Consider the following 60,948-nt stretch of genomic DNA (forward strand, 5'->3'; position numbering starts at 1 on the left):
CTGCAAGCGGGCTCCATTCATTCCATTTGGTATACCATACAATAAACATTTATTTCAGTTAATTATTTAGCGCCGTTAATTTACACAGCGCTTCACATATATATATTGTACATTCCCATCAGTCCCTAACCCTCAAGGGGTGTACAATCTAAGGTCCCTAACTCACATTCATACATACACATACTCTGGCCAATTTAGACAGGATCCAATTATCCTACCAGCATGTCTTTGGAGTGTGGGAGGAAACCAGAGTACCCAGAGGAAACCCACGCAGGCACAGGGAGAACATGCAAACTCCAGGCAGGTGGTGCCATGGTTGGGATTCGAACTAACGACCCGAGTCCTGCCAGGCGAAAGTGCTAACCATTTAGCCACTGTGTTGCCCATATCCACAAACAAACATGTCCTTCAATCCATTTGGTATCCCATACAATAAACATTGGAGGATTCTTGCAACATACTGGGCAGAAGGATATCTTCCTTGCTTGTCATTCTCAAAATGATCCTTTTGCAGGGGTAGGCAACCTTTTAGAGGTTGAGATCTACCTGGATAACATGGAGGAAATCAAAGATCCTCGGGGAAGGGGGGGGGGGGGTGTTGGTTGGCTGGGTGGCTGTCCTTAAAAAAAAAAACTACGAAGATCCCAAAAGAAAGATAGCATGAAGAACAGTGTGTCAAGGTGGTGTCTTCTGCACTCCCTTCACATCACCCCCCCCTCCCAGTAATGTCCTCTGCCCCCTTTACATCACCCCCCTCCCAGTAATGTCCTCTGCCCCCCCACTTAGCAGTGTCCTCTGCCCCCTTTACATCACCCCCCCTCCCAGTAATGTCCTCTGCCCCCCCCCCCCTTAGCAGTGTCCTCTGCCCCTTCACATGACCCTCCCCTTGTAGTGTCCTCTGGCCCCATAGCACTCTCCTGCCCAATGGCGTGTGTTCAGCAGAGCGGAGATCAGGAGACAGCATAGTGCTGGATGAAAGGAGGGAGCTGCTGGAGTTAACATTTCATGATAACAAGCTGGTGATTGGTTGCTAGGACCACCTAGCAGCCAATAACATGCTGGTGAATTTGAAAGGTTCAGTGAAGTAGCTCCCGCCTCTGCCCTACATGGAGCACTATGCTGCCTCCTGCTCTCTGCTCTATGGTAATCAGGAGAGCGGCAGAGGCTGGAGGGAGGCAGAGCTGAGTTCACAATCTACCTGTTGGCTCCCTGCGGTTGACCAGTGGATCGTGACCGATGGCTTGGTGACCCCCCATCCTATTGCCATTAGTACAGTGCTTATGGATACAACTGTCTCTACTTCCCTGGGAAGGTTTTCCACCAGATTTTGGATTGCGTCTGTTGGAATTTGTAGCTATTTAGCCAAAAGGGCTTTTGTGAGGTCCGGTACTGATGCAGAATAAGAAGACCTGGCTTGCAAACCATATTCCAGGATATCGTAAAGGTGTTCAGTAGGGTTGAGGTCAGGGCTCTGTGAAAGCCACTTGAGTTTCTCCAAACCAAATTCATCAAAATATCTCTTTATGGAACTGGCTTTGCACACGGGCGCAGTCATTCTGCAGCAGAAAAGGGCCTTCCCCAAACTGTTCCCACAATATTGGAAGTAGACGTTTGTTTACAATGCCTTTGTATGCTGTAGCATTAAAAGTATCTATTGGTATTTTTGGAGGAGTATTCACATAAACCAGGCACAAGACAAGGACACCCAGGAACAGTCCAAGCAGGTCTGTCCTGAAGTTTGTATTGAAAGATGCAGCAAGTGAGCACAGTTTCAATGCAGTAGACTCTGTATAGTAGGTCCATAGCACAAATATACAAAATATCTGCTCATCCTAGTAACCAACCTCAGGTCAGTTCCTTACTAGTAGGGTACCTCACAATGGGTTCCCCAATACAAATAGGCAGCACTTGAAACCTTTTTTTTTGTGTTTGGTCAGCCTTTTCACCCAACAGCAGGTTCCCGCAGGAGCAAAAGGGCCCTGAGCATCAGTCAGCTTACAAATATAAAGGCCTGTGCATAACTGAGACTAATAATGACATCTGGCTACTGGGTAAGATATGGTCCTGGGAATGAAGATTTATTCCCACCCAAAGCTCTACAAAGCCTTTGGGCTCCCGGACCCAGACAGGACTTTTTAAAATTTGGCGAAAACAAGTTTGATTGAGGTAGAATGAGAGAGAGAAAACTGTTTTTCTATCTGCTGTAGGATTTATTTCCTTACCATTATATAATGATGTGTAATGAGTTGATAAGTCACAAATCTTTTCCGTCTGAAGATAGATGCAAAACTGCTGGTTTTGGCACTTGTGTTGATATTTACAGTATATCTCTCCAGTGCATTGGCGGACTGACCATTTGCAAACTCGGGCACTGCCCGAGGGCCCGAGGTCAGTAGGGGGCCCCATGAGATGCCCCAGGTACCTTTTTCATAGGCTTTTTTGAGTTTGGGAAAGGACACAGGGGCACCATGATCCCCTATTGCTCAGGGGCCCCATGAGTTGTCAGTCCGCCCCTGCTCCAGTGAATGTTCTCTTGGCTGGTCCAATCCAAAGGGGAGCTTCCTAACAATGCAAACATAGTCTCTACTCTTTCCCTACTCTTTTAGAACCTCTCCCTGTCACTAGTGCTGTCCCTGGCAGACAGGTACCCTGTCCCTACAATAGCCACTCACACAAAGCGTGCCATAACAGGGGGGCAGGGACTTAAAAAGACTCTGTGTGACCCAATATGGCCACAGGGTCACCTGGATACAGTGCATCCAACAGGATCATGGCTCCAGGGGACCGAGGAAACCATAGAGAAACCCAGTTTCCCCCACTTCTTCCTCCAGTTACATTGAAGCTTTGGACGAGTGCCACATGCAATAGAGACTGAAGGCACCTGCCTACAGAGGGGATTTCACCTCCCATTTGGAGAGATTTTCATTTACTTCCTGTTGTTTCTCTGTGACAAAAGAACAGGAAAATCTCCCAGATGAGACAGAGATAGCAAAAAAAAAACTTGAGAGGGGTAAAAAAAAAATGGTGTTTTACATACACATTAAATTTTAGGCACTTATGCAGGTAGTAATTTTGCCAAAATAAAAGTTTAAAGGGTCTGATTCTCAGAATTGACTCATTATGTAATTCTTGGCAATGGTGAGCAACCAGGCTTAAGATCCTTAAACTCATTTCCTGTTCCTAAAACAATTTTATCTAACTCGGACAAAATATGATATTTCCTTTGTGAAAAAACACCTATGTTTGAGATATGTCTTACATCACCCAGGCAGGAAAGCCGGCATTATTAGGTGAAATTGATATCTCCAGTAGGATCTTATAAAAGCTTCTCCTCGTGAACACAAAATATTCTAAGATCCAGTTTCCCATCATGTTCTGCGTCTCCAGAACACATAACCGTAAAGACTAGGAGACTATCAATGCCTTGGAATGTTTGGATTCTTTTCTCTTGGGTGGTCCCAATCCTGGGGTCACGGGGGCCAATTGGTATGCCATTTTCCAGAGAGATGACATCTTCTGAAAACGAAAAGGTGGTGCTACTGGAGTGGGGATATGACCGAGAGATGCAGGAAATCTCATTTGAGATTCAGACGCCTTTAGCGACTTGGGTAGTTTTGGGCCTGAGCCCTGATGGAAAACTGAACACAAGTGATTTTGCTGTGGGTGGATGGGACAAAGAGGAAAAACCATTTTTCTATGTAAGTTATTTTAAAATAATATCACAGATATCTGTTGATGGCTTTTTTTTTACCTTTTGAATGAAGTGTGGAAGGGGGAGAAAGTTCTCGGTATTGTTGGTGAGAGTGACCCCACTGGGAGACTTTGCCCATTTCCTGTCTTGGTGGCCACTGTCCATATGATAGGAAGTAAGGGGAAATCTCACTAAAAGTACACAGATCATTCTTTCCCTTTACAGTAGTTTCCCCTCAATTCCCCCCTGGTGACAGGGGATACGTGATTTAAAAAAAAATGTTTAAAGTTTCTAACACTGTTTGAAACTGAAGTAGAGGCTTGGATGTGTCTTCAGAATTACAGAACACGTCCCGTTGAATGTGGCTAACTACTACTATCTGTACCATCTTCTTTTTATTTTTCTTGATCTGAAGTTGCTTTCTGGGGGTGTAATAATGGTAGTTTAGATTGTTTTAATTGTTTTTTTGAATTTGTGTTTTTTGTTTTATTCGAATGAGTGTCAGGAACATTCCCCATCATTTATAACCACACAGGTAGCACAGATACCTTAGTTGAACCATCATGGAATGTGTCAAGGTAGATGTTGATTGTCCATGTACAGGATGGTAGGTGTGAATGTTGTGGAACCCCCCAACAAAATCCCATCTTTTGGTATCAAGAAGTCAGTATATGTGTTAATTCTTCTATTCACATGGCTGAAGGTGTCAATTGTTGTCTGATTGCTGGGGTAGAGATGGCAGAAATGGCATTTTGAAGAAATAAACACTCCATTTCAGTTATCCCGTATTACTAATAGAATGGAGTGGGTAGAACTAGGGAACAACATCAATGCTTGGACGACATTCTATTTAAGTAGATGTGCCATTAAGGACTCATTTGGCATCTCAAGGCTTCATTGTTAATTTGACTTGAACCTCCTTCTAGCAATATACTAGAGATATTAGAACATGGTAGCTTTAAAATTTGCTAACAAGTATGATCTGATGCAGGATGCTCATTTCAAAAATGAATGGCCTCCCGTGGTGGACAAGTCCCAAGACTATGAACTGCTGGAACTAAGCCGCAATGAGACCCATGTCGTTCTGAGGGTTTGGCGTCAATGGTTCACCTGTGACTCGCATGACCTGGAAATTGAGGTCAGTAAAGGAAGGCTCTATGGCAGTGGTTCTCAACCTGTGGGTCACGACCCCTTTGGGGGTCGAACGACCCTTTCACAGGGGTCCCCTAAGACCATCAGAAAACACATATTTCCGATGTGTAAAGAGCAGCTACTGTGTAGAAAGCAGCTGCTGTGTTGAAAGCAGCTACTCTGTTAAAGCAGCTACTGTGTAGAAAGCAGCAGTATTGGAGGTAAAACGACACTCATGAATTATAATTACTGGGTAAATAATTTTATGGTTGGGGGTCACCACAACATGAGGAACTGTATTAAAGGGTCACGGCATTAGGAAGATTGAGAACCACTGCTCTATGGAAATCTCTAGTTTATTATACTGTAAATCTCTAGTCTATTATACCATGCTATCATCATTTTTTTTGATGGAGTGATGAAACACAACATGGAGTATTGAGTTGTCATGGTCCTCCCTGTTTGCTTTTGGCATTAATATTACACTTGTACAATAAAATCTCTATCCTCTCCGAGACTATCAGTATGACCTCCATGCCGTTTGGGTGGCTTGTCACTTCATCATGTAAATTTCCCCCTTTTTTGCTGCACGTATGGGCAATTATGTATCATCTGGCTGGGATGGGAGATGAGGTGAGCTATACTGAGATATGTATACCATATTGTATAAAGAGCGATTCATGTTGGCTGGTGTGTGTTATGAAGCGGACTTTGGTTAGCAAAACTCATAAAACATTTTTTTGCTGACCAGCTATGGAACTTCTTACTTTTGGTTCATAGAGAAGATGCACTCTGACTCTAAGGGGGTTATTTACAAAACTGGGGAGTGCAAAATCTGGTGCAGCTCTGCAAAGAAACCAATCAGCTTCCAGGTTTTATTGCCAAAGCTTAACTGAACAAGCTGAAGCTAGAAAGTGATTGGCTCCCATGTACAGGTGCATTGGATTCTCAGTGATCCAGTTTTAGTAAATCTCCTCTGTTATTCTGTACAACTGATCAGAATTCTACAGATATGGAACATTCTATTATACTCTGTTGACGCCGTGTACATTTGTTCCTTTGACTAAAAAAATTGTATCCTTATGTGGGATTTGTAGCAGGATTTTATATACAGATATATGAATGTTAATGGTTTTATAAAGATTGAAGATATTTGAAGCTGTATAACAATACCTGTTAGGGCTCAGATATTTGGGAAGGGTGTCTGTATAGAGCAACTTTAACAGTAGCAGGGGTGGACTGACCATTTGGAAACTCGGGCACTGCCCGAGGGCCCGGGGTCAGTAGGGGGCCCCATGAGATGCCCCTGGTACCTTTTTCATAGGCTTTTTTGAGTTTGGGCGAGGACACAGGGGCCCCATGATCCCCTATTGCCCGGGGGCCCCATGAGTTGTCAGTCCACCCCTGAACAGTAGCTAATCATTTTAAAATCACATTAAATTTAACTTTAAATTTCTTTTTTCTGCCAGATCCAACTCTGTGATCAAAAAATAGGCAGATAAAGAAATCAACTGTACAGCTGTGAAATGATCTATATTTGCTTTTTTTTGGGAGACGTATTGTATTGAAGCAAGGAGAATTCCCCTCTTAGTTGTCACCAGACTGGGTGTCCTCGCTAGATTTCCCCTCACCTCCTAACAACTCAAAAATTGGAGATTTTGCATCTTTTTTTTTATACTGGGAGAAAATGGCCACCAGGAAAAAAGGAGTGATTCTCGCCATTAGGAACAAAGACAGCATGGAAACTGAGATGGAAATGCCACACCAGAATTCAATTGTCCAGACTCAGATTTATTCCAAGGCAATATATATTTTGTCACAAAGCCAATTCTTTTCGTGGGCTTACACTCCCTCCTCATCAAGGCTTTATTGTCAGCAATGAATTTACAGAGATCCCAGAAAATGGTTACAATGTGACATATATTTTAACCAAACAAAACAAAGCCCAAGCCAGTGGTGACTAAAGCAAATCATAGATGATGCAAATTTCTTTCCTGCAGCCATGTGTTGCAGAGAAGAGAATCGCTCAGTTCCCTCATCAACAACCTCTCCTCCCAGCCAGGGGCGGACTGACCATTTGGGAACTCGGGCACTACCCGAGGGCCCGGTGTCAGTAGCGGGCCCCATGAGATGCCCCTAATACCTTTCATAGGCTTTTTTGGGTGTGGTTTGAGTGTGGGTGAGGACACAGGGGCCCCATGATCCCCTATTGCCCGGGGGCCCCATGAGTTGTCAGTCCGCCCCTGCTCCCAGCAGAACATATTCATGTGAAAAATCCGGCAGGCTGGTTATACTGAAGTTGATCGACTTCAAAACAACCAGCCTGCCCATAGATGGATCGAATCTAGGTAGGTCCCAGCTGACCTGGAATTCGATCCATCTATGGGCAGCCTTTGTTTTTTTAACAGTTCAGTCAAAATCTATGTTACATTGTAACCACTGTACAGCATATCTGTGAATTCAATACAGGCGTACCGCAGTTTACGAACACCTCGGTTAACGTAATTTTCGGTTTACGAATGAAAATCCATTGAAAATAATGGCTCGGTTTATGAATTTTTTTTTTTAAATACGAACGGATTACTGTAATTGGTTTTTCAATGCACTTACAAAATTTTTTTTAATCATGTCCCTTTATGCCTTTATAAAGAGTTTTGAACAGATAAAACTTTTTTGACTTTTTTCTGACCTCCGGAACGGATTAATTGGTTTTCAATGCATTTACAATTTTTTTTTCAATCATGTCCCTGTACAGTATTTATGCCTTTAAAGTGCACTTTGTAAATAGTTTTGAACAGATAAAATGTTTTTTTACTTTTTTCTGACCTCCGGAACGGATTAATTGGTTTTCAATGCATTTACAAATTTTTTTCAATCATGTCCCTGTACAGTATTTATGCCTTTAAAGTGCACTTTGTAAATAGTTTTGAACAGATAAAATGTTTTTTTTACTTTTTTCTGACATCCGTAATGGATTCATTGATTTTCAATGCATTTACGAACTAAATTGTTAATCATGTTCCTGTACAGTATTTATGCCTTTAAAGTGCACTTTATCAACAGTTTTGAACAGATAAAAGACTTTTTTTAAACTTTTTTCTGACCTCCGGAACAGATTAATTGGTTTTCAATGCATTTATGAATTTTTTTTATCTTGTCCCTTTATGCCTTTAAAGTGCACTTTATAAAGAGTTTTGAACAGATAAAACTTTTTTTTACTTTTTTCTGACCTCCGGAATGGATTCATTGGTTTTCAGTGCATTTACAAATTAATTTTTAACCATGTCCCTTTACAGTATTTATGCCTTTAAAGTGCACTTTAGAAAGAGTTTTGAACAGATAAAATACTTTTTTTTTACTTTTTTCTGACCTTCGGAATGGATTCATTGGTTTTCAGCGCATTCCTATGGGAAACCGCGTTTCGGTTTACGAATTTTTTGCAATACGAAAAGTCCCGTAAAGCGAGGTACGCCTACCAGTATTTAAGCCTTAATGAGGAGAAAGTGCTGAGTCCCCGAAACATATCAGCTTTGCAATCAAATTTATATCATCTTATCCTGGAATAAATCTGTGTCTGGATGATTACATTTTGGAGTCGCACTTTTATCTCAAATTCCCCCAGTTTCAAACCAAGGAGATGGTGGAGATAGTCTGGCCTGGAGAAGCCATCAGACTCTAGACATCCTAGTTAAATATCCCTATGCAACACTAATGGGTGAAAACAAAAAAGAAGCTGCTAACCTCAGGTTCATAAGGACATGTATGGGAAGTGTCATGTTTGCCATGACTGTCATATGCCTTTAAGTGTTCTCTATATTTTGTCTCTGCTCCTCCCTTTCCTCTGGTTTAGTTCATGCTGTATAGATAGCTCCACCCCTTTCCCCAGAAATGCATTTCAGCTTCAAGCCTCATGTCATGAAGCAGATCACACTATGATTTTTTGACCTATCCGATGTTCATTGTTGTAAGATTCTCTCAGTTTATGGAATAAACTTCACAAGATCTACAAGATGTCTTCTGGATTGAGTCACTGCCTGTGATATTCAACTAAGATTGGAGTTATCGCTATCTCATCACAACTGTAAGTTACAGAGATCACACTTTCAGTGCTTAGATTGGAGAGACAGAACAGGAAGATAAGAAGCCAAAAACACCACATAGCATAAAACCATTCAAGGATGCTTTATTAAAATCACTCAAACTATTCCAATAATGTGTGTTTGATGTGATGTATGTGTATGTGAGGAGTTTGAGTGATTATAATAAAGCATCCTTGAATGGTTTTATGCTATGTGGTGTTTTTGGCTTCTTATCTTCCCTGACAAGCATCTAACTCACCCTATCAGCCTGCCATTAAGAGCCTGAGCCAGCCCCTCCAGCCCCCTCCACAGCTCAGCACTGCAGTGAGCACTGGAGAGGCAGAGCAGAGAGCCGGTGGCTGTCAGTCACTGAAGACCAAGAAGTGAGTGATCAGCAGTCTTTGATCGCTCAGTTCTCAGTCTTAGAGGTGGTGGGGGACAGATCTAGTATCGGACCAATGCTGCATCCATCTAGGTTAGTATTAACATTTATTTTTTTACAATCCCAAAACTTCTCTTTTAATGGAAGGTTATTCTTCTTGTGTTTCTGTTGTGCAGTTTCTGATATATTTCACAGAGTGATTTGTTTGTTATATTTTCAGTATTTTATTGTGTTAATAATGCAGCACTTTTTTTAAAATAGGAATTGCCCCATCCCTCTATAACATTAGGATAACCATAAGGTTCCAGCGCTATCACTCCATTTTCTTTTCCTCAGCAAAAATAAGTTTTTCCTTTACACACATTTTAAAGCATGCAGAATAATTCATGTAATTTTTCTGTCAATGCCTAGAGGATGTTTTATGTTTCAGATTGATGACTTTCACCGTGTTCTTTTTTTAGGTGGGGTTTAAACAGTAATGCCCCTGAAAACTCGAACACTGAGGTCTTTGGAAGGAAATCAAACATGAAACTTCTGCCCAACTCTTTCGGATATTCTATGTAGCACACAGGGGCGGACTGACAACTCATGGGGCCCCCGGGCAATAGGGGATCATGGGGCCCCTGTGTCCTTGCCCAAACTCAAAAAAGCCTATGAAAAGGTACCAGAGGCATCTCATGGGGCCCCCTACTGACCCCAGGCCCTCGGGCAGTGCCTGAGTTTCCAAATGGTCAGTCCACCCCTGGTAGCACAGTAAAGCCTTCTTAGATTGGCTACAAATACCTATAAAAATAAAGCACCGTTTACTTGGCTCCGCCCACTGTCCTGAAATTAGGAACAACCCTCTTAGCACAAGTGATTGAGCGAGACATGTGAATACCTTCTGTTCAAAGAAGGTTTTACTGTGCTATGCATTGATTTGGTTGGAGGACTTCTTAAGTCCCTTTTTCATCATAGCCTATATGGTTATACGGTCTCATAAATTCCATGTACAAATAGATATGAAATATTCAGGTTTTTTTAGAAATAGATATTGACATTAGAATGGGTTCAGTCCAATCCCAGAAGTTAGCTGTCATACTGGGCCAATGAGCTGCAGACAGGAGATTCCCCACCCCTGCACATATACAAAGGGGGAGGGGATATTTCCAACAATATTTACTTAATATGGCCATCTGCCCATTTTACGCAAATGGTGTTGAAAGTATCTCTGTCCCTTTGTGCACATCATCTGTGGGGTGGGGAATCTCCCACCCGTAGAGCATTGGCCCAGCAATGACAGCTAACTTCCAAACTGAACCCAAGCGCACCACTGATCAGAAATGTATGGGTGCTTTATGTTTTTAGGCTTCATTTTTAGGCCCCTTCCACATGGGGCTCTGCTAGGAGTCTGTCCGCTGATCTCCGCTGAGCAGGCAGATGGCTGGTCCATGTCCACTCCACTTATGTAGAGCAGAGAGAGACACAGTCCTCTACGGACAGTCAGATGTAAATGGACCACCTGTTTGGTTACACCCGACTGCCATCTGATCTACTAGATGGAAAGGAACGCTGTTTTCAGTAGATAGGATCGGATTGGATATCGGCGGGTGTAAACAGACACATGCCCATTTGCACCCTCTGCTTCATAGAGAAGAATGGAAGATCCAATTGGATCCACCTGAAAAACTGATAGGCGGACATGATCGGTCAGCTCATCTGAAAGACGCCTTACTCAACAGCAGCTTTATTTATTTTTAATTTACAAAGTGCTAAAAAGATGGATTTTTGGTGCAACACTGAGGACTTATACCAAATGTATAAAAATGTATAATTTTATTGTGTATGAAATATAAAATACATTCCAAAATTTCATGTAAAACCAATTGTACACGGCCATACACTGCTGTATATAAAATGTTTATTAGACCAGCCTCGCTCAACATTTTTAACCCTAGATGAAACCCTAATATCATTTTCAGGTCTTGGGGAACCCTTACCCAAGCCATTAGGAAGGAAAAATGCCCCTTACATTAGTGGTCAGTAGAAAGAATGTAACCCATACAGTGGTGGTCTGAATATCCCTTACAGACAGCTAAAAAGATCCTTAATATCATGCTGCTGGCTCTGTCAAGTGGTGTGCCTGAAACTATTCAAGTGTGCAATCCAAACGCACAGGTTCCTGCAATAAAAATGGCGGTGTGTATAAGTGGGTGCTGCAATGACTGTTGGCTGGAACCGAACAGAATCATCAAGGGAGAATGTCACCAGCACACCGAGGATCACCAATATGGGTCCAAAAGTTTTAATGAACGATCACATAGTTACAGCAAGGAAACTTTTCAGAGTCTTGCAGGACCCCTTCATCAGCATGTGAAATGTTGCCTTGATGTGACTATGTTATCGTTCATTAACAACAATAACAGTGGGGCAAAAAAGTAGTCAGCCACCAATTGTGCAAGTTTTCCCACTTACAAAGATGAGAGAGGCCTGTAATTGGCATCATAGGTAGACCTCAACTATGAGAGACAAAATGAGAAAAAAAATCCAGACAATCACATTGGCTGATTTGGAAAGAATTTATTTGCAAATTATAGTGGAAAATAAGTATTTGGTCAATATCAAAAGTTCATCTCTATACTTTGTTATATATCCTTTGTTGGCAATGACAGAGGTCAGACGTTTCCTGTAAGTCTTCACAAGGTTGGCACACACTGTTGCTGGTATGTTGGCCCATCCTCCATGCAGATCTCCTCTAGAGCAGTGATGTTTTGGGGCTGTCGCTGGGCAACACGGACTTTCAACTCCCTCCAAAGGTTTCTATGGGGTTGAGATCTGGAGACTGGCTAGGCCACTTCAGGACCTTGAAATGCTTCTTACGAAGCCACTCCTTCATTGCCTGGGCGGTATGTTTGGGATCATTGTGATGTTGGAAGACCCAGCCACGTTTCATCTTCAATGCCCTTGCTGATGGAAGGAGGTTTGCACTCAAAATCTCATGATACATGGCCCCATTCATTCTGTCCTGTACATGGATCAGTCTTCCTGGTCCCTTTGCGGAGAAACAGCCCCAAAGCATGATGTTGCCACCCCCATGCTTCACAGTAGGTATGGTGTTCTTTGGATGCAACTCAGCATTCTCTCTCCTCCAAACACGACGAGTTGTGTTTCTACCAAACAGTTCTATTTTGGTTTCATCTGACCATTCATCTGACCGTTTCATTCAACAGATGCATAGCCAAACTTGTCCCTCAGGGCTTGCAAAAAAAATAAACACTTTTGAAAGGATAGGGACAATAAAGTCACAGATGTGCACTAAGAAAAGCACCAGACCAGACAGTATCCCAAAGCAGCTTTCCTGGAACCCATGCAAGCTGTCCCAACACAAACACAACACAGATGACTGGTTGTCTGGGACTTTCTAAAGGAGGATAGAATTGGAGATAACTAAACTGATCAAGGTAGGGAGTTCCAGAGGATGGGAGATGTTCTGGAGGTGAGCATAGAAGGTGGTGACAAGGAAGCTAGAGAGCAGGAGGTCTTGGGACGAGCAAAGAGGATGGTTTGGGTGATAGTTTGAGACAAGGTTCATGGGGCAGCTCGGGGCAAAGTGGATGGCTTTGTATGTTCTTAGTATATTAAATTAAATCTGTGCTGGGTGATTGGAAGCCAGGGGAGGGATTGGCAGAGAGGGGCAGCTGAGGGATTGATAAATCTAGCAGCAGCATTCATGATAGACTGGATAGGGGATAGTCTGTGCAGAGACAGAACAATATAAATCTTCTGAAAAACGTTTGGTTGCATAGAAGTGGAGGATGAGTGGATCAGTTGTGTGACACTTTATTGGTAAATTCCTTTGAAACTTGTATATTTCTATAATACTAATGTTGTTTAACTTTGGGATTTTATATTATAACTTTTCTGAACTATTTTGTTCTAGAATGACACCATTAGAGTGATTATCGTGCATGGAGAAGATCATGAGTTCACATTTTCAGAGGAAAATACCTATAGAAAGTCTTTCTTTTTCCTGGAAATCCTTAAAGAAGTGGTAGACCCTGACATTCTGATCCCTTATGAATTCAAACTTAATGATGTAAGTACCAACCAGGGACGGACTGACAACTCATGAGGCCCCCGGGCAATAGGGGATCATGGGGCCCCTGTGTCTTTGCCCACACTCAAAGCACACCCAAAAAAGCCTATAAAAAGATACCAGGGGCATTTCATGGGGCTCCCTACTGACCCCGGGCCCTCGGGCAGTGTCCGAATGCTCGAATGGTACCAACAAACGCCACAAAAATTGTAAGCTGGGACAAAATGTAACCAAAATGACCTCCACCTAAAATAACATGATGTATAATATGTCCTCTTGAAACTGAATGTATTTACAAATCACCTCCTGTCTTCCTCCACACATCCAACATAAAGTGGATCCCCATCATTAAAGGTGGAGTGTTCTATAACTATACTAGTCTGCATGAATACATTCCTGATGCTGCAATACACAGAACTTCTACTTCTAGTGTAACTTTACAGAAAAGTCATTCATGTTGAACATGTTCTCTTTTTTCCCCCAACAGTTCCTGATTCCAGTTGACGATACAACGTATGCCTGTACCTTCATCCCAATGCCAAATGTATCTACCAAGCACCATATAGTTAGGGTGAGGTCCTTAAAATTTGCCAAAGGATTAAGAATAATTATGAAAAGGAGCTGAGCTCCAAGTTTGACAGTTGGAAGCTTTATATAGATTTTTATATGGGGCAGCACAGTGGCTAAATGATTAACATTCCGCCTGGCAGTACTAGGATTGTTCGTTAGAATCCCAACCATGGCACCACCTGCCTGGCGTTTGCATGTACCCCCTGTGACTGCGTGGGTTTCCTCTGGGTACTCCGGTTTCCTTCCACACTCCAAAGACATGCTGGTAGGTGAATTGGCTCCTGTCTAAATTGTCCCTAGTATGTGTATGTATGAATGTGAGTTAGGGACCTTAGATTGTACACTCCTTGAGGGTTAGGGACTGATGTGACTTGGCAATATATCTTTGTAAATTGACGGCGCTATATAACTATCTGTAATAATAATACAACACTAAAGAGTCAAACGTGTGAAGGAACTTCCAACATGTAAAAACAGCAAAAGCCACCTAAAAACGCAACCATTCAAATGCAAATTCTGGTCAACATTTCTTTCAAGAATGTGGAAGGGTTAGGACCATCATCAGGTTTTTCTTTCTTTCTAAAAACCAACTGGGGACAGGAAACAAAGGGAAATGTCTCCAGCTGGGGACACTGTCTCCAATAAAATCCAGAATAAAATCCAGACAGAGGAGCTAATGTTTCTCTATGTTACTGAAATGTCCCTTATTTGTTGCTTGGCTCTTTTTGTAGGAACTTCATCTCTCTTCTTGTTACAGTGATGGGGGGGGGCATCTCCTCAATGGGGAGAGAGAGCAATAAAATCATTGGTAGAACAAAGGGGGTGAGGAGTGCAGGAACACTTTTATCAAGTGAGAATCCGGATTGGATGTCTTTTCTAGTGTGTAGTTCTCAACTAAAGAGCTCTCCAAATGCCAGGGCTAAGAGCATAGCTCCTTTCTGGACGGGTATTGAAGTGGAGGAAAGTGCCATACTGGAATTATTTCTTGGTTTAGTGAATGTAGTGAAAATTCACTTTTCAAAGAATACCCAATCACATGCCAGGAAAATAAAAACTAATTTCAGCATATTTGCTTATTTTTGCACTTAGAACCATTTAGAAGCAAAGCCAATAGAGAGAGAGAGAGGAGAGAAGAGAGAGAGAAGAGAGAGAGGGGGGAATAGGGAGAGAGTGAGGAGAGAAAGAGAGAGGGGGGTAGGGGGAGAGAGAGAGGGAGGGAGAGAGAGAGAGAGAGAGAGGGAGGGAGAGAGAGAGAGAGGGTAGTGAGAGAGAGACAGGATAGGGAGAGAGGGGGGGGGGGTAGGGATGATGGGGAGAGAGGAGAGAATGAGAGGAAAGGGGGTAGGGAGAGAGTGAGGAGAGAGAGGAAAGAGAGAGAGATAGGGGGGGGAGAGGAGAGGGAGAGAAGAGAGGGGGGGTAGGGAGAGAGAGGGGGGTAGGGAGAGAGGGGAGAGTGAGGAGAGAAAGAGAGAGGGGGGATAGGGAGATAGAGGGGGTATAGGGAGAGAGAGAGGGGGGTAGGGAGAGAGAGGGGGTATAGGGGAGAGAGAGGGGGGATAGGGAGAGAGAGGGGGGTAGGGAGAGAGAGAGGGGGGGATAGGGAGAGAGAGGGGGGATAGGGAGAGAGGAGAGAGTGAGGAGAGAGAGAGAGAGAGGTGAATAGGGAGAGAGAGGGGGTAGGGAGAGAGAGGGGGGTAGGGAGAGAGAGGGGGGATAGGGAGAGAGGAGAGAGTGAGGAGAGAGAGAGAGGTGGATAGGGAAAGAGGGGGGGGTAGGGAGAGAGGGGGGGGGATAGGGAGAGAGGGGGGGATAGGGAGAGAGGAGAGAGTGAGGAGAGAGAGAGAGAGAGGTGAATAGGGAGAGAGAGGGGGTAGGGAGAGAGAGGGGGGTAGGGAGAGAGAGGGGGGATAGGGAGAGAGGAGAGAGTGAGGAGAGAGAGAGAGGTGGATAGGGAAAGAGAGGGGGGGTAGGGAGAGAGAGGGGGGGATAGGGAGAGAGGGGGGGATAGGGAGAGAGGAGAGAGTGAGGAGAGAGAGAGAGGTGGATAGGGAGAGAGAGGGGGTATAGGGAGAGAGGGGGGGTAGGGAGAGAGAGGGGGGATAGGGAGAGAGGAGAGAGTGAGGAGAGAGAGAGAGGTGGATAGGGAGAGAGAGGGGGTATAGGGAGAGAGAGGGGGGTAGGGAGAGAGGAGAGAGTGAGGAGAGAAAGAGAGAGGGGGGTAGGGAGAGAGGAGAGAAAGAAAGGGGGTAGGGAGTGAGTGAGGGGATAAGGAGAGAGAGAGAGAGTGAGGAGAAAGCGAAAGAGAGAGAGGAGAGAGAGAGACAGAGAGGATAGGGAGAGAGGAGAGAGAGATGAAAGAGAGGAGAGAGAGGGGATAGGGAGAGAGGAGAGAAAGGAAAGAGAGGAGAGAGAGAGAAAGAGACAGAGAGGATAGGGAGAGAGGAGAGAGTGAGGAGAGAAAGGAAAGAGAAAGAGAGAGGAGAGAGAGAACAAAGTATACACCATTCAAAGCCCGACTCCAGGACCAGTGTATAAATACAGTATACATATACGGACAATTAATTCTTTTTACCTTTACATGTTACAGTATGAGGTAATTCAAGACCCTGACAGCATTGGGATAGTTCATCACATTCTGATTTATGGATGTGGCAACAACCTTCATTTCTCGTCAGAGATCGGATCTTGTTATGGCAGTGACACCAGATACGCCAAGTGCATGAACTCCATGTTCGGGTGGGCAGTCGGTGGAGAGGTCAGTATTACGGAATGCATTGATTTGTGTGCAAAACAACCTTACCATCCTTACAATCTTTCTTGAGCAGCTGAATGTGGTGGCAAACATTTGCCGGCCAATATCCTTTTAAAATGCATGGTAAATATTTGGCCAATTAGCCAACAGACTTGTATTTGGGCTTCCTGGCCAATCTGTTGTAAATGGAATCATTAATATGCAATTAGGGTTCCTCAGATTTTTTTTAGAAACTTTTTGCAATAGGCAGGAAAATTTGTCAAAATACATTTAAAAGGCTTCTGAAGGTTATGGAAACTCCTCAAAAGTAGTCATTCAAAGCATTAAGATAAAATACACATCAGTACAATTACAACCCACCATCCCGACCCAAAAACACTTACCTGCTGTACTTGTCACTGCTGATCCACCATCCATACTAATCCCCGAACTTCCAGGTTGTAGGCGTACCTCCCAAGATTCTGAAATGAGGAAGAAGACATCTTAGTGTATGATATGTAGGGGAAGGGCACACAACTGCAGTCCACCAAGTTATGAGGTTCATAAGGAATTAAAATGCAAAAAAAAATGATTAGCTAAACCAACACGTGATTTTTTGTTATATATCGGCATTTTGATCCAGGGAATATCCGATCGCCTCTCGGGGGATCAGGAAGGAATTTTTTTCCCTGCAGGAGCAAATTGGATCATGCTTTGCTGGTTTTTTTGCCTTCCTCTGGATCAGGGGCAGACCGACAACTCATGGGGTCCCCGGGCAATAGGGGATCATGGGGCCCCTGTGTCCTTGCCCACACCCAAAAAAGCCAATGAAAAAGGTACCAGGGGCATCTCATGGGGACCCCTACTGACCCCAGGCCCTCGGGCAGTGCCCAAGTGGTCAAATGGTCATTCCGCCCCTGGTCTGGATCAACTGTGGGTGTAGGATTATAACTTTTTTTTTTGCTATGGTTGAACTGGATGGACATTTGTCTTTTTTCAGCCAGACTAACTATGTAACTATGTAATTTTGAACAGAGAAATTCAATAATTTATTGGTTGGATTTATGATTTACTGCAGTACAACACTTCTAGTAACTACAGTTGAGCTCAACGGTTTGCATACCCTGGCAAAAAAATTTGAAATTTTGGTTCTTTTTCCAGAGCAGTCTGTATTTCTCCTGAGATCACCTGTGAGTATTTGTTTTGTATCCCAAACAATTCTTCTGACAGTTGTGGCTGCAATCTTTCTTGGTCTACCTGACCTTGGCTTAGTATCAAGAGATCCCTGAACTTTCCACAACTTCCGAATATTCAAGGCTTTTGATATCTTTTTATATCCTTTTCCATCTTTATAGAGTTCCATTACCTTGTTATGCAGGTCTTTTGACAGTTTTCTGCTCCACATGGCTCAGTATTTAGCCTGCTCAGGGCATCCACGTGAGAGATAACAAACTCATTGACTATTTATACACAGACACTAATTGGAATTAAGTGCCGGTTCACATATATGTGGATTGGATTCGGTTTGAACCGCATCCAATCCGCATGACATTTAAAAAAACATTGCTTCCTATGGTGCCTGTTCACATATGTCCGATGCACTGGCGGTGAGAATTCAGTTCGGATTCAGTGCGGTTTGAAAAAGAGTCCTGTACGATTTCTGAGCAGTGCGGTCCGGTTCAGGTGCGGATTACTGTCTCATTGACTTCTATGGGAAGCCGCATATGTGGGACCAGGACAATCCTGAGAGCTGATCCTGTCCTGAACCTGATGTAAACCTGACATGAACCGGTGAACAACTTCTGTATCCATTAGCTGTGGAACCTGAGCTTTAGGCCCCATTCACACCTGAGCGTTTTGTAGCACGACGCTCGAAGTTCCAAAACACTCAGGGAGAAAAAAATCAATATTACTCTATGGAGATAAACATACATAAATTAGTGAAGCGCTATATCAACCTAAGTCATAACCATAGATAAATTCATGCTAATTGTGCCACTTGTGTCAACATAATAGTGCTCAGTGATAAATGACCCATAAACAGGAGTATATCCTTATGGTGAAATTATTACACAAAAATAAAGCGAATATATTACCAGTGATAAAAAATATCATGTGCATAAACAATATATTCAATCCTAATAATCATTCAATATATTAACATATAAATGTGAATCACAAATACAAAAAAACATCCGTGAATGATCAAAATGTAAAGTCCATGAAAGTGAAACTGTGTTAACCACCTCCCATCCGGCTGTTGTATATAAACGACCGGATGGTGGCAGTGCAGGGTCGGCCTCCCCGCACCCTGCTTGTGCGCGCTCCCTGGTAGCGCGCAGCACCGCGATCCGGTGCTCGCTGTGTCCTCCGGACACAGTGAAACACCGATCGTCGGACGGGACCTCTGTACGAGGTCCCGACCATGTGATCACTGATTGGCCACTGCCAATTTTTTGTTCATGTTTAGAACTCCTTTTAGGCTTGAAGATTATTTAGCACCCCTGAAACATCCTATATTTTCTGAAAGCAGAGATCCTGGAGAATAAAAGGGGGGTAGTTTCAATATTTTATGTCACACCATATTAGCATAAGGGTTTATCAAGTGCCAAATTTCAGTTAAAGTTAATTTTAGGACACAAAAAAATAATAATATATTACCCATTTTTTTTATAAAATATAAAGGATGAGGTTAAGGAGAAATGAGAAAAAAAGACAGTGACAAATGTATAATAAAAGTTAAAAGGAGCAGCACACAAATAACAACCAAATACACAAAAAAAAACAAAACAAAAACTATACAATACTACATTAAACAAGCTAAACTAGCCTAAATAAACCCATAAAAAATACATCCTGTAAAGAAAAAAAAGCGTAGTTCTTTTAAAGTAAATTTTAGCTAGGCAGCTCAATGAGCAAAATGTCGGGATCTACTGTGAGGCAGTGAAGACCAATCCTCTGCAATTTTTCCTCTCCTCCATGGTCATGATCCTTTTTTCTTCACTATAGGTCTTTGATTTTCCACCAGATATGGGAGTTCCCATAGGCACCGAAGGTGACCCTAAATATATCCGGATTGAAATTCATTACAGCAACTTTCAAAACAAGCAAGGTAATCACGTCATCATTGGTATTCTGAATGCTGAGCTGTTACAAAAGAAAAAAAAAACAGGCTAAGATCACACTAGCTTTGTAGGCAGGCGTTTGAGGGGCGCTTTTAACGCTCCCCAAACGCCTATGAAAATGATACACATGGCAGCGCACAGTTAATGGAAAAAATGATGTAGCGCTAACACCAAAAAAGACTCATAAAGTAAAAATGCACATGAAACATATAATATTATAAATAAATCGCATATATAAGCGACATAAAACAAAGTGACTGATATATATAAAGTGACTAATATTACAAAGTACAGCCTATGGGCTGTAAATCCTAAACATAAACCATGATCTCACAAGGATCAGGAATAAGTGAAAAAGAAGATGTGATCAAGAAACAAGTGAATAAACTCCAGTAATCACACTACTGAATAAGTCAAATGATCCCAATAGGATCTATAAATGATATAAGTGTGCAAAAATAGTCCAAGTGTGACTATTACATAATAGTGCCCAAAAATGACCCTGATAGGGTCTAGGTCAGGGGTGGGCAAACTTTTTGACTTGAGGGCCGCAATGGGTTCATATATTGGACCCGGGGGCCGGACCAAGAGTAGATGAATGATGTGTATGTGTCATCCATAGTAAGTATAGTAATATTCCCCCATAGTAATTCATCCCCCATAGTAATTCATCCCCCATATAGTAATTCATCCCCCATATAGTAATTCATCCCCCATAGTAATTCATCCCCCATATAGTAATTCATCCCCCATAGTAATTCATCCCCCATATAGTAATTCATCCCCCATAGTAATTCATCCCCCATATAGTAATTCATCCCCCATAGTAATTCATCCCCCATATAGTAATTCATCCCCGATATAGTAATTCATCCCCCATAGTAATTCATCCCCCATATAGTAATTCATCCCCCATAGTAATTCATCCCCCATAGCAATTCATCCCCATATAGTAATTCATCCCCCATAGTAATTCATCCCTCATAGTAATTCATCCCCCATAGTAATTCATCCCCCATATAGTAATTCATCCCCCATAGTAATTCATCCCTCATAGTAATTCATCCCCCATAGTAATTCATCCCCCATATAGTAATTCATCCCCCATAGTAATTCATCCCCCATAGTAATTCATCCCCCATATAGTAATTCATCCCCCATAGTAATTCATCCCTCATAGTAATTCATCCCCCATAGTAATTCATCCCCCATATAGTAATTCATCCCCCATAGTAATTCATCCCCCATAGTAAATCATTCCCCATAGTAATTCATCCCCCATATAGTAATTCATCCCCCATATAGTAATTCATCCCCCATAGTAATTCATCCCCCATAGTAATTCATCCCCCATATAGTAATTCATCCCCCATAGTAATTCATCCCTCATAGTAATTCATCCCCCATAGTAATTCATCCCCCATATAGTAATTCATCCCCCATAGTAATTCATCCCTCATAGTAATTCATCCCCCATAGTAATTCATCCCCCATAGTAATTCATCCCCCATATAGTAATTCATCCCCCATAGTAATTCATCCCCCATATAGTAATTCATCCCCCATTGTAATTCATCCCCCCTATAGTAAGTCCCCCCTGTGTCAATTTACTTACCTTTGCTCCGCGTGTTCCTCTCGCCGTGTTCCCGCGCCGTTCCGGTCTTCAGGGAGGACTGTGAGAGGAGCCTAGCTCCCCTCACGTTCGTCACGCTGCCCCGCCTACACACATCCTGACAGCCTCACATCACGCTCCGCGGGCCGGATTAAAAGGTGCGCCGGGCCGTATACGGCCCGCGGGCCGTAGTTTGCCCATTGCTGGTCTAGGTGATGGTAAAAATAAAAAAGTCCAAATGAGACCAATAATTCCAAATAAGGACAATCAGAAAAAACACGTGTACACATACAAATGAAAAAACAAATAAGCAAAAAATGCAAAACCAATGTTCAACAATAACAAACACAAAAACGCATGCGTGATGGTGCTTATAAACTATCACAAACGTGAACATCATGAATATTCGGGAACAACGCATGTTCCTTTAACCTCCTTGGCGGTATGATTCTTTCCGATTTTTTTTGTGCTGAAAGCGGTACCATTTTTTTGCATGGAAATATGTAGTTTTTTTATTGTAGGCCTGTCATTTTTAGGAATAACTCACTGAAATCTGTCCGAACAAGAGTCTAGTAAACATTCCGGATATGATAAAACTTGAAACACGAAATCATAAATTATAATTTAATAAATAATCATAAAAAATAATAATATAATAATAATAAATTTAATTCAATAATATAATCAAACCAAAAACACTGAAATTTGAAATACAGAGGCAAATTCGCACATCGCTGAGCAAAGTTGCAAAATCGTTTTCAGTGTCTGATGACGAATTTCCCCCACGAATCATTATCACTCAATTCTGCAAGTGGTTCTGATTTACTATCGCTGTTCTAAAACCGCTTTTGACGTAAAGGGACGCTTTTTGGACGCCATGGACTTTTCTAAGTTTCCAGGCAGAAAGAACAGTCAAAATGCAGGCAGGGCGCAGGACAAAGCAGTAGGGACAAAATATATGTGAAATGCATTGAAACAGCAATGACAGCAAAAGTTAAATTTTTAAAAAATTTCAAATTTCCCGCCGGTCCCGGCGCCCGTACGTCCCGATGTCACAGGGACCGGAACATGGAAGCCGGATGCCGGCATTGGCCGGAGGAGGTAAGTGCTGCAGGGACCCCCGGAGAACGCCGCATGGTAAGCCCGAGTGTAGCTCGGGGTTACTGCTCTTGGTACTCAAATTTTACCCCGAGCTACACTCGGGAATACCGCTAAGGAGGTTAATACAGATGGAAATAGTCCAAAATGGTGTTTAAAAACAGCTATTTCTTCCAAAAAACACCCGTGAAAGTGGGTAATGACACGTATCCACAGACAGCTGTATGACGCGCTCATCTCCACGCCTCGACCTGCTAGGGGTCAAAATGCTTTTGGATCACTACACAGGATTCTCCATGCAAGAGACTCCTCTGGAATTGCGTCCCTCTCTCCACAGTGGTCTCCCCCTCAAGGTCAGGCTAAGTGGTAATACAACTCCTCTCCAGGCAAGATATGGCCAGTTATCTCATTAAAACACAATTAAGAGCTTCCATAGCATAATACTGTTTATTAAGTGAAAAAGTAAACCCAAATCTTCAATATATACACTTGCATTTTCATAGTCTTGTTCAGAGCATTGAAACAGCAAACCTCATGTTTCTAGGTGTAGTACATGGGTGTATCAAGATGGCGTCCAAACTGGAAGTATGTCACCGAGTTGCCATATAGGACTCTATATTAAAAAGTATTTCTAGGTCAAGGATTATTTCCAGATCTTTAAGAACCTGTGTGACACTCAACTGTTCATTTGGAACAGTTGCATATTCATCTGTAACAATACTACTATCTTCAACAGTCTGATGACACCTTTCTGGTAAATCATACGGGTTTGGGGGGATATATAATGCCATTTGCAATGTTTTAAGGCTTGTGATTTTTGATAACCAGGAAATTCTTTTTGATGAAAACTGTATCTGGGGTGCATTTTATATGGTGTGAACCGACCCTGAAAGAGGTACAGGAAATGATTTACTAAAGGCAGACAGACTAGGTGTTCTGTCTCTCCAATCTAAGCATTGATAGTGTGATCTCTGTAACTTACAGTTGTGATGAGATAGCAATAACTTCAACCTCAGTTGGATGCCACAGTCAGTGACTCAATCGATAAGACATCTTGTAGATCTTGTGAAGTTTATTCCATAAACTGAGACAATCTTACAATACACATTCGATATGTCAAAAGATCATAATGTTTCCTGCTCCATGCCGTGAGGCTAGACCTGCAATGCATTACTGGGAAAGGGGGAGAGCTATCTATACAACATTAACTAAACCAAAAGAAAGGGAGGAGCAGAAACAAGATATAGTAAACACTTAAAGGCATATGACAGTCAATAGGACAGTCATGTTGTAAAATATCGTATTGTCTCGATATTTTATTAACTTGTATTGATGAGAAATGTTCAAATAGAAAGTCCTTCCACTTCTTGCATAAACTCAAAAAGATGATTTAATTATAATGTTGCATAAAATTAGAAATAAAATATTGGAATACAGAATGTTTAAATAAAGTCCAAAAAGTATAGTTAAGTTCTTAATAATAAAATTGTATGTAATTGTGTGTGTATAATATGAATGTGTGTGGATATGAGCAAGCAGCTCCCTTCGCCTTGCTGCCCAAAGAATGTGTTTTTTAAACCTTAGTCCTGCTCTAGAAAGAGCAATCCAGCCCCCACCTTTTCCTCAAAATGGGCTGGTATACTTGTAGTCCCACAAAGATAATTGGAAACAGATGTGTATATATATAACAAACCTCCAGTCTACTTCTCTCAAAGTCTGAGTGTAACTTTATCTCTTACATAGATGGGGGAGGATGGCTAGACCAATTGCTACCATATGTGTGGCTTGAATGTAAAGAAAACCCAAGATATATGTTCATATGTATATTCACAGACTATGAAGTCTAATTACTTACTTTTCCCAATCTAGAACAAATATAAATATAATAACTCAATTATTCTATTAAGATCCAACTCATTCATACATATGTTAGTACTGTTAATAAGAAGATATTAGATATTAGGTTAAGGAAAGCTTCTAACATTTCCCTCTCAAAATGATCGATTTTATCGAATCTTAATCATTTTCCTTATCTTAATCCATTTATACACATTCTCGTCACTTTCGTATCCATTCATGCATTTTTGGATCTTAAGATAATTGATCTGAACATATCTTTAATTTGATTCTATAATGGGAAAACAAATTCTTTGATAAACCTTTTGTTATGTATCACATAAAAATATTTTTACCCTTATTATTTTCCTTTTACCAAATAATTCATCCCCTTAATAAATGTATAACTGTAACATTATAGTACAATACTTTAAAATATGTCACTTAAAAAATAGATGTTTCATATTTTCCCTCCAAAATGTGTGTAGCACACAGTTCTATAATCCATACATCTTTTCAAAATACCTTATCAACATTTAAACATAACATATGTTCCCTAGCTTCAATCCATACATGTATATCAAATGATTTTTTTTTTTTAAAACATACATATAACAATGTAAAGCTTGCCTAAATTTTCTATATGTACCTTATAAAACTTATCTCTAGCTTAATTAACAACAGATGTTCTAACTAATTAGCGTGACTCTGTTGTAACAAAAGTTTAACCCTTTCACTTCTGAAAATACATAGTGTGTGATTGCAAATGTTCATGTGAAAACTGATCTCATCTTGATATAGTAAACATATGTCAAAATAAAATGTACACACAAAAAAAAACCAATATATCTGATGATGAATGAATTATTTCATCAGTAGTCAAAAGTCAATTGTTTTATAAGTTCTTCCTCTATGAGATGCCTTGAGATGTCTTGTCTTCTTCTAGCACTCTGTAAAGTTAAAATAACTTTATTGAACATAAAAAGAACAACAAAAACAATGATGAATGAAATTCTTGTTGCAAAGCTTCTTCCAGAATAAATTTCCTTCTTGGAAAATGTATTATCATCTGAAAGGTTTAGAAATATTTGAACTTTCTTCCTTTAACAGTTACTCTTAGGTCATTTCCTGTAACAGAAATGCAGTATCATTATTTTGGCATTGATAATTTTACATGGATTAATCCTCTTACATTTATCTGTTAATATTACATATCATAATCACAAACATTTCTAGTCATGACATGGAAAACATATTTTCATTATAACACTTCTTATTGACTTGTAGTGTTCTATTTTAGAATGCGGGCACTTCCGCCTACAGTACTAGGGTTGCTGATGCAAATTCCAACCATGGCATCACCTGCCTGGAGTTCACATGTTCTCCCTGTGCTTGTGTGGGTTTTCTCCAGGTACTCCGGTTTCCTTCCACACTCCAAAGTCATGTTGGTAGGAGAATTGGCTCCTATCCAAATTGGCCCTAGTATGTGTATGTATGACTGTGAGTTAGGGACCCTAGATTGTACACCTCTTGAGGGTTAGGGACTGATGTGAATGTACTATATATGTAAAAAGCACTACATATATTCACAACGCTATATAAGTACCTGAAATAAACAAAAATAAATATAACAGGACGCTACATCTCCATTATTGGTCATGATTCAAAACCTTGGTTTCAAAACCAAAGAAAGGTTTTGTATCAACCCAGAGATGACAAAGGATTATGCCTTTGATCTTATCTCTATAAAATTGGAAATATGCGTAGCTGTTTTTTGTGTTGACTTACTTCTTGTAGTGTAAGACTGATCTGCAGTAATACATACTGGTTTCAAACTTTTCTCAGTTCCTATGTTGAAAACGTGAGGTACAAACTTCTCACTTACAGCTGTACAAATATGTGTTGGTATGTTTTCCTGAAAATGTCTTTTTGTTACTTCTATCTGAATGTGTTTGGATGACAGTGTTTTGTACCATATAGGATACTTTTCACGATAATTTTCTGTTGAACCATCTTCCTCAAGGAGTTTCAGTGATGAATCAGGTGTCTGTAATATGATCTTACTTGATCTCACAATGTATTCAGTTATTTTGACTGCAAAGAAAACACTTAACAATTTTTTCATATGTGCATCAAAGTTTTTCTCCATATTTGTCAAAGTTCTTGAGAAGAAACCTATTATTTTTTTATTATCTTCTTTTAATTGTGACAAAGTTGCTGAGATTGCATTATTGGAAACATTGGTTTCTAAAACAAAAGGAACTTTACTACAAAACTCAACAGTATTTAATGTAGTAGCATTCTGCAAATCCCATTTCAATAGTTCAAAAGCTTCTTTCTCAGTTTGATTCCATTGATCAAACACACCAGCTTTTTGTCTCAAACGATCAAATAATGATCTAGACTTTTCTGCAAAATTGGGTATAAAATCTTTACAATGATTTACTTCGCTCAAAAACTGATGCAAAGCCTTGCGATTTGTTGGAATTGGATAAGCAGAAATAGTTCTAACTTTTTCTTGCAACATCTGTCTCTGTCCATAACTAATTTGCATATGAAGGAATTCCACCTGGCTTTTCATCAACTGAACTTTCTCTGTATTCAATTTCAATCCTGCTGTATGTAACAACGTAATTATTTCAGACAAAAGAGTGATATGCTCAGTTATATTTTGTGTAGACAAGAGAAGCTTGTCTACATGCTGGACAATACATTCTGGCCTAGAGAATTTAGATAATATTTTTCCCAAATACTCATGAACAATCCCATCACTTAAATCTAAGCCTGGGGCTAATCTTGTGAATGTATAAGTTTCTTTGTTGAAGCTAAAGGCAAGTTTATATTGACAACTCTTAGCTAAGGGTACTGACAAATGGCTATTGGCAATTTCAAGTACTGAGAATATTTTGGCCTTGGCATCCAGGTGTGACATTATGTTACAATCAGGAACAATAGATTTGTTATTTGTGATGCATTTGTTCAATGTCCTGAAATCAACTGATAAAGAATATGAATTATCAACTTTGATAGGCCAAATACAATTATTCACCACTGATTGTACTTTCTTTAAAATTCCTTGCTGTAAAAACTCATCTATAATGGAAGAAATTGGATTAATTGATTCTAATGGCAATTTGTATTGAGGTTGAGGCTTAGGGTCTCTACCTTCAATGTCAACTTCAAAATCCTTAAACAAACCTACATCATTTTTGCTTTGACTCCACAGATCCTTATGTGATCTAACCAATTGTTCCAATTCAAGATTGGTTCCTGTATGTGGCCATTTATGATCTGAAGACATGTCAGCAGTTGCTGTACAAATACTTCCAACATTACAGTACATGGAAGAATCAATTAATGTTGATTTGGGCCTTCCACTTTCATCCAATAAATATGGAGCAACATATTCCAACAGTAAAGAAGAATCTCGATTTGATCCTGATCCTAATTTCGGCAATGGCAGTAAACCATTCCTGTTAATGACAACAGCACTGTTTACCATATTGTTTAAGCTGTTGTTGACTCTCAGTGAACTGATCTTTTTAACTTCTGAGGCATAAGGCAACTCAGACAGACTATTGTTGGAACATGGAGGAGTAGATTGTTCAGAAATTATATTTTGGTCTTCTAATTCCAAAGCGTTTCTTTGTAAATCTAATTTATAATGAATACAATCTCTTTTCAAATGACCAAATCGTTTACAATAGAAACAAATAGTATTTCCTGTCTGCTCTGAGACTCTCGTCCTGCCTGTGACGTATTCATCATCATAACTGGGTGTGGCTAAGCACATGGTCTCTCTCTCTTCTCCATTTTGAACAATTAAACTTTCCTTCTTCTGATTGTTTAATTTAAGTTGTCTCCTAACTGTATCTATAACTTTGGCTGCTTGATCTAAATCATTTTTTCCAGTAGCAATAATAACAGATGCTGGATCAAGATACTTGAATTTTTTAACAAAAGCATTTACCATAGAAGGAGTCTCATTGTCTAAATTAAATATCATTTTGTATACTTTAGAAAATCTATTTTTAAATTCAAAAGGATCATCATTAATCGTAGCTCTTAAGGAGTCTAAGATTTCCAAAGAAGGAATTTCCTGTCCAGTAGTAAATTTCAATAATTGACGTAGTCGGTCTGCTGCATTGCTATGCATTTCCTCATCATCCTCAATATATGGCGTTTTAATTAATCTACATGCCATAACACTGGGGAGCCATAAACAGAATAGAAAATTTCTTTGCTCCTGATTTAAACAAAAATTATTACAAAAATTTTCATAAACCTCCATGTTATAGAAAGCATCGGCATCCATATCATAGGCTGGCATATCCTTCAAAATTTTCATGAGCTGATCAAGGATTTTAAGATTAAGTTTTGCAACTTTATCCCTTAATTTTCTCTTACACATTTCTTCCTGATCTACAGGGTCTCCTTCTACAGACTGGATCTCTGGTACAAAAGATTTTTGTTTCTCTGCCTTAGTATTCACACAAATTCTTTTTACATCATTCTGCAGGTCAGATAACTGAATGTCTTTTGTTTGAATTGCACTTTGCATATCATCTATTTGCTCAGTCAAAATCTGGCAATTAGCACATACACTGCTCTGATCTTGCTTCATTACACAAACAGCAGTCTTAGGAACATCAAAAATCATGGCGTTAAAAACATTAACTAACTTCATTACATTTCTAACTTGTTTGCTCAGTTTCTTAAAGGAAAACTTAGATTTTTCTATCTTACTATTAGCCTGTAAGCACTCATTATACATGTACCGCCAAAGTTCATCATCTTTAACAAATGTAGACAGATTCTTGAATTCTAACTTACTCTCTCTAGATAATTCATCAATAAAATCCATTACTTACCAATTAAGAAGGTCTTTCTTTACATAACGCGTCTTTTCTCTCTTGGCGGGAAATGACATCACCAAGGAACAGCGTTTCTTGCAATTCTCACCAATTCTGCTTTTAGGTTCTCGATTATGCCGACGATTCATCTGTTGCAGACTTTACTTCTCCTGAAAGCTTGATTTCATAGTTTGCTGAATTTGCAAACAACTTCCCTCTCAGCAAGATGAAGAAGAAAAAAGTCAAAAATAAGCAATCGGCGGAAACGAATCGAACTGGAGGCTCGCCACTGTAAAATATCGTATTGTCTCGATATTTTATTAACTTGTATTGATGAGAAATGTTCAAATAGAAAGTCCTTCCACTTCTTGCATAAACTCAAAAAGATGATTTAATTATAATGTTGCATAAAATTAGAAATAAAATATTGGAATACAGAATGTTTAAATAAAGTCCAAAAAGTATAGTTAAGTTCTTAATAATAAAATTGTATGTAATTGTGTGTGTATAATATGAATGTGTGTGGATATGAGCAAGCAGCTCCCTTCGCCTTGCTGCCCAAAGAATGTGTTTTTTAAACCTTAGTCCTGCTCTAGAAAGAGCAATCCAGCCCCCACCTTTTCCTCAAAATGGGCTGGTATACTTGTAGTCCCACAAAGATAATTGGAAACAGATGTGTATATATATAACAAACCTCCAGTCTACTTCTCTCAAAGTCTGAGTGTAACTTTATCTCTTACATAGATGGGGGAGGATGGCTAGACCAATTGCTACCATATGTGTGGCTTGAATGTAAAGAAAACCCAAGATATATGTTCATATGTATATTCACAGACTATGAAGTCTAATTACTTACTTTTCCCAATCTAGAACAAATATAAATATAATAACTCAATTATTCTATTAAGATCCAACTCATTCATACTTATGTTAGTACTGTTAATAAGAAGATATTAGATATTAGGTTAAGGAAAGCTTCTAACACATGTGAAACATGACACTAAGTACTTTGCAAGTACAGTTGCTCCAGAGCTCAGTGAATGAGCAGAAGGTCTGCTGACTTCCATCATCCAATCACATGCAAGCAAAAATACTGTTTTTCTCTGTACATAATTGGGTGTTCTTTGCAAAGTGAAGCTTTACCTCATTTGCTAAGCACTAGAGAAACTGCCCTTGCAGAGTCTATTTGCCTTTAGTAAATCAACCCCATAGACCCCAGAGAGAGAGAGATCATTTCCCCCGGTACAAATCATTAGTAATACCTCATCTGGAATATGCAGTTCAGTTTTGGGCACCAATTCACAAAAAGAACATTGTGGAACAGGAGGAAGTACAGAGAAGGGTAACTAAACTGATAAGAGGCATGGAGGAGATCAGCTATGAGGAAAGATTAGAGGAACATAAGGGGGGATATGATCTCCATGTATAATACATAAGGGGGATATGATCTCCATGTATAATACATAAGGGGGATATGATCTCCATGTATAATACATAAGGGGGGATATGATCTCCATGTATAATACATAAGGGGGGATATGATCACCATGTATAATACATAAGGGGGGATATGATCTCCATGTATAATACTAAAGGGGGGATATGATCTCCATGTATAAAACATAAAAAGGATATGATCTCCATGTATAATACATAAGGGGGGATATGATCTCCATGTAGAATACATAAGGGGGGATATGATCTCCATGTAGAATACATAAGGGGGGATATGATCTCCATGTAGAATACATAAGGGGGGATATGATCTCCATGTATAATACATAAGGGGGGGGATATGATCACCATGTATAATACATAAGGGGGGATATGATCTCCATGTATAATACATAAGGGGGGATATGATCTCCATGTAGAATACATAAGGGGGATATGATCTCCATGTAGAATACATAAGGGGGGATATGATCTCCATGTATAATACATAAGGGGGGGGATATGATCACCATGTATAATACATAAGGGGGGATATGATCTCCATGTATAATACATAAGGGGGGATATGATCTCCATGTATAATACATAAGGGGGGATATGATCACCATGTATAATGCATAAGGGGGATATGATCTCCATGTATAATACATAAGGGGGGATATGATCTCCATGTAGAATACATAAGGGGGGATATGATCTCCATGTAGAATACATAAGGGGGGATATGATCTCCATGTATAATACATAAGGGGGGATATGATCTCCATGTATAATGCATAAGGGGAGATATGATCTCCATGTATAATACATAAGGGGGGATATGATCACCATGTACAATGCATAAGGGGGATATGATCTCCATGTATAATACATAAGGGGGGATATGATCTCCATGTATAATACATAAGGGGGGATATGATCTCCATGTATAATACATAAGGGGGGGATATGATCTCCATGTATAATACATAAGGGGGGATATGATCTCCATGTATAATACATAAAGGGGGATATGATCTCTATGTATAATACATAAGGGGGGATATGATCACCATGTATAATACATAGGGGGGGAAATGATCTCCATGTATAATACATAAGGGGGGATATGATCTCCATGTATAATACATAAGGGGGGATATGATCTCCATGTATAATACATAAAGGGGGATATGATCTCCATGTATAATACATAAGGGGGGATATGATCACCATGTATAATACATAGGGGGGGATATGATCTCCATGTATAATACATAAGGGGGGATATGATCACCATGTATAATACATAAGGGGGGATATGATCTCCATGTATAATACATAAGGGGGGGATATGATCTCCATGTATAATACATAAGGGGGGATATGATCTCCATGTATAATACATAAGGGGGGATATGATCACCATGTATAATACATAAGGGGGGATATGATGACCATGTATAATACATAGGGGGGGATATGATCTCCATGTATAATACATAGGGGGGGATATGATCTCCATGTATAATACATAAGGGGGGATATGATCACCATGTATAATACATAGGGGGGGATATGATCTCCATGTATAATACATAAGGGGGGATATGATCTCCATGTATAATACATAAGGGGGGATATGATATCCATGTATAATACATAAGGGGGATATGATCTCCATGTATAATACATAAGGGGGGATATGATCACCATGTATAATACATAGTGGGTGGGGGGATATGATCTCCATGTATAATACATAAGGGGGGATATGATCTCCATGTATAATACATAAGGGGGATATGATCTCCATGTATAATACATAAGGGGGGGATATGATCTTCATGTATAATACATAAGGAGGGATATGATCACCATGTATAATACATAAGGGGGGATATGATCTCCATGTATAATACATAAGGGGGGGTATGATCTCCATGTATAATACATAAGGGGGGATATGATCTCCATGTATAATACATAAGGGGGATATGATCTCCATGTATAATACATAAGGGGGGATATGATCTCCATGTATAATACATAAGGGGGGGATATGATCTCCATGTATAAATACATCAGTGGTTCATATAGTGAACTCGGTGTAGTTATTCACCCTGAGGTCATCACAGAGGAGAAGGGCGGCACTCTTTACGTCTGGAGGAAAAGAAATGTAATCTCCAAACACAGAAAGGTTTCTTCACAGTAAGAGCTGTGAGAATGTGGAATAGTCTCCCTCAAGAGTTGGTTCTGCCCATCTCAGTAGATTGTTTTAAAAAAGCCATGGATTCTTTCCTAAATGTACATAATATAACTGGATATAACATTTATAGGTAAAGTTGATCCAGGGAAAATCCAATTGCCTCTCTGGGGATCAAGAAGGAATTTCTCCCCTGCAGGAGCGAATTGTATCATGCTTTGCTGGGTTTTTTTGCTTTCCTCTTGATCAACTATGAGTATAGGATTGTATATATCTTTTTTCCCTTCTATTGGTTGAACTGGGTGGACTTTTTTTTAACCAGACTACGTGACACAATAGTTGCGCTTTACTTCTCCTCCTCACAATGTAAGTTTATAGGGCAATCAAAATGTAAAGGTGTGCAATCACATTTCGGGTCACCGATACCCTCTCCTCATGGTCACAGGCAATTGTATGCATAACATTTTGTGTCTGATTTGCAGGAATTTTGGATAGTTCAGGTATAAGAATTTATTACACTCCTCAATTACGTGAACATGATGGCGGTATTCTGATGACTGGGATTTTCACATTTCCTGTCCATTTCGTGCCTCCTGGAGCTGAACTTTTTCGCAGTTATGGACTCTGTAACACTCATCTGATCCCACAGGTAGGGACCTCAACATGATCCCCCCCCCCAAAATCATGGAGACTAAAGCAGTGGTTAGCATTTTTTTGCAGTGCTGGTATCATGGGTTCAGTTTCCATCAGAACCAACATTATTTGGAGTCTGTATTTCCTCCCTGTGTTTGATTGAGCTTCCCCCTATGCTCTGGATTCTACCTACAGACCAGAAACCAAGGGCGTAAAGAGTATTAAAATGTTTCTAAAGGCTGCATTAAAGTTAAAAAGTCCCTTTATTTGTATACCCGCCTGTATACTTATGTATACCCTCATAGTGCAGGATGCTTGGCAAAGTTAGTTTTTGGTTCCTTTTGTAGTCATGGGAGCGGTGATTGTTTGCTTTAGCCTGTTCAGGGTTTCACAGGCTTGAAGTTTGATTGCTTCTCCTTGCTTCTTGAAGAAGTTTCCAGAATATGGGGCTGTGAAAGTAAAATAGCCGGTCTGAATATTTATTATGTACTAGCCAATCCTTGGAGGGGAGTGTCCAGAAGGTGGCTGGGTAGGTGATACATAGTTTGGAACCTTGGAGAGATTGTTCTCTTCTCATCAAGGAGGGTTCCAAAGCCTCTGGGGCTCCTGTCCCTCCAAGGCCGCCAGTGGACTGGGTAGCAGTTCTGAGCTGTGGCAGAGCCGGGAACCTGAAGTAATATTTTTTTGAGGAGCTGGTTGTGGAACTTCATCGTATGGGATGTGGTCTGGAGAAGGGTTGTCTCCTGCACTGGGAAGTGTCTGGAGGAAGCTGAAAGGTGGCAGCTGTCCTAAATACTGACCCTGAATTGTGATCCCCAGTTACTGCTGTCATAGGGGATTAGAGTCCTGGCCATTCCCCTGTCCTCAGAGGAAGCTATGTATTGGAGCCTTGCAGAGAGTGTCCTTCTGTTACTGTGCAAGCATTTTGGCCCTAACCCCTCACCTTTTTAAAGTTCCTCAAGCAATAAATATCAAAAAGACAATCCCTAGACTGAGTTCTTGGAGCCAATGTGCATAGGCCAGTGCCTATGGGGACTAGAAGCCTCTGAACTATTTGGGAAGCACCAGCTATTACGAGCGGCCCCTATGGGGGTAGCGCTATACTTACCAGAGCCTGACCTCGATCCAGTGCTACACCCATCTGCAGTGACTCTCTCTCTGCTCACAGAGGCAGTAGTGGGAGCCATTGGCTTCTGCTGCTGTCAATCAAATAGTCAATAGATGCACACAGCCTCAGGCAGCTTAGGATCGAACCTGCAGGTGTACCCTCAAATCAAGTGGCTTGCTATGGGGTCTTACAACAAGAGAAGGAGCCAAGAGCAGCAGCAGGGGACCCCAGAAGAGGAGGTTTGTGGCTGCTCTTTTTTATTTTAGAAAAGAAAGCCTTCCAACCTCTTTAACCCCACAAATTAAGCTCAAAGTGGACCAGACTTTAAAAACTGATGATAGGCTGTGCATGTGTACACCCGTCTCACTGCCTTTGTAGTTAAAGAATATGGAAACCCAACATTTCATATTCCTGATATGTGCCTGCTGTACCATGTACTTGTATGAAAAAGTCTCCCGTTCTCTTGGTATTGGTGTTCCTGACAGTCCCTCTTCTTTCCTATTAAAAACTGACCACACTAGGTATGAGAGCACAGAGTAGTCAGTTTTCTAGCTGTGCTGGGAACTCAGCCTGCTCTCCTCCAATAATCAGACTTGTCCTGACACCCTTCCCCTTGCACAGCCATTCACTGGGAAGATCAGAGTGCTGCTGTTTCTCCTCCCCCAGCTCACTATACAGCGAACAGAGGGGATGTGATTACTTATAAAAAAGGAGGGAAAGGGTAATTATAATGTTTTCTATAGTTCACATACTTTAAGCAGACAGTTTTAAAGGAAAGGAGCTAAAAACTTTCTCAACTGCTCAAGTGTTAACAAGTCTTTAGTGCAACACATTGTGACTTTGGCAAAATTACCCCCCCCCCCCGCCACATTCAGCAGAAGTTACAACCTCAAATGATTGTGACCCTTTCTGGTGAATAGGGCTGCAATGTGTGCAATGCATGTAGTGATCAGGGGCGGACTGACAACTCATGGGGCCCCCGGGCAATAGGGGATCATGGGGCCCCTGTGTCCTTGCCCAAACTCAAAAAAGCCTATGAAAAAGGTACCAGGGGCATCTCATGGGGCCCCCTACTGACCCCAGGCCCTCGGGCAGCGCCCGAGTTTCCAAATGGTCAGTCCGCCCCTGGTAGTGATGCTGCATTTATAACGTTAAAACAGGCAGTGAGGAGGTGACATCTCACCTATGAAACGCCTCTAAAAAGTGATCCATCACCGATCGCTTTTCAGAGGAGTGGCATGCTCTGTGCCATTTGTAAACCTAGCCTAAGTGTGTTTCCTGTGGGGAGGTGAAGGTCCATATTGTGTGCAGACAATACTCAGGGTGTGTGTGGGTGATCTATATGCATAGGACTGCTCTTCTCTTGGCAGATCTTGGGCCATCCAGTAGAAGACTTTCATGTCAACACATATCTCCTCCATGGTCATCTGACAGTACGAAGCATACGGACCATGCATTACAGGTAATAAAGGGCTCAAATCATGAACGATCTTGGGATTGGTTTTGTTCATAGACACTTTTAGTACAAAGCTAAAGCAAACGTTCAAAGTTTAGTACAAGGGGCCAAAGGGCCCTCTCCGCAAAAACTGCTGGCCCCTCAATCCCCCTCCGCACTGCCATTAGCAGGATGGGCTGAGAGGGAGATAGCAAACTGTGCACACATACAGTCTGAATGATCTGGATCGGCCACATTTGCACATTTGTAAAGTTCAGCCTGTCCTGCAAAGGGCAGGATGGAGGGGGATTGAGGGGCTAGTGGTTTTGGGGAGCATTTCTACCCATACAGCTGCATGTGTTATGGGAGGACAGTGCCGGGGCAAAGTAATATATAGTGCCCAGGACTAAGAAGTCAAACGTTGTCCACCAAATTGTATGACCATCGCGTGGCAGCAAACCCCCCTCCAAAAAAAAATTGAGCGTTAATCTGCATGCATACCATGCCTACCTCTAAAGCATAAATCCCCTTTGCAAGCCAACATTTTCTGCAAATAAAAATTCCCATTATTCCAGTACAAATCAACAAATCCCCCCCCCCCTCCCCTGCTGAAGTCCCCAACCCAGCACAAATCTCCCCCTCATCCCACTTCCCAGCTCATATGCTCCCCTTCCACAAATCCCCCCTTCTAGCACAATCCTCTACCCCTCAAATTTCCCTTCTGAGCATAAATCCTCTCCCATCACAAATCCCCCCTATAAGCACATAACCTCCCCTCAAACCCCCCTTCCTAGCACAAATCCCCCCTCCTAGCAAAAAAAAACCCAAATCACCCCTCATAGTACACCCCGCCCCCTAAAGTTTGCCTCCTAAAACAAATCTTACATCCCTGCTACCCCCTAAGTTCTTCCTCCCAGCACAAATCTTTTCCCTTCAATTCCCCTTCTTGCACACCCCCCCAAAACCCTTCCTAACACTGATCTTCTTCTCCTCTCCCCCTTCTAGCTCAAATACCCCCCCAGTGTTTGTTACTCTGCCCATCCCCCCTTCAATGTGTCCCCAGTGCAGTTCTCCCCTCCCTCAAGCACACAGACCTCAGATGCAACACGGCAGATGTCTGAGATGTCCTACCTTTCAGGCTCCCCCTCATCTTGACACCTCAGAGTTGAGGAGGAGCCTAGGGGAAGCCGACTTATCAGTCTTGATAGGCAGCTGGCGGGGACTGATGTCAGTTGCTGAAGGGCTATTGGGTTGCATCAGGGGGCCCCCTGCACTAAAGATACCACTGGCTATCAACTCACCACTGTGCGGCATTTGTTTAGCCTACCCCCATTCTTTGCCGGGAGGAGATGGGGGTGGGTAAACCAACACTGTACAGTGGCAATCCGGCAGTCCCAATCCAGGAGAGCAGCAGTAGCAGGAGGAAGAGCTGGAGGGGAGAGAGGGCACAGCCCGCACGCCCTCCCGGCTCTCTCCTTTCCCTATATAGAGCTAGCTTGTCTCCTCCAGCTCTAGGCTGACAGGAGTAGCGCAGCTGCCATCACTACTCCTGTCAGCTTGTAGGTAGGAACTCTCCATGTGGTGCCCCCCCCCACTTCACATAATACCAACCGCCCCTCCTGCCCACTCCTTGTCCTGGCCCTGTGGGAGGTGGTGCAGCATTTGAAACAGGAGCGGGAGGAGCACTTGTATGTGCTATTCAAAAGATATAGGGGGATTTTTGGAAAATATTGCTGAAGGTGATCTTCGCCTTTGGAGAAAAGCCACAGCCCAACACTTGCATTTTGTTTTTTTTTAAGATGCCCTGCCAGCCCCCAAAACTGTCTATGCGAATACTGACTTTCTGAATGTTTGAGATGTAGGCAATACTCCCCAGCCCCCATATTTTATTTCTTTATTTACTGTAGTCAGAACGTGCCTCCTTTATATATATACAGATGTACCTCAGTTTACGAACGCCTCGGTTAACGTCATTTTCGGTTTCCGAATGAAAATCCATTGAAATTAACGCCTTGTTTTACAAATTTTTTATGAATTTGTTTCGCAATACGAAGCGTATGTCGGTGCCAGTTTTTAAATGCAATTGCCGTCTTTTTTTTTCTTCACCATAGCTCAAACAATTAGCTGTCACTTTCCCCGGAGCTAAAAGAAACTTTGTTTCTTTTAAGAAACTAAAAGGAAACATTGTTTCTTTTGGGGAATAAACTAAAAGGAAACATTCTTTCTTTTAGCTGGGGGGAAGTGACAGCTGATTCTCTGAGCTATAGTGAAGAAAAAACAAACAAACCGGTAATTACAATTAAAAAACTGGCACTGACCGATAGTGACAGCGACTTTTTTAAAAACTTTTTTCTGACCTCCAGAATGGATTTATTGGTTTCCTATGGGAAACCTCATTTCGGTTTATGAATTTTTCGCAATACGAAACGTCCTGGAGAACACATTAAATTCGTAAACCGAGGTACGCCTGTATTATGGGCTTTCCTTACCTGCTATGTTTAACAAATCCTCTGTTTACATTGACTCCTCCTTTCCAGTCATTTAGACACTCCTCATGGAGATTTACAGCTGAACTTCAAGCGCATAAATACTGTACTTCAATAGTCATAGAATGCCAAATTCTACTTTATGTGCACTGAACGCCTTTTAAAGCCCAGATATCCCTTAGTAAACCTAGCAGTGACATCATTATTGTGCTGTACACAATCTATGCAGAGAGCAGAGTTGTGGGAGGGACCCAGCAGGCCCCACCCAGCACAGAAAACTATAGAAGGGGCGGAGACAAGACCAGTCTCCCCCGCACAAGGAGAGAGAGCAGCAATGAGTGGTCTTTATTACAGGAAAAGTCTGAGACTTTTACACAGATCTGGAAGAAATACATAAATCACACCAAGATTCAAGGAAGACTTTTGCATTTAGACAATATGGGTTAATTTACTAAAACTGGAGAGTGCAAAATCTGGTGTAGATCTGCATAGAAACCAGTTTCCAGGTTTTATTGCCAAAGCTTAACCCTAGTTTCACATCTGTGCAGGTGGCGCCGCTGCAGATCTGTGCAGCCGTATCACCTGCACAGACAAATGCAGACCCGCGGGTGGGTGCCATTAGTTCTAATGGCACGCCACCCACACTGGAAAACGCAACTGTACTGGGAACCGAGGTTCCCATGCGGGCTGCTGTTTCCAAAGAAGTGCAAGGACTTCTTTCCCTGCGTGTCATGGGCACGGGAGTCCATTCAAATGAATGGGGTCTCATGCATGTGCAAAATCTGGCCCGCATGGCCGTATAGATGTGAACCGGGGGGTAATTGACCAAGCTGATGTTAGAAGCTGATTGGCTACCATGTACAGCTGTGCTCCAGTTTTAGTAAATTTCCTCCTGTTTGTTTAGCCCCAATTTCTGCTTCAATTAGAGATGGTTTGAATGGAAACCGATTCAGCTGTTTTAGCAATCTATGATGGCATGGGAATTCTGTGTCATAGATATACTTTGTATCAAGTGTATGTGTATATATATATATATATATATATATATACACATACACACAGGGGCGGACTGACAACTCATGGGGCCCCCGGGCAATAGGGGATCATGAGGCCCCTGTGTCCTTGCCCACACTCAAAAAAGCCTATAAAAAAGGTACCAGGGGCATTTCATGGGGCCCCCTACTGACCCCGGGCCCTCGGGCAGTGCCCGAGTGCTCGAATTGTCAGTCCGCCCCTGCATACACACACACAGTATACATGTTAAACATATATATACTTGAAAAAAGTGACCCACACTATAGCCCTTACAAAGGATCCCAAACCAAATTTTGTACCATGGCAAAATCCCAAAAATGAACACTGCACTAATAAAGTGGATTAAGACATCACCCTCTCAAGGTATCCAATGGTTGCTGTCAATCCAGTTATGGCATTCTGTATAATACCCAATGTTCTTGCTCACTAGGAATGGCACTTTAATTGGGAGCTTGGGGGAAGATAAGAGATACGACTTCAATTTCCAACAAGTGAGAGATTTGCCCGGAGTGATCACGGTACAAATTGTACGTTGGGTGACTTTATATCATAAATATGGGTTTCGGGAAAAGGGGCATCATGTTGTCGTTGTTGGTATTAGCACTTTTATTCATGTATTCTTTTTAAAATTTTCCTAATCAGTAATTGTTTTATTAGACTCTAGGAAATTATATGAAATGGGGAAAATTTATCAAAACTGGAGCAGCCAGAATCTGGAGCAGCTGGGCATGGCAACCAATCGGCTTCTTGCTTCAAACTTTAAAGCTTAACTGAACGAGCGGAAGATAGAAGATGATTGGCTGCCATGCAAAGCTGCTCAAGTTTTGATAAATACACCCTCCTACCAAAACCACCACCACCACCACCAATGTGTTTTAAATTCTATTTAAATCCTCCATTTAAAAAATGAAATACAGCAGTATACTTCAGCACGTACCACTTTCAGCCTATCACGTATCTTCAGTTTCTCAATCCTCTGTTCTTGTTTGTAGAGTGGCTACATTGCCGTGTAAGGTCCCCTAGAACCCCACCGTAGCCACCCTCATGAGCGCATTCCCATTCAAGATTACAGCCTGCAAAAAACAAGAACAGAGGACACACCAGCCTTGTGCTTTACCTTTATAGATCCTTTTACTGAAGTGATAAAAGAGACGTATACTCAAAAACAGTATATAATCTCAAACTCATTAATATCCATAGTGATCCAAATCACTTAGTCCACTGCATGGATCCCAATACAAGGAAGACGCTTAAAATGTCTGCATGCTTTGAGGAAGCACTGAGGGCTACAAATAAAAGAGGGCCCCCTCTTGAAACCCATCAGGCATTTGAAGTGTCTTCCCTATATTGGGATCTGTGCAGTATACCAGGCGATGAGGATCACTATAGATATTAATGAGTTTGAGATCATATACAGTTTTTGAGTATACATCTGTTTTATCACTTCAATAAAAGGATCTATAAAGGTGATGCACAAGGCTGGTGCGCTCTCTCTTCTTGTTTTTTGCAAGCTACAATCTTGGATGGGAACAAAAAAACAAAAGTACAGGTTTATTGAGGAGTGACTGAAGCCATATCAACATTGGAAAGACCGCTTGCGATTTCTATGCACTGTGCGCTTCAGCATGCGCTGACCCCGCCCTGTCATGTGACGTGGCCTACCACTTGCTGGCTGAGTTGCTGTTGTTCCCAGTTGCTTCCACTTTGTTATAATCCCACTAACAGTTGAGCGTGGAATATTTAGTAACCAGGAAATGTCACGGATGGACTTATTGCCCAGGTGGCAACCTATCACGGGACCACGCTAGAAGTCACTGAGCTCCTGAGAGCGACCCATTCTTTCACCAATGTTTGTAGAAGCAGTCTGCATGCCTAGGGGCTTGATGTTATACACCTGTGTCCATGGAGGTGATTGGAACACCTGAATCACATGATTTGGAGGCCTGGCCCAATACTTCTGGCAATATATTGTGTATATATAAATATATAAAATCCTGAAGGAGAATGTCTGGCCATCAGTTCATGACTTAAAGCAAACTTGGGTTACGCAGCAGGACATTGATTTGAAACACACCAGCAAGTCTGAATGACTCAAAAAAACAAACAAAATTAAGGTTTTGGAGTGGCCAAGTCAAAGTCCGGACTTAAATCCGATTGAGATGATGTGTTTAATTCATTTAAAAGGCCTTTCATACTGGAAAACTTCCAACGTGGCTGAATTAAACAATTCTGCACAGAAGAGTGGGACAAATTCTTCCACAGCGATGTGAAAGACTCAATGCCAGTTATCACAAATGCTTGATTGCAGTTGTTGCTGCCAAGGGTGGCCCAACCAGTTATTAGATTTAGGGGGAAATTACTTTTTCACACAGGGCCAGGCAGGTTGGGTCAACTTTTTTTCCCTAAATAAATTAAATCATCAATTAAAAACTGCATTTTGTATTTACTTAGGTTATCTTTGTGTAATAATAACATTTGTTGATGATCTGGATCACTTAAGTGTGACAAATTAAAAAAAAAAATCAGGAAGGGGGAAATATACTTTTTCACAGCAACGTATATGTATATTTATGTAGTATACATGCAGTATATACAGTCAGGTCCATAAATATTGGGACATCGACACAATTCTAACATTTTTGGCTCTATACACCACCACAATGGATTTGAAATGAAACGAACAAGATGTGCTTTAACTGCAGACTGTCAGCTTTAATTTGAGGGTATTTACATCCAAATCAGGTGAACGGTGTAGGAATTACAACAGCTTGCATATGTGCCTCCCACTTGTTAAGGGACCAAAAGTAATGGGACAATTGGCTTCTCAGCTGTTCCATGGCCAGGTGTGTGTTATTCCCTCATTATCCCAATTACAATGAGCAGATAAAAGGTCCAGAGTTCATTTCAAGTGTGCTATTTGCATTTGGAATCTGTTGCTATCAACTCTCAAGATGAGATCCAAAGAGCTGTCACTATCAGTGAAGAAAGTCATCATTAGGCTGAAAAAACAAAACAAACCCATCAGAGAGATAGCAAAAACATTAGGCGTGGCCAAAACAACTGTTTGGAACATTCTTAAAAAGAAGGAACGCACCGATGAGCTCAGCAACACCAAAAGACCCGGAAGACCACGGAAAACAACTGTGGTGGATGAGCGAAGAATTCTTTCCCTGGTGAAGGAAACACCCTTCACAACAGTTGGCCACATCAAGAACACTCTCCAGGAGGTAGGTGTATGTGTGTCAAAGTCAACAATCAAGAGAAGACTTCACCAGAGTGAATACAGAGGGTTCACCACAAGATGGAAACCATTGGTGAGCCTCACAAACAGGATGGCCAGATTAGAGTTTGCCAAAATCACATCTAAAAAAGCCTTCACAGTTCTGGAACAACATCCTATGGACAGATGACACCAACATCAACTTGTACCAGAGTGATGGGAAGAGAAGAGTATGGAGAAGGAAAGGAACTGCTCATGATCCTAAGCATACCACCTCATCAGTGAAGCATGGTGGTGGTAGTGTCATGGCGTGGGCATGTATGGCTGCCAATGGAACTGGTTCTCTTGTATTTATTGATGATGTGACTGCTGACAAAAGCAGCCGGATGAATTCTGAAGTGTTTCGGGCATATTATCTGCTCATATTCAGTCAAATGCTTCAGAACTCATTGGACGCTTCACAGTGCAGATGGACAATGACCCAAAGCAGACTGCAAAAGCAACCAAAGAGTTTTTTAAGGGAAAGAAGTGGAATGTTCTGCAATGGCCAAGTCAATCACCTGACCTGAATCCGATTGAGCATGCATTTCACTTGCTGAAGACAAAACTGAAGGGAAAATGCCCCAAGAACAAGCAGGAACTGAAGGCAGTTGCAGTAGAGGCCTGGCAGAGCATCACCCGGGATGAAACCCAGCGTCTGGTGATGTCTATGGGTTCCAGACTTCAGGCTGTAATTGACTGCAAAGGATTTGCAACCAAGTATTAAAAAGTGAAAGTTTGATTTATGATTATTATTCTGTCCTATTTAGTTTTGGTCCCTTAACAAGTGGGAGGCACATATGCAAACTGTTGTAATTCCTACACCGTTCACCTGATTTGGATGTAAATTCCCTCAAATTAAAGCTGACAGTCTGCAGTTAAAGCACATCTTGTTTGTTTCATTTCAAATCCATTGTGGTGGTGTATAGAGCCAACAATGTTAGAATTGTGTCGATGTCCCAATATTTATGGACCTGACTGTATATATAGACACAAAAACTGAGATTTAATTTGTCATTTTCTTTACCTGCAGGGAGATCAGATTTTGGTGGAATGTAGCTCCAGCACCCCTGACAGAGAAGGTGTCACCTTTGTAAGCTTCAACCTTTGCCTAATGCATTTGTTACACAGGGACAGAATTCTGTCTTAAATGGGATGCTACTTACATCCCATGATATATGAATAACCACTTGAGGAATCGTTTGCAAATTTATCGAAGTGTAAAACTGAGTATCTAAACCAAGGGTGTCAAACTGGCGGCCCTCTAGCTTTTGCAAAACTACAAGCCCCATCATTCCCCTGCCTTTGGGAGTCATGCTTGTAACTGTCAATCTTGCAATGCCTCATGGGACTTATAGTTAGGCAACAGCTGGAGGGCCACCAGTTTGACACCCGTGATCTAAACGCAAATATATAAAAATGTCACAGCTTTGTCGAACTACTTATTTGAAAACATGTTTGTAGAAAAATGATTCAAAAATATCTTCTATTAAAGCTTTAATGTGAACAACTTATGTGAGGGAAATCCACCTTAAACCGCACTCAGGATCAAGTTAAAAAGTTTATTTACTCGTACGAGGAGACAAGATACAACAAAAATATGGATATTGTCTATTGGTTCTAACCACTGTGACCCGTGCAATAGAGCTGCATACACAGCAGTTAGCCTGATAGATGCCTATCCACTGGATATTTCTCTATTGGTTATAATCACTGTGACCCGTGCAATAGGGCAGCATACACAGCAGTTAGCCTGATAGGTGCCTATCCACTGGATATTTGTCTATTGGTTCTAACCACTGTGACCCATGCAATAGGGCTGCATACACAGCAGTTAGCCTGATAGACGCCTATCCACTGGATATTTGTCTACTGGTTCTAACCACTGTGACCCGTGCAATAGGGCTGCAGACACAGCAGTTAGCCTGATAGACGCCTATCCACTGGATATTTGTCTATTGGTTCTAACCACTGTGACCCGTGCAATAGGGCTGCATACACAGCAGTTAGCCTGATAGACGCCTATCCACTGGATATTTGTCTATTGGTTCTAACCACTGTGACCCGTGCTATAGGGCTGCAGACACAGCAGTTAGCCTGATAGACGCCTATCCACTGGATATTTGTCTATTGGTTCTAACCACTGTGACCCGTGCAATAGGGCTGCATACACAGCAGTTAGCCTGATAGATGCCTATCCACTGGATATTTGTCTATTGGTTCTAACCACAGTGACCCGTGCAATAGGGCTGCATACACAGCAGTTAGCCTGATAGATGCCTATCCACTGGATATTTGTCTATTGGTTCTAACCACTGTGACCCGTGCAATAGGGCTGCATACACAGTAGTTAGCCTGATAGACGCCTATCCAGGCTTGTCTAATTGACAATGATTAACCTAGGCTTTATATACTTTTTCCTAAAAATACCAAAATGCTGACTCAGCCACCTCTTCTGGATATGATTGGTTGACTTGTGTGTCTGGGCTTGACCTTTATTGTCACTTCCTAGAAGTAGGTGTAGCTCAGTCTTACAGACTCAAATAAGGAAGTAGCTTGCGGTTACATGTATTTCAAAAGTATAGTTTCTTAAGCAATCTTTTGTAAGCAGGCATAAATGATTATAAAATAAGCATCTAATTTCTCTAATAATTTACCAGATCCAGGTGGATTACACCCAAGAGTCCTCAGGGAACTTAGCCCAGTTATAGCTGAGATGGAATATCTCATTTTTAAAGACACCTTATTGACTTGAACAGTACCTACTGATTGACCTGCAGTACCAATGTTGTACCAACCCATATGGAAGAAAACTATATTTGAAATATATTTTAAAAATATTCTTCCCCAATATATTGGCATATATTTGAAATATTACAATTCTGGCCATATTCAATATATTTTAAAATATATTTCAAGAATTATATATACTGCATGTTGAAATGCGTTTTTTATATATTACAAAATATATGAAAAATATTTTTAAAAATATATTTTTAAATATATTCTTCAGATTTTCTTTTAACATATATAAAAGTCATTTTAACATATATGTTTACATATATTTGTAAATGCATTCCAAAAATGTAGATTTCTATTTTTAAAGACATACAGTATATTTGAAATGTATTTTTACAAATATTTTTCATATGAATTGTAATAAAAATATATATATTTATTAAAATATATTTTGAAATATATTGAATATGGCCAAAATTGTAGCATTTCATACATATGTCAATATATTTGGGAACAATATTTTTAAATATATTTCAAATATATTTTTCTTCCATGTGGGAATTTTCAGAAAGGAAACACCCACATGCAATGCTCGGCCAAGAACAGTCAACCTGGGGAGGAAAGATCTATGCCCTCTAGCCAGGAAATGAGCCAGAGTCTATCTGACTTGCTGCAGCTTCTAATACACACTGTGAGCTGCTCACAGAGTGCAGCGAAATCAGAGTAATCAGTTTCAGTAAGGGAGTGAAGCCTGTACCCACATGGAAGAAAAATATATTTTAAATATATTTTAAAAATACATTCTTAATATATTCTTCCCAAATATATTGACATATATTTCAAATACTACAATTTTGGCCATATTCAATATATTTCAATATATTTGTGATTATATTATTAAAAATATATTCAGAACACATGCTGAAATAAATGTCAAAGTGTAATTGGGAATGCATCTACAAGTTTATGTAAAAATCTATGTTTAAATGCATTTTTTTAAATGTTCAAAATATCTGCAAAATATATTTTAAAAAATATGCCTTCGGATAATATATTTTAATTTACATTTTTGGAATACATGTTAAACTATATTCGTGTTGGCCAATATAATGTAAATATATGTCGCATTTATAATTTTTGTTTCTAAATATATTGAAAATATATTTCTCTTCCATATGGGTACAACTGTGCAAGACTGAAGGAGAAGGCTGAAGTTCAGTTTTAAAGCATTGCTGTCTGAACGTTAAGCAATACTGTTCTCTATTGAGGGTATATACAGTGGGGCAAAAAAGTATTTAGTCAGCCACCAATTGTGCAAGTTCTCCCACTTAAAAAGATGAGAGAGGCCTGTAATTGGCATCATAGGTAGACCTCAACTATGACAGACAAAATGAGCAAAACAATCCAGACAATCACATTGGCTGATTTGGAAAGAATTTATTTGCAAATTATGGTGGAAAATAAGTATTTGGTCACCTACAAACAAGACTCACAGACCTGTACCTTCTTCTTTAAGAGGCTCCTCTGTCCTGCACTCATTACCTGTATCAATGGCACCTGTTTGAACTTGTTATCAGTATAAAAGACACCTGTCCACAACCTCAAACAGTCACACTCCAAACTCCACTATGGTGAAGACCAAAGAGCTGTCAAAGGACACCAGAAACAAAATTGTACACCTGCACCAGGCTGGGAAGATTGAATCTGCCATAGGTAAGCAGTTTGGTGTGAACAAATCAACTGTGGGAGCAATAATTAGAAAATGGAAGACATACAAGACCACTGATAATCTCCCTCGATCTGGGGCTCCACACAAGATCTCACCCCGTGGAGTCAAAATGATCACAAGAACAGTGAGCAAAAATCCCAGGACCACGCGGGGTGACCTAGTGAATGACCTGCAGAGAACTGGGACCAACGTAACAAAGGCTACCATCAGTAACACACTACGCCGCCAGGGACTCAGATCCTGCAGAGCCAGACGTGTCCCCCTGCTTAAGCCAGTACATGTCCGGGCCCGTCTGAAGTTTGCTAGAGAGCATTTGGATGATCCAGAAGAGGATTGGGAGAATGTCATATGGTCAGATGAAACCAAAATAGAACTGTTTGGTAGAAACAAAACTCGTCGTGTTTGGAGGAGAGAGAATGCTGAGTTGCATCCAAAGAACACCAAACTTACTGTGAAGCATGGGGGTGGCAACATCATGCTGTGGGGCTGTTTCTCCGCAAAGGGACCAGGACGACTGATCCATGTACAGGACAGAATGAATTGGGCCATGTATTGTGAGATTTTGAGTGCAAACCTCCTTCCATCAGCAAGGGCACTGAAGATGAAACGTGGCTGGGTCTTCCAACATGACAATGATCCCAAACATACCGCTCGGGCAACGAAGGAGTGGCTTCGTAAGAAGCATTTCAAGGTCCTGGAGTGGCCTAGCCAGTCTCCAGATCTCAACCCCATAGAAAACCTTTGGAGGGAGTTGAAAGTCCGTGTTGCCCAGCGACAGGCCCAAAACATCACTGCTCTAGAGGAGATCTGCATGGAGGATGGGCCAACATACCAGCAACAGTGTGTGCCAACCTTGTGAAGACTTACAGGAAACGTTTGACCTCTGACATTGCCAACAAAGGATATATAACAAAGTATTGAGATGAACTTTTGATATTGACCAAATACTTATTTTCCACCATAATTTGCAAATAAATTCTTTCCAAATCAGCCAATGTGATTGTCTGGATTTTTTCTCTCATTTTGTCTCTCATAGTTGAGGTCTACCTATGATGCCAATTACAGGCCTCTCTCATCTTTTTAAGTGGGAGAACTTGCACAATTGGTGGCTGACTAAATACTTTTTTGCCCCACTGTATATATATATATATATATTGTGTATTGTATATATATTATATTTATAGTTTGCATTTTGTTTATTTAAATGATATTGTCTTTGTATTTTTTCAGGGAGGACCAAGCACACTGAATGAAATGTGTGTGGTGTTCCTGTTTTATTATCCTGTCATTCCTATTGCTGCCTGTTGGAGTCTCCTCGATATCCAGCATGTGGTTGAAGTCCTGGAGTTGGACGAATCAGAAACGTGAGTTAATAACTTTAGGCAAAGCACGCCTGTACCTATAGGTGCCCCAAGGCAAAAAGGGTTTTTTTTTTCTCCATAGTACTACGGCACACATTTTGTTTTTCTCATGGTCAGTGAAAATACAGTTATCTCTTATAATCTCTTGTAAACTTCTATACACATGGTCACCATGTCCCTAGCAAGGTTGGGATCCGGTAAAGAAGAACTGTTGTGTAACAGAAGTAATCCCAGCACAGGGGTTCTGTATTAGGCGGCAATGGTTGTGTGTTTATAGACTTCAGTGCGATTAATCCGACCCTCGTGGAGAATTATACACATTGAGTCCATTAATTATGCATAAGTGTAGTGTAGCGTCACCTCCAGATCAGTGGCTGCATCAGTAATTAACAGAATTGAACTGCATTCCCCCATGGAAGAAAAATATATTTGAAATATATTTTAAAAATATTCTTCCCAAATATATTGACATATATTTGAAATGCTACAATTTTGGCCATTTTCAATATATTTCAAAATATATTTCAATAAATATATACATACATACATAGACAGAGGAACAGACAGGAGCTCTGCTGATAATACCACTCAAGGGTCGCCTACAAGGGTTAAAGACAAGCCCCGTTTATGTTTTTTAGGGTTTTAAGAACAAAGCTACAGATAAAAGAACAAGAAAATTAGGGGGAGAAATGAACAGAGCAAAAAAAAAGAGAAGGGATTAAAATAAATAAATAAATACGAAAGAGAGAGATGGGGGTAAGGGGGTGGCAGGATTGGGTGGGGGAGTATTCCTCAACTCTCTACCTGAAGGGGGTCGGCAGTCAACAAATTTTTGTATCCAATAAACCATGTTTTTTTTTAGTCCAATAAAACCATGTTTTTCAAAAGCATTCTTGTTTTCGCAGAGACACGGCAAGGTCCTCCGTAGTTTTCATGTCGTCTACTGCATCAATTCACTGATTAATTGATGGGGTTTGTCCGGTCTTCCAATTGGACAGAATACAGGACTTAGCAGCATTTGGAAGTACTGCATTTAAAAAGGAAATATCCACCTAGGTCAATTCAATGCTGCCTCTACACTGAGAACTCAGAGATCAAAGACTGCTAATCACTCAGTTCTCGGGTCTGCTCTGAGGACAGAGTGCTGACTGTTAATGAGAGACAATCACAGCCACAGACAATCACAGACAATCACGGCAGTTACATGATACAGAAGCCGTGCCTTCCAGGCATTCAGGCCCACTTAAAGGAAAGCCAAAAGGCCGAGTCACACTTATTCCTAGATTCCTGAAGTACTATGGATTTTGTAAAGAGAGCGCATTGCACAATATCTGACAGTTGTGTGCAAATTCGATCTTGAGCTACTGAGCTCTGTAGACAAGCAGAAACTGAAAAAACACACAAATTCTCCACTTGCTGGCAGAAAATGAGAGTACATAGTATAAAATACGCAATATTTTTTATTTAAATTATCTTTTTTTCTTAAATTTTGACTATAATAAAGAATGAAAGCCATAACCCTAGCACTACTATTACCTGTGTCCTGAAAATGTATTAATCCTAAACAAATATAAATGATGAAGTATTAGTGATTAAACTGTTGACACCAAAGTACACTATGTCAGAAAAACTTAAAAAAAATGGATCCTAATATATGCAGATCTGGATACACCTGTTTGGGAGGGTCTCTCTCTGTTACTGAATTACATTTTTTAATTATTTTAGATCACGGATAATGAAGCAGAAAAGTTGGGTTTTCTCTGCTGTGTTTGCTGTTCTGTACATTAATCAGTTCAGATTGTGTTTGCCTTCAGGTTGTATTTCTGAATCCAATTGCAAAAATTCCTCAAAAAGACAATAAATCAAGAATGAGATTTCATGAAAAACAAGAGCACAGAATCACATTCTGAGCTGGAGATTCTGCCTTCGAAATTTCAGTCTTGATGTTCAGACTTTGAGGATTATTTATACAAAAGAAAAAAAAAAAAAAAGTTTGTTGCGTGAATTTGTCAAACATTTGCACAGCCATCACGTATCTTCACCGTAATTTGTTGATTATCTTCACCGTAATTTATTGATTCATTTGTTGTGTTTATTTCCTAGTATCATCAGAAGCATTTAGTATCAATAATGCAGTACTTTTCTGATTGAGGTATTTCAGGGAAATACTGCATTGCAGCCAGTAGATGGAGCTGATGATCCTGGGAAACAAACATATTAGGAAAAATATGGAGATTTATGACGGCTGGGCGAATGAGTGACACATTTGCACAGTAATTTATTTATTTTTTTATACACAGACCTTGTTGTTTTGCAATTCAATGCAATATCAAGCTTTAAGACACTGTGTTAACAGCCCATTCATTTTTGATTGGGTTGACAGCACACCTTACATAGTTAGTCTGGCTGAAGAAAGACAAAAGTCCATCCAGTTCAACCATTAAATTAAAAAAAAAAAGTTATGATCCTACACCCACAGTTGATCCAGAGGAAGGCAAAGAAAAACCCAGCAAAGCACGATCCAATTCGCTCCTGCAGGGAAATAAATTCCTTCCTGATCCCCCGAGAGGCAATCGGATATTCCCTGGATCCACTTTACTTATAAATGTTATATCCAGCTATATTCTGTGTATCTAAGAAAGAATCCAGGACTTTTTTAAAGCAATCCACTGAGCTGGCCAGAACCAACTCTTGAAGGAGTCTATTCCACATTTTCACAGCTCTTACTGAGAAGAAACCTTTCCGTGTTTGGAGATTAAATTTATTTTCCTCCAGAAGTAAGCATACTAAAAAACACAATTGACCCTTTGTGGCATGTGGGTTGTGGTAAATGGCAGTATGAGTACCTTGCTCACTACAGTGATAGCGTTTTGAGGTTCACAATGAACAGCACTGCAATGCACTGCATCACCGTATGAGATTTAATGTCATAGAGTACAGTCTGAGGGTACAACAAACAGTTGAACAAACTCTTTCAGGTTACTGTGCCTTTAAATGCTTCATTACCCACAGTCTCACTTCCACCTCCTGGTGTTTGTCTGTTTCAGCATAATGGATGCCATTGTGAACATTGATAGTGCAGACTGGGATGAAGAGACCATAGCTAAAGCCCAAAATGCCATCATGGAAGCCAACCACTTTGCAATTATCAATCATCGTACAGTGAGTACATCTGATCCTTAAGAGAAAAATCCAAATCGCCTTTCCTGTTGTCTGCCAGAACACAAGAGAAATCCTTTGCTGAGGTCTACTGGAAAATGGACTCTTCAAGTGATCTCATTGATGTCCCACAGCATTCGTTGGCTCCTACCAGTGAACTCCCCACCACTACTGTGTACTGTAATGATGTGGAAATCAGCGGGAGAAACCAATGAATGTTGCGGGGGATCAACAAGGTTGTCTCTTCCAGAAGTGTTGGTTTCCCAGTAGACTTCAATGGAACAACATTCTGACAGCACAGACAAAAGAAAAAGTAAGGATTCAATCCCTTGTATTGAGGGCATAGTTGTTATTTTTATGTCAAAACCCAGAATGTAATCTTAAATCTGGGATTAAAATGGTGGCAGTTCTTAGCAGTCTGAGGGGTTAAACTGAAAAGTCAAATTGAAGACCCATCGGATGGTTCAGATCCACGTTTGTCCCCATGGTGTCCACGAGAAAAATAAAAGAAGAGAGGCGAATGGGGGACTAAGGAAGAATATTGGGCACCAGTCACGTTTGTCTTTTTAGAGTTTTATTCCAGAACAGCTAAGGTGATGAAGGAGGGTTAAGGTTAGGGGTCCCAGATGCCAGGCAGATCACTTACAGACTCTCCAGTTCCATGTGTAGCTTTACAGTGTCAGAATCTTGTCGCTGACCCGGCAACTCTGTAAGCCCATTCCCAAATTTCAGTGCATCCTCCAAGTGAGTCACCAGGCCCTTCTGAAAGGCCAGCCTTCTTCTTGGCTCTCTTCATCAAGGGGCCTCCCCTAGATCTTCTCCTTGCATAGCTTCCTCCACACACAAGGCAAGACAGCTTCAGGAACACGTCAGCACATGCTAGGCCCAAAACAGACTATTGAGCCTAACAGCAGAGCTCCAACCAGCAGCACCTTCCCAGGCCCCAGCCCAGGGAAAGAGAACCAGCACATGGCCTGTCCCAAATATTTATATCCTCCCCCCGTATGCACCAGTGGCCTAAACCTCCTACTGGACTGGATGAAGGAAATATAAATATTCATAACGCAGTCTTGTTTATGAAAGCTCATACTATGACCAGTGGCACCAGTGACACCTATTGGCAAAAGGCAGAAATCACAACCCAACTGAAGCTTAGGGAAAAAACTGGTCAAAAACTACAGAATTAGTCTGGACTGACTACCACTCAACCAATAACTAAGTTTAGGTTAGTAACCTTTGTTTAGGACAAGGGGCTACATCTAATATCGTGCTACTTAAAAAAAATTGCAACTATCATGTTTTTTGTTTTTTGGGACCTCTGCTTTTAGAAAGTATATAATGTTTAGTGGTTTTAAGTGTGTTTTAATGTAAAACAAATGTGTTTTTTTTTGTATCTCTTTAATTGTTTAGCCTTATCTTTTATAATTTATAGAAAATTTGGATATTTATTTGAAAATATTTTTACTGAAAATAAAAAATCTGATAAACAGTTGCCTTAAAATCATGCAGCATACAACTCTTGCAAATACCATGTTTTTATTCTTTGGGTGTTTGGAAAATATATGTTTAATGGTTTTAAGCGCATTTTAATGTAAAAAAAAAGGTTTGCTAACTATTTACTCAACTTAGACTCAGCCTCATCTTTTATACTTTAACAGGAAATTTGGAGATTTTACCACACGTAAATGATACGAATGTCTTTTTTTCTGAAAATGTAGATTTGATAACCGCCGTATTATGGCGTCACAGTACTGTTGTTACTTTGAATTGTTTTTTAATTTTATTTTTAAATGTAATATTTTTAGTAAGTATATGACATACTCTATAATTATCCTATGTCTCATACTTTTATTTTTCAGGGGGAAATGATCAATGAAACGAGCTCAGCTCTACCCATTTCCCTACCTACCCCACATCTTTGTCATGAATACACAGATGACTAAAAAAAGGACTTTCTCCTGGTTAACCTTTTGTTATGTTAAAATATAATATGTAGGAAGATATATACAAGACACACTACATGGACAAATGTTGATGGACTCCTGACCACCTCATCTACATGAGCTTGTTGGACATCTTATTACACAAATTGTGCATTAGTACCCCTTTGTGGCTATAACAACATTCACTCTGTGCAGACCACTGAAGGTCCTCCACACAAAACTCACCAATTTTAGAGTTGGCTGTGTGCACAGAGGCACAGTCATGCTGGAACAATAAAGGGCCTTCTCCAAACTGTTGCCACAAGGTTGGAGGCATTTGATTGTCTACAATGTCTTTGTATTGCCGGTACCCTTTACTAGATACACCTGAACTCAACAATTGGGAATGGTGCCCTCATATTTTTGATCATATAGTGTACGTAAGACAAAGCTATAGGAGAGAAGAATCTGAAACTATTGGAGAAAAGTATACTTCATCTATTGGACAATGTATGGTGTCCCAGTATGAGAAAATATATCTATGTCTATGTGCCAACTGATGTATGTCTGGGACTTCAACAGTGTTCAAAAAAGTAACTCATAATGCATTCTTTAAACAGATGTTGTCCTGGTAAAATTATTATGTCTGGATAGAAAAGGATCCCTCACTGCACTTTCTTATGTATCAGATCCCCCTGTGATGAAGGGTATCCATGCCCGCACCCCCGCAGTTCTCAGCTACAGTATGTGGCATTACAAAGTCTGGCTGGTCTTTCTCCCAGCCTGATAATCAGCCATGAGAAATCTCTCCTTCCTGCCTCATGTCTCCTGATCTGGGCTGATCAGACCTTCCATCTGCCAACTAAATATGGTAGCCTGTAGCTTTGGTATCTAGATGCATGGAAGCATGCCACAGACATATCAAGTCAACGATGCATGTGTATTGGATGGATCCAGAAGTGAGTTGGTTGCTTGTCATGTCTTTGGTGCATGAGCAGATTGTTTAGATCCAGTGCGAGGTGTGATAGTGCCACAAGAAGTCTGACTATTTGCTCATCGAATCCATAGAATATAACAGGAGCTACAGAAAATTAGATTTTTTTCTAGGTTTTTGATGTGTTCCTGTCCAAGCATGCTGGGCCGATTAGACTGTACATGTCAAATAGCTAAAATGACGTAAAACCTCCTGCGCATAAGTGTGGTGGACTAGGGTCAGTTCGCACATGCTTCCTTGTAGAACCATATCCAGGGGAATGCCAGGCCTTGCTGCCCTCTAATGACTGGGGTAGTCCAATAGCAACTGTAAAAGACGAAACAAAAGAGGGAGCAAAGCCTAGTGTATTATCCCTGGGGTGCTTTATTACTGGAAAAAGATAAAATATACAAACGGTGAAGATATACAGCATGTCAAGCCACCATCTTGTGACACAGTGAATAGTAGGACCCAAAGTGATCTACCACCAAGATGACGCCACCCGGAATCCCTCTTCTTCAGATCCAATTATGTAGGACCTAACCCTCGCACTTACATACACTACATGTACACATGTCAACTAATAATGATGTTCTGTATTATTGGTACATGGATATGTATGGATTCAGTGATGTCAGGCAGTGAATGGGTTGCTAATCATGTCTTTGGTGAATGAGTCCAATGGGCTGGATCCAGTGTGAGGTGTAAAGGTGCTACACGTAGGCTGATCGTGAACATTTCACACCTGAGAATGGGAAGAGCCAGCTCCCCTAGTACAGAAGTTAGTGACATCTGTGGCGAGGTATAAATAGTTTCAGTGGGAGCTCCCCCTCCCCAAAGAGAGCCTTTCCTCATAAAATCCATTATATTATTATGGGGCAGGTTTACTAAAACTTAAGAAGGAAAAATCATGTGCAGCTCTACATAGAAACCAATCAGCTTCCAGGTTTTATTGTCAAAGCTTGATTGAACAAGCTAAAGTTAGAAGCTGATTGGCTCTTATTTACAGCTGCACCAGATTTTGAGTTCTCCAGTTTTAGTAAATGTGCATTTTTACCAGATCTGTGGTGTAATTGGACCAGGGGCGGACTGACAACTCATGGGGCCCCCGGGCAATAGGGGATCATGGGGCCCCTGTTTCTTTGCCCAAACTCAAAAAAGCCTATGAAAAAGGTACCAGGGGCATCTCATTGGGCCCCCTACTGACCCTGGGCCTCTGTACATGTGCCAAATAATAATGGTCCAAATGGTCAGTCCGCCCCTGGATACTACTCAAGCATGTTGGACTGATCCGACTGTACATGTGCCAAATAATAATGGTAGCCTGCAGTTTTGGTGCATGGAGATATACAGTTGTGCTCAAAAGTTTACATACCCTGGCAGAAATTGTGAACTTTTGGCATTGATATTGAAAATATGACTGATCATGCAAAAAAATGCTCTTTTGAGTCTGTACCAAGGCCAAACATTCCAGAGGATGGAAACGTCTGATCCGGTCCATTTGGGTGATTTCTGTTATCATTATGATTTAAAAAGGAACCAAACAACTATTTGATATTAAATGGCTTCATATGATCATCATCCTTCAATAAAAGAGCATTTTTTGGCATGATCAGTCATATTTTCAATATCAATGCCAACATTTCACAATTTCTGCCAGGGTATGCAAACTTTTGAGCACAACTGTATGTAGTGAATAGAGGGCTTATCACTTCTTTGGTACATGAGCAGGGCGGACTGACAACTCATGGGGCCCCCAGGCAATAGGGGATCATGGGGCCCCTGTGTCCTTGCCCAAACTCAAAAAAGCCTATGAAAAAAGTACCAGGGGCATCTCATGAGGCCCCCTACTGACCCCGGGCCCTTGGGCAGTGCCCGAGTTTCCAATGGTCAGTCCGCCCCTGGACTAGTATCCAAATAGTTAGATCTAGTGTGAGATGTGATGTTGCCATGGCTAAGAATGGGAAGAGCTACCTACCCAGTACAGAGATTAGTGACATCTGGGGGAGGTATATATGGAGTTTCAGTGGATGTCCTACTTCCCCCAAAAGAACATTAGCTCAACAAAACCATTGAATATAACAGGTTCTACAAAAGATACATTTTTTACCAAGCCGGTGGTGTGTTAGTACCCAAGCATTGTGCCAGCTTTTCCTTTTGTGTGCTCACATTACATTTGATCAAGGCCCAAATTATTACTGTCACCATGATGAGACATATGGGACTGAGAGCCTTGTTTTCTCCATAGACAGTAGGTATGAGCCAAACATTTTTCCTCTTCATCAGCAGAGAGCCATCCCTTTGGTAAGGTGACCCTTTCTTTTACCTATGGAAGGCAAAGTAAGAGTGTCACTTAGCTCTCCCTTCTCTGTAGCACATACTCACCATTTCTCACTCCCAGATGCCAGAACCAGGCTAGGAGGACCATATGTAAACTCTAAACAAACTAGCTGGAGCTTACACAGAGCTTTGAAGTCCATCCCTGTCCTCCAATATGATGGTACTGGTCCAAACGCACTGTCACATGGGAAGAGGGTATGTAAACCTCAAATGACACACCCAAAATGCCTATTAGTTCAATATTATGATGAAAGCATTACAGTGTCTCTGGCGCTCTAGTGAGGTCACTTACGTGAACCAAGGCTCCCTATGATGGGTACCTAGAATGTGACTCAAACTATGAACACACCTGTGAAAAAAACAAAATATAAACACAATGTGGAGCCAAACAATTGGTGGAAGAGTCTAGCTATCTTTATTGACTCACAGTATGATCACACAGAACAGCCAACACTTTTTGGGGACCAACTCACTACACCCTTCATCAGGGGTACAAAATATATATATAAAGGCCATATAGACATATAGTTTAAAACACACGTAAATGATTTAAGACTAATGGTCTTGTTTTTTAGAAAGTTATAACAATCATATATTAAAATGCAAAAACAAACCCCACAATAAATAGTATTTCAATGTCTAAAAAGGTATAAAATGTGTATTACACTAAAATGAAATATCACATACAATGAAGTAACGTACATACTGTATGACCAGTAAAATATGTTTACCCATAGTGGGAAATGCTTGGTATCGGGAGAACAAAAGAAAGGTCATTCTATCCTTCCAGAGAGGGATGTGGGGGATAAGTGATCCTTGATCTTTGTCCTGCGAGGCAAAGAAAAAGATCTCTATAAAGCTGGCCATACACTGCTCAAGTTTCTGCTGGTTCCTGATGAAGCAGCTGAAGTTCGCTTAGTGGATGGCCCTATCAGCCACCCCCTGACCTACATCCCTTGACTGAAAAATTGGAGCTGCTTGGAAAATTGTAATTTGGGCATTTTGACAGCGGGTGGGGCCAGTGGTCAAAATACAAAAGTTGCAGCAGTAGATTCATCCATCTGCACTGTGTAGCCCCACCGACCCATCTCTAAAGACAAAAGAGCCCCAAATAATTAGACCAAAAGGAAGAAGGCTGCATAGGGGTGATTGCCCAGAGAATTAGCACTTGGATGTAAAGCACAGATTCCTAACTGATCCAAATTTCTCCCTTTGTACTTTGTCATCTCTCTCCATCTTTTCCATACAGCAGCTTCCAATACACTGACAGTATGGCTGCCCTGTGCCCTTGGGGCCTCTGTGCTCTGAGCCCTTCTAAGCCCATTGGCCATGCGTCAAAAGCCATGTAGTGCACATATATTTGTCCACATGTTTCATCATGAACCCACAATAACGAAGAACCCAAACCTCATCCCTATCATTAAAGAATAGGTCCACCTTTCGTTACATGTTACACCCTGAATAAGTTATGATCTGACCGACCCCCCAAACCTCCCCTGATCACTGCTGTTGTAAGCCGTGTACCGGGGTGGGCTCCCTAAGATACAGTGAAGTCACGAACAAGGAAAGCAACCCCAACACCAGCTTTTGCCACAAAAAAATTTTACTTAGATGTGGCAAATAAACACAACCACAAATGCTGGAAACATACAATAAATTTACATACACTCAGCCCAAAGGCTGAGACCCTTGTGCTGCACAGCACGGCGCCTCCTGATGGATGAAGGTAGAAAGTGAAGTAATTTACCTACTGGCGGGCACAACTAAGCTGCCACACCTTACCTGTTATTACCCTACAGAGCAGGAATCAGTGTATGGGTGTACGGTATGGGCTAGCCTGCGGTGCAGCACAACAGCTTACAATCTTACACAAATCTACAGTATTCCCCCTCCCATAACTGCTCCTGTAGCACGTGCCTGAGTATTCCTTCTGAGCAAAACGCCAGTCTGGCTTGAGTTTGTAGGATTTTATCAGCTCTCCAATGTGAAATGTCACTTTAAGTTGTGGAGTTCTTCCAATGATCAGTAACAACACTTGTGGCCTGACACAAACAGAGACCCTAACTAACTATAGGCCTGGACTCAGTCTCAAGGCGCCAACACTGAAATGAGGTGCGTGCACGATCTTACCGACCAGGGTCTGCTTTGCATCCGCTGGTGACTCTGAACAGAACAAATGTCTCTCCAACAAGCATGCGGTCTCGCCGTGTATGTTGCTTAGTTCCTCTGCTCTCATCAGCATTCCTGGCAGCAATCTCATCAGCATTCCTGGCAGCAATCTCATCAGCTTCCTGGCAGCAATCTCATCAGCTTCACTTAGCTGCAGCTCTGGTTACGGAGGGATGCTCTCACACCTGGATGTCATCAGATTCTCAGCTCACACGGCCCACCTCATTCACCATTCTCCAGAACATGGCTGCTCTCTCTTCTTCCTGTTCTCTCTCAACTCTGTGTGAAAATGCCACCTCTTCATTGTCAGTCAATACATTTAATTTACTCCACACAAGCAGTATTCAAACAATGAGAGCTGTTTCCCCATCTCACACTGTTCCCCATCTCACACTACAGCTAGTTCCACCCACCCAGCCGTGTCATTCATTCACAGTATTCAGTGAATGGGAAGACTACAAGTCCTGGCAGTCTTTGCAGCTGTCGGCTTGTAGTTTTCAATTACCTACCATGGTGCTCCACAGCGCCTCGTTAGTTTATTGAGTCTTCCTATCCGTAAGTATCTGCTTGCTTGTATGGGATGTACGAGCTCCAGATACAGTAACAGGTCAGAGGGAGACTTGCGAGGTACCAATGATATACTGATCGCTGGTGCAATGCTTTAGAGCAGTGGTCTCAAAACTGGGGCCCTTTGCTTGCCTCTATCCGGCCCTCATGGTACTTTTCCTCCCACTGATACCAGCAAGGAGCCACCTTTTCTTCCAGTAGCACCAACTATGGGGCATTTTTCCTTCCACTGACACCAATGATGGGGTACAATTCTTCCCACTGATATAAACAATTAGGTACTATTCCTCCAACTAATACCAATGATGGGGCACTATTCCTCCCACTGATACCAATGATGGGGCACTATTCCTCCCACTGACACCAATGATGGGACACTATTCCTCCCACTGATACCAATGATGGGGCACTATTCCTCCCACTGATACCAATGATGGGCACTATTCCTCCCACTGATACCAATGATGGGGCACTATTCCTCCCACTGATACCAATGATGGGGCACTATTCCTCCCAGGGATACTAATGATGGGGCACTATTCCTCCCACTGACACCAATGATGGGGCACTATTCCTCCCACTGACACCAATGATGGGGCACTATTCCTCCCACTGATACCAATGATGGGGCACAATTCCTCCCACTGATACCAATGATGGGGCACTATTCCTCCCACTGACACCAATGATGGGGCACTATTCCTCCCCCTAATACCAATGATGGGACACTATTCCTCCCACTGATACCAATGATGGGGCACTATTCCTCCCACTGACACCAATGATGGGGCACTATTCCTCCCACTAATACCAATGATGGGGCACTATTCCTCCCACTAATACCAGTGATAGGGAACTATTCCTCCCACGAATACCAATGATGGGGCACTATTCCTCCCACTGACACCAATGATGGGGCACTATTCTTCCCACTAATACCAATGATGGGGCACTATTCCTCCCACTGACACCAATGATGGGGCACTATTCTTCCCACTAATACCAATGATGGGGCACTATTCCTCCCACTGACACCAATGATGGGGCACTATTCTTCCCACTAATACCAATGATGGGGCACTATTCCTCCCACTGATACCAATGATGGGGCACTATTCCTCCCACTGACACCAATGATGGGCACTATTCCTCCCACTGAGACCAATGATGGGGCACTATTCCTCCCACTGATACCAATGATGGGACATTA

At 41.2% G+C, this 60,948-nt stretch overlaps 1 protein-coding gene and 1 long non-coding RNA gene across 2 annotated transcripts; one reads left to right on the forward strand and one right to left on the reverse strand.

Annotated features, from left to right (window-relative positions):
- The first annotated feature begins 3,506 nt into the window (after positions 1 to 3,506).
- Positions 3,507 to 54,310, forward strand: LOC149449389 (DBH-like monooxygenase protein 2). Its single transcript, XM_089693307.1, has 13 exons — positions 3,507 to 3,698; positions 4,683 to 4,829; positions 13,203 to 13,358; positions 13,846 to 13,929; positions 16,516 to 16,683; positions 19,669 to 19,771; positions 33,306 to 33,472; positions 35,935 to 36,026; positions 39,951 to 40,047; positions 43,813 to 43,872; positions 48,478 to 48,611; positions 51,656 to 51,770; positions 53,627 to 54,310. The coding sequence occupies exons 1-13, from the start codon at positions 3,507 to 3,509 to the stop codon at positions 53,708 to 53,710; spliced, it is 1,599 nt and encodes a 532-aa protein (XP_089549433.1). The 3' UTR covers positions 53,711 to 54,310.
- Positions 23,549 to 30,160, reverse strand: LOC149449390 (uncharacterized). The gene is made up of 2 exons (XR_016315410.1): positions 29,202 to 30,160; positions 23,549 to 25,458 (listed from the first exon to the last, which is right to left on the reverse strand). It is a non-coding gene; the product is annotated as an uncharacterized LOC149449390 (long non-coding RNA).
- Positions 54,311 to 60,948: the final 6,638 nt, after the last annotated feature.

The sequence above is a fragment of the Staurois parvus genome, unplaced genomic scaffold, assembly GCF_062004578.1.
Source record: "Staurois parvus isolate SC_StPar_1 unplaced genomic scaffold, SC_StPar_1.0 ptg000621l, whole genome shotgun sequence".
Classification (NCBI taxonomy): domain Eukaryota; kingdom Metazoa; phylum Chordata; class Amphibia; order Anura; family Ranidae; genus Staurois; species Staurois parvus.

Bases quoted from the DNA above. Each gene is read 5' to 3' on its own strand.
- LOC149449389 (XM_089693307.1), top strand. From the start codon at position 3,507: ATGACATCTTCTGAAAACGAAAAGGTGGTGCTACTGGAGTGGGGATAT. The intron at 16,684-19,668 runs GTCAGTATTACG...TCTTCACTATAG, and splicing joins GGTGGGCAGTCGGTGGAGAG to GTCTTTGATTTTCCACCAGA. The intron at 48,612-51,655 runs GTGAGTTAATAA...TGTCTGTTTCAG, and splicing joins GAGTTGGACGAATCAGAAAC to CATAATGGATGCCATTGTGA.